At 41.0% G+C, this 72089-nt stretch overlaps 5 protein-coding genes across 7 annotated transcripts; all 5 read right to left on the reverse strand.

Moving 5' to 3' along the window:
* Positions 1-2532: 2532 nt before the first annotated feature.
* Positions 2533-12962, reverse strand: LOC311037839 (bile salt-activated lipase-like; the record flags this gene model as incomplete). Its single annotated transcript, XM_084047129.1, has 12 exons — positions 2533-2713; positions 3122-3322; positions 3891-4094; positions 5906-6092; positions 7107-7221; positions 7416-7523; positions 8995-9125; positions 9428-9619; positions 9943-10059; positions 10420-10567; positions 11229-11310; positions 12892-12962. The coding sequence occupies 12 exons, from the start codon at positions 12960-12962 to the stop codon at positions 2533-2535; spliced, it is 1737 nt and encodes a 578-aa protein (XP_083903255.1).
* A 2220-nt stretch (positions 12963-15182) lies between these two features.
* On the reverse strand, positions 15183-21873 carry LOC311037716 (bile salt-activated lipase-like; the record flags this gene model as incomplete). Its single annotated transcript, XM_084046981.1, has 11 exons — positions 15183-15351; positions 15512-15721; positions 16578-16781; positions 17039-17225; positions 17751-17865; positions 18288-18395; positions 18658-18788; positions 18959-19156; positions 19508-19627; positions 20343-20490; positions 21811-21873. 11 exons carry the CDS (start codon positions 21871-21873, stop codon positions 15183-15185), a joined length of 1653 nt encoding a protein of 550 aa, XP_083903107.1.
* An 852-nt stretch (positions 21874-22725) lies between these two features.
* LOC311037840 (bile salt-activated lipase-like) lies at positions 22726-31147 on the reverse strand (the record flags this gene model as incomplete). The annotated part of the gene is made up of 11 exons (XM_084047130.1): positions 22726-22906; positions 23377-23586; positions 24569-24772; positions 25327-25513; positions 26658-26772; positions 27201-27308; positions 28988-29118; positions 29436-29633; positions 29918-30037; positions 30314-30461; positions 31085-31147. 11 exons carry the CDS (start codon positions 31145-31147, stop codon positions 22726-22728), a joined length of 1665 nt encoding a protein of 554 aa, XP_083903256.1.
* Positions 31148-42246: 11099 nt separating this feature from the next.
* On the reverse strand, positions 42247-47967 carry gfi1b (growth factor independent 1B transcription repressor). Of its 3 annotated transcripts, XM_084046751.1 has the most exons (8): positions 47667-47967; positions 47443-47624; positions 46970-47062; positions 46353-46520; positions 45314-45540; positions 44938-45075; positions 44105-44270; positions 42247-42894 (listed from the first exon to the last, which is right to left on the reverse strand). In XM_084046751.1, exons 3-8 carry the CDS (start codon positions 47058-47060, stop codon positions 42713-42715), a joined length of 972 nt encoding a protein of 323 aa, XP_083902877.1. In that variant the 5' UTR covers positions 47061-47062; positions 47443-47624; positions 47667-47967; the 3' UTR covers positions 42247-42712. The 3 variants fall into 3 exon arrangements, with proteins under 3 accessions (XP_083902877.1, XP_083902878.1, XP_083902876.1); XM_084046752.1 differs by having other exon boundaries at positions 46353-46517; positions 47443-47967; XM_084046750.1 differs by having other exon boundaries at positions 47443-47967.
* A 6689-nt stretch (positions 47968-54656) lies between these two features.
* On the reverse strand, positions 54657-55400 carry LOC311037557 (Golgi SNAP receptor complex member 1-like; the record flags this gene model as incomplete). Its single annotated transcript, XM_084046764.1, has 1 exon — positions 54657-55400. One exon carries the CDS (start codon positions 55398-55400, stop codon positions 54657-54659), a length of 744 nt encoding a protein of 247 aa, XP_083902890.1.
* Positions 55401-72089: the final 16689 nt, after the last annotated feature.

Here is a 72089-nt window from a genome sequence, read left to right on the forward strand (position 1 = left end):
CTATGACCTCATGCACACCGGCTCCGAATTTGCCGTGCGGCAAGTGGCTGCAGCGGTGCGTTTTCTTTCTCTCAATCAAACCCAATTCGATTAATGCGTCTTTTCGCATGCGGTAAAAACTGATTGACCAATCGCACCCTCTCTGCAAAGGCCTTTAGGTTTAGGGTTAGGTTTAGGCATAGTTTTACTGAAGTTAGTGTTGGGTTAAGGTTAGGTTTAGGCATAGTTTTACAAAAACAGTAAATACAAATGAAATCGGTATGAGACACTGACAGTCTGTGTTCTATATTTTAATGGCACTAAAACCATAACACACACATAACACTCTAAGACAGTTGAAAGCAATTATGACAACTGTTTTGCACAACTTTTGCAGTGTTGCCAATTTATAGTTTAGCGATGTGGTGAAGCCTCAATTTGTAAAATTGAGACACAACTAATGACAATAACATAAAATGATGGCTGTCGATATCAAATTGGGTATCCTCAATGTGCTCCCTGAGCACAAACACATCTTCTTACTGAACCAATCTCATCCCAAGCGACTTTGGGCTTGTTTTAGTTGCTTATTTGGGCTTGCTTCCTAAAGTTTTTTAAACCAGTGGTTCCCACATTTTTTCATGTCAAGGACCCCCAGATTAATACATTTTTGTCCGTAGACCCCCATCTTGAAATATTTTGTGCCAGGGACCACCATACAAGATTTGTGTTGTTAATTATGTTTAAAGAATAGATATTTCTTGAACATAATTGTTCAAAATAAATATTTCTTTCCCCAATATTTTTGGGGAAATAGCAGACCTACAAGCTCACAACATGTCGTGATGTGACACATTGTGAGCTTGTAGATCTGCTATTTTCAAATAGCCGATATAAAGTGGTAAAACATAGCCTATAGTTCATACATGGGCAACTGGCGGCCCGGGGGCCACATGCGGCCCCCACCTTCACTTAATGCGGCCCGCGGGTTAATATCGGAATACTGATATATTATTGATTTCAGATGTTACAATTGCAAATATGCAAACATGACCCGCTTTAATTACTTCAGTCTATAATATTAGTAGCTTAATGACTAGTATCACAATACTATTGTCTTTATTATGTCCTATGTATTTGTATTGACGTTCATAAAGGTAACATAAGTATAACTAAATGCATTTGAAATTAAACAAAAATGTTACTTTTCAGGATTCCAATTCAAAAATAGCAAAAAATAAATCTGGATTCCAATTCAAAAATAGCAAAAATAGCAGATCTACAAGCTCAAAGCGCGACGCGTTTTGAGCTTGTAGATCGGCTATTTTTGCTACTTTTGTGTGACATAGAATGGCCCGACAGCATATGCAATGTGGCCCTCTGGAGTGAGTGTGGAAATATACTGTAGTGGCCCTCTCCATCATCAAAGTTGCCCACCCCTGCCATAGTTGCTTATTTTGGTCTTGTTTTCATAGACCTGGTCGCTTGCTTCTCTTGCAAAATCTGGCAACGCTACTGATTACCAGCATTACACCTGCAGCTGAGCCTACTAGGGTGGAAGTGATATTGAATGAAGCAGCAGAAAAGGGCAATGGCGCCACCCTGGAGAAGGGCCAAGAATAAGGTGAATACATCTGACCAGTAGCCTACATCGATTGGCCTTAATTGTTTGGCATATTTAACTATGGCAACCATTTGCCTCCTACAGTAGGTGGCCTATCTGTAGTTCTAACACAGTAAATGACACCAACATGTTTTAAAAAGGTTTATTGTTTCACTAAATGTGCCATCATGCAAACTGGTATGGCCCTACCATTCAGCATGGACACACAGAATAAAAAATCTGGACCATGCAAAGGGTCACGTTCAGTCGAGTTATTCATTTATACTTCATTGTACGACAAGTGTCACGCGCTGAAAGTGGTAGATTTACAAGCGAGTTTTCATCTTGTAGATGGCTATTTTTGGTGTGCCTCACTGATGTACGATGAAGTATAAATCAGGCTTACACTGATCCGCGTCAGTTCGCTCCTGTTTTTGAGAAAGGATTCTGTACCTCTAATAACTTTGTATTTTAAAGACTATTAACTTTTAACAATTCAAAGAACATAATGTATATTCAAAGACAAAACTACAAACACGCACGCACGCACGCATGCGCGCACACACACACACACACACACACAGACACAGACACAGACACAGACACACACACACACACACACACACACACACACACACACACACACACACACACAGAAACTGTGCTAATCTGTGCAGTAGTTTCAGATATTGGCTACAGACAGACAGACAGAAGCGCACGCACGCATGCACGCACATTATCTCAACCCCTGGCGGATATTATGAAGTATAGCATAGAGCTAATAATAGCAGATAATAACAAAGCAAGCAGGTGACTTGTTTGATTGGGTTTATTGTTTCAGTGATAATGTGAGTACAGTTAATTATGAAAGAACTCATCTTTTTGGTAAGCAACACTGTCGTAGTACAGTATAACATAGGCCCACTGTAGAAACTTAATGTGGCAGATCCTTATTCAGAGGCTGACTCCATGTTGGGAAATTCATTGGTCCAGAATTGCACATAAGGAAGTCTCTGCAGTTGTTTCACTGAGTTCCTGTTCATCCTGGCGTTGAGCTCCAGATAATGATGGCCAACGCCGGTGAATGCAGGCCAGTTAACTGGAACCTTGAGCCCTCCGTCGTTGGGGTCCCTGCAACAGAGAAGAAATACCCCCATGAGAATAACTGTCATATAATACAATATGAATCAAAGGCATTATGTGGAAATTCAATGGATTACATTTCTACCTTCTCAATATACATTCAAAATCAGTTTTGTTTGGAATTATATAAAAAATAGAAAAGAAAGATGTTAAATATGTATCTGACATTCTGTTTTATTGCCATAAATGAACAAACAATTTAATCATAATCTAATAATATTTAGCTTAAATGTGTTATCTAAATTACCTTAATGGTGATACTGGTTTAAGATAAGATATACTTTTATTGATCCCCGGAGGTAAACGTTGATGTCATTGTAGCTTACCTGTCATTACCCAGTCTTTTAAGCATTTGTGTGTGTGTGTTGTACTGTATGTCAGTAGTTGTAGATATACCCAGTTTTGGCGAAGTTGGTCCAGTAGGCAATGAAGTATCTGGCGACATCATGTTGGCTGGGCCAGTAGCCCACGGTGGTAAAAGGCTTTCCAAACACATACTGCACGTCATCCCTATGGTCAGCACCCATCCAGCTTGGCTTCCCCAGACCACCCATGCGGCTAGGCTCAGAGAACAGGTACGAGTAGGTACGGCCGGTTCTTTGATGGGGATGAGAAGTAAATAAGGACATAGTTATCACTTTACCAAAAACATGCTAAAAAAGAAATGTGGTCAGGCAAGTTCTAGAGGCACTAGAGGATAGTTTATACTTTGTACTACCAGGAAATGGGTATGCCACCTTCTGAAAACCTGGGACTATAGTTATGCACAGATTCTGTTGTTAAAATGTTTTAGTTAACATATCATCTTAATTCCCTAGGTATAGTGACGCTTTTCCCATTGCTTGCTAAAAAGAAATGAGACATTTAAGTTGTTTATTGGAAGTTTTCCATTTGAAAAAACAACCGATTTCCATGAGATTTCTGAAACTTTAGGACATGTATTTGTATTCATGTCTTACTTTTTCCAGGCCTGTAAAAATGAAATAAAAAGTTACACATTTACAACTCATGCACATACATCTTAACTACACAGTAAATTCCTCAGTGTTAATTCATCCATTTATTACTAAGAGAGTGTACAAATGCAAACAAACAGACCTTGCATTTGTACACTCTCAGAGTTAAATGAACACACACTTTAATGTGCAGACATTAAAACTCTCACTTGGCGTTGGCAGCATGCATGTAGAGTGCAGCCTGGGTAGGAGCCAGGAAGATGTAGTCAGTTCCAATGTCCACAGCAGTTATCTTGACTAACTCCTGGATAGGATTTGATGCCCAGGTGGAAGAATAGAGAACAAAAGATGCATTTTGGCCAGCACTACCCTTTTCTTTGGTATAAGAACCAAGGAGATCTTTCACATCCTCCCTGCAATGTGACAAAAGAATCAAAGAAAAGAGATTTCAAAAGATAAAGAGGTTGTCCTACACTACATCTACAGTAGTCTCGCATGGCCAGACTGTTGCCTCCCACAATTTTCAAATGTTTCCGGTCATACAGTCTGGGACTCGAAAGCTCTGATCATGAGCAGAATATAAACCGGATGGGAAGTCTCCTCCCCACTTTCGTTTTGTCGTACAGTCGCGCACATTTATCCTAATATAAATCTAAATCATCTAAGTATATTTAGCTTGCTGCTTAGCAGAAATGGAAATTAAAAAATAAAATGTAAAGATATTTTAAAATATATTTTCGTGAACGGAAGTGACAGTTTCCTCTCTCGGATTTCGGGAGTTGTAGTTCCAGACTCTATATAGCATTCAGAGATTGTGGAATAGTTGTCTGGCTACGCGAGACTACATCTACAGAATAACTCCATCTTAGGTTTGCACCGTACAAAATCTGGAGGATCAGTCCCTTCCTCACCAAGGAGAGGTCTGCTCAGCTCCTTATCCAGGCAGTTATCTCCAGGTTTGACAACTGCCCCTTGCTGGTCTGCCTGCATGCTCTCTCATCATACCTATAAACTGATCCCGAATGTCGTGCTAGACATGCTATGGCCCACTTCTTCACTCACATCATTGACTCTGGGTAGCTGCTTCCATCCACTTACTTCAATGTCCTGCTGATGTCCTACTAGGCAGCCAAAGGGCATGGCACACCCTATCTGCAGAATATGATCCAACCCAATTCCGCACACTGGCCCTCATTTATCAAGGTTGCACAGACCAAAAAAACGGGCGTACACCGAGATCACCGTCCCTTTCGGGATCTATTGTGACTTTGACTTGAGCGTATGGCCCCTCAGATCTCTCGTCTGTGGACGTGTAGGTTTTGCCTGCACCAGTTTGTTCCATCGTAGACAGTGCAGCATTGTCTAATAATTTGACAAGTTGACTCCATAAACATGGATGTTTATGGCTATGGTATGATTGCTTTATTTTATTGTAACTGGAACACGCACTGCTAAGTAATGGGTTACGGGAATGCGTCACGGAATACATGGTAATCCCACTGGCAAAGACTGCTGTTTCCACAGTGTGCCAAAATGCTACACAGTTGGACTTGCAAGTAAGTTTCTTATTGGCTTTCCATACTTTGTTTGGTTGTATTTCGGTCGTTCATGTGGTAAAATCAGGTTTCGATAATATTTAAGGACGTGTTATTTAAATGACGGTCGGTTTCAGCTGTCATATTTATGAAGCCTCGAATTGTTCGCTGGGATTGCTTGGCTGTATACGATTGCTTGATAAATCACACGTGGACTTGGTGGTACGCTGATTCCTGGGCCTGAATTTAAGCTGGTTTCTACGTTGCATTGATAAATGCCACTGTGATTGGCTACAGCAGGCTGCAATATCCTAGCCTGGTAAAGCCCCTCCCTCCGGAAAATCTCATTTCCATTTGATTTCAGGAAGGAGTCTGGCATGAGGGCTTGTTTGGCTTTTTTTCGTCGTCCACCAAGTGGACGAGCCTATCAGCGTCCTTAGCCTGGTAAAGCCCCTCCTCGCTCATCGTTCTGTGATTGACAGCAAAAGTTGGCCAATCAGGTGGCGAGTTCGGGTGAACTCGAAATTCGATTTCTCCCCGGAGCAAGCAGGACAGAAACTGGCCCAGATATTGTCTCAGTGGTCGAACTTGTGGCACTCACACGGAGGACCAGGGTTTGAGCTAGGAAATGAAACATATGGATTGCAGCTTTAAGCCCAACTGTCTTTGATACTGCCATTGATACTCACACATTGGTCTCAGCGTTGGGACTGTTAATGGTGGGGATGTCGATGCCAGTAAAGAGGTGTCCGTCCATGTCATTGACACCAGCAATGTAGTCGATGTCAGCAGCGTTGGCGAAAAGCTTTGCAGGCTCATCAGGAAGGAAGTCCCCATCAATCACAGGCAACAGTTTCAGATTATAAACAAAGGGGCCTGGAGGAGGTAAATACAACCATGACCCACAGTCTTACAGTATGTTGCACCTTAAAATTCACATCCTCAAATTGAGCAAATGTATCTTGGAGCGCAAAACCTGCCTACACCAACATCTCTTGTTTTACACTCTACATTGTGTATTGTCCTTTTTGATCCTCAATGTAATCATCTCTTTGAGGCGGTCTATTGATCATTAGAAAAGGAATAAAGTCTGCAACACTGGTTATTTCTCAGCACCACTTGTTTATTGCTTCAACTAAAACGAAACGTTGAACGTTTTCTTTTGCATCGCTGTTTGTCCAGCACCTGAGTGAGATTGGATGTGCATGCACATGCCTTAGCCTATTGATCATTCCCACCAAGTCCCATGAATGTCTGGACATCTGTTCTCAAGTTATGGACCTTTTCTATCAAGTTAGTAGTGTATTCATGCTAGCCTAATAAGCATTCCCTCCTAGTTGCATGAAAATCTGACCATTCATTCTCAGATTATCTTGCAAACAATCAACCACACACACACACACACACACACACACACACACACACACGCACACGCACACATGCACACATGCACGGCACGCACACACACACAAACGAACAGACAGGGACGACTACAATATGCTACCACCACACGTTGTGGCTACAGTTCAAAATTGTCAGTACATCTGCTGTTTCTTGGCAAATGTTCCCCCAAGAATAGGGTTAAGGTGAGTCACAGCTTATTTCCCTGATCATAGTTTAGGATAAGATGAAATGTAGCTAATCAGTGCTCTGTCACAACAGGTCACAGTATGACCACATAAAATGCACTCACACAATATTCTACAATGATATTGTTACCTCGAATGTTGTTTGGCGTAAACTTAACTTTCAAGTTCTTAGGATGAACGAGGGTAACATGAAACATTGGCTGCTCCACACTCTTTCTGCAGCATTTCACCGTATAGTGTTAGAATCATAGAATCATACTTCCCTAGCAAACTATGTGATGCTTTTTGATGGAATACTCACTCAGAGGAGTTCCAGTCATGTCTATGGTACCGGCCAGTGTAAGCAGCTCCGGCTCTATCATTTTCAGACAAGTTACCATGTTATCATCAGTGGGGCAGTTGAGCTTCATGGCAACCTGGAGATGAGGGTAAAAGTAATAGGGGTGGGCGCCTGGGCGGATATTTTCTTCACTACTTAAAGTCTATATACTTTGTCGTAGGACAAATAACTATTTTTGAATCTCTTTGGAAGAACTAAACAAAATCAGGGTTAATGGTAGGGTTAATGTTAATACATGTTTAATATATTTTCATGATTTGAACACGTTACCTCCTCTGCTAGCTCCCGAGGGTTTCTGTTGACCGCCCAGGGGCAGAGAGCAACCCCACTCTGGGAGATGGCTCTCTTGATTAAACCTTTGTTGTGGGGTGTGAGAGTCTGTTGTACACACAAGCACGCACGCACACACACACACACACACACACACACACACACACACACACACACACACACACACACACACACACACACACACACACACACACACACACACACACACACACACACACACACACACACACACACACACACGCGCACACACACACACATACCACCTAAATCAAGCAACTCAGTATCACTCAGAAGATTAGACGTAACCAAATTAAAACTAAAAAAAAAAAAAATACATCACTTATTGGAATGAACTTACACAATCACAACACAAGCTAGAAACATATTTGGCCCTAAACAGACAGTATACTGTGGCAGACTACCTATGCACAGTAACTGATAAAAAAAAAAACCTGAGAAAAACATTGACAATGTACAGACTGAGTGATCATAGTTTGGCAATAGAGAAGGGCAGACACAGACAGACCTGGCTGCCCAGAGAGGAGAGGCTGTGCTGTCAGTGTGATGAGGGAGCTGTAGAGACAGAATTACACTTCCTAACACAATGTAAAAACTACACAAATATCAGGGACCTTTCAGTTCTTTCCAAAATTCGAAATAAACTGCCCAGAATTCCGAAGTATGACAGAAAGGGAGAAATTACCAATCCCTCTGGGGCAGACCCCCATTTGAAAATATTTTCTGCCAGGGAAAAATGTTCAAGATTTATCAAAATGTTTAGAAAATAGCCGATCTACAGTACAAGCTCAAAATGGCAAGTAATGGGACGCGTTGTGAGCTTGTAGATCGGCTATTTTCAAACAAAGTTCAAAATAGGGTTAAAGTGGTTAAACTGTTCCTCGTTTGCTGTGGACCCCCTGGAACTCCCTCAAGGACCCCTGGGGGTCCCCAGACCACACTTTGAGAACCACTGCTCTAAAGATATGATAAAAAATGTTATTGTAATTTAAATCCTTTATTATACAACTGAATTGAAGAAACTTCGAGAATACATTATTTTTGCACAAACATGTCACACTTAAGAACTCAAAGGCCACCCTAAGAGGGCTCTTCAGTGTGCATAGATTCTGTTCTTACCTAAGAACAGATCAGCTAAGAAAACATTGGAGTATACCAAAATCTTCTTAAAAACGTCTTAAGTGGGTTTAAGAAGAAATTTCCTCTTAAGAACGGTTGCTGCATGAGGCCCATTATGCCTACAGTATTTCAAATATATTTAACGTAGCTGATCTACATGTTCATAACGTGCGGTGGGTTATGAGCTTATAAATTTGCTATTATTAGACTACTATTATTGATATATCTTGGAAAAATATTAAAAGAAAAAGTACTTCTTAATTTTTTTTTTAAAGTAAGTAATCTAGTACTTTAACCCAAGAACAAATTTGACCGGGAGTACTGTATATATACTTTGACTCAAGTACTGGGGTTGAGTGCTTTGACCACCACTGGCTAGGTAAGGGTTCATATGGTTAAACCAACATCACCAGCCACTTACCTGGAAGCTCACACTCGCTCCACCAGCAGCCTGTCCAAAAATGGTGAGGTTGTCAGGGTCTCCACCAAATTCACGGATGTTCCTGTGAACCCAGGCGATGGCAGCCTGCTGGTCCCACAGACCATAGTTTCCTGTCAAGAACATTACATTACAGTCATTTAGCAGACACTTTTATCCTAAGCGACTTACAATAAGTGCATTCAACATAGGTAGGCAAGAAAACTACTAATCACCAGAAGTCTTAAGTGCATTCTGTTCTAAAACAAGCAACTAAGAGCATACCTAGCGCTAAGGTAAAAGTGCAATATATCAGCTACCTACTTTCTTAAACAGACGAGACAAATAGGAAAATCAAATGAGCAAGAGCTTTCTATTTCATATAAATGCAGTCAATTTACCATTTACAGCCAATAATGTCATTGCTAATACTTGCCAGGCATGCTTGCATCTCCGGTGCTGAGGAAACCCAGGGTTCCGACACGGTATGCCAGGGTCACAACGATAACATCTCCCCTGTCTGCAATCTCCTGTCCATCATACAGATTGTCCAGGAAGTTCCCCTCTGTACCTCCAACCAGAGAACCGTCTCCAAAGATCCAGACCATGACTGGTAGGTTAGTGGACACTAAAGATAAAGCATTTGAACAAAACATTTAGAGACAGAAAGAATACAATATTTACACATTGAGTGGAAATATTTTTTTAATATACATTTAATTCAATTCAAATAGACACATTCTAATTGAAGGAGAATGTGTGTTGGAGTGATGCATGTCTGGGGAACTCACAAGTTTACTGTTGAAACCTAACTTATACTTTATCGTATGACTGAAAATACGTTTGCTGAAAATAACTGATTAAATAACTGATGTCGAACTGTAAATCTGTTATTTTATCTGTTTTTTTATTTATTATTTTTATGTATTATTAAAACCACTGAGATTATACCTTGACGGCCATGAGGAACCCAGATGTTCAAGTAAAGACAGTCCTCGCTGCCACGGGCATTGCCCTTTAGATTCACCTGCATACATGTCGGCTTGTAGTATACGGTCTTCAGTATGCCTGAGGTCAAGAGAAAAAAATGTTTTACCAGTTAAAGTAAATCTAATTCTGTGACAGCACCAATCTGGGTCTGTCACAGAATCATACAATCTTTCAAAACTCCTCCTGAATTCTGCCAATCTGCCAATTATCTTGCAAACAATCAACCACACACACACACACACACACACACACACACACACACTTACACTTTCACTTTCATCATGTAATTCTGGATCAGATCTTCTATATGAGATTTCCCTTTGAGAGTATAGGCTAGATTTAATCAAATGCAAACAAATAGAATACAACATGTAATAAAAAATGCAGCCACAGTACTGGCGTCAATATGAATGACATGAGAGTCATGTTGTTTCTCACCATCCCAGCCAGGGTTAGGCTTAGGCTTCTCAAACCTCACAGGGACGTCAGCGAAGGGAATTCCCTTGAAGACGTCCATACTACGACCAATTCCAAGAAAAACGCTCTCCCCTTTCACATTGCCTCCTTCTGTTTTCACCACTCCTAGCTACAAATTAAATTAACATGTTAATATGAAATCCTTTCTACAACTAATTCTGAGTGCTGCAGCCACTTCAAGTATGTCTAACGTTTCCTCATTATGCTATGTATCATGTCTATTTTAGATAATGTCTAAAACAATATTGCTTTGTAAATGTTCCGCTCTCACTGATGTACAGTATGTTTAAACGTGGTATCTTCAGGCAGACAGTCACCATCTTCTACGCTTACACAGCTGTCAACTGTCACACTGTCAAATCCATCCAATTTTATTGAATTTCATATAAAGTAAACTCCATGTGTTTCACATTAAAGAGAATGATAAACAGTACATCACACACACACACACACACACACACACACACACACACACACACACACACACACACACACACACACACACACACACACACACACACACACACACACACACACACCTTCACTTACCTTAATGGTATGCCTATATTTTATATGAAAAAAAAAAAGTGTAATAATAAACAAATGTCAAAATAAAATATCTAAATTCCATCCCATTAATATTATCTAAAACACCAAGGTGCGTCCGTGCATGCGTGCGTGTGTGTGTGCGTGCGTGCATGTGCACACTAGTCTTTGCCTGCTACATGTATTAATTAAGGTACAGAGAGTACATATTACTGAAGACTCACAGATGCTGCAGAGGCCGTGCCCACAAACAGGGCAAGAACAATCAGACTCCCCAATGTCTTCATGTTGGCTGGCCCAGACAACCTGTACGGTCGTACATATATGAAAACATATGTTTCATCACAGGCCTTATATACAGTAACCGCTAGCCGTCCTCCCATATATGTGATTGGTTGTTTGGGACCCCTCCCTATATGTCTATAGTGTCACTTGCCCTAGCCTTGACAACCTTGCAGGATTATGCAAAGGCTAAAATGTAACTTAGATAGCATGTTATGTAGACAGATGCTGTCATTGTTGGCCTGGCATCCTATGGTGTGTATAGTTTCAATGTAGGCTGTTGATAGGTTCTTGGTTTACGTATGTATTAGTTATTATCGGTTTACTTATGTGTTATTTTATTATTAGATTACTATGTTTATGCATTTGATGTATTATGTGTTTATGATGTATCATGATGTTTTATCTTGTGTCCTTGCTTACTGTAAATCCTTAGTTGCCCGGGGTCACCAGGGTTTGTTGGTCTGAGAGAGAGAGAGAGAGAGAGAGAGAGAGAGAGAGAGAGAGAGAGAGAGAGAGATCGGTGGGGGGGCAACCAACCTTCTGGGCAACCTGAGGATTTCATTTTACATAAATTTGTCATTTTAAGTATTTGTCATTTTAAGTATTGTGTATAGTTGTGTTGATGTTCTGCAGTTGTGCTGATGTTGTGTTGGTATTGTGTAGCTATGTTGGTGTTGTGTAGTTGTGTTGTGTAGTTGTGATGATTGTGTTGGTTTTGTATAGTTGTGTTGGGGTTGTTTAACTGTGTTGGTGTTGTGAAGTCATGTTGACGTTGTGTTAGGCATTTGTGCTGATTACAGCACACAAACCAGTTCGAAGTTGATTGAAAATGTGAAAATGGCCTAACTCGTAGTGTATCTTGTAGACCAGGCCCATTGCAAGTTGCTGTACTCTGTCCTCTACCCTGAACCATCCCACCCTAGCAAAATGAACAGGGGAGTAGTAGCCTGACCAGTTTGTTTTGGGATGTCTGGAGCCTTGTTTTTAAGGCCTTTGTGGTGCTACAGTATATGGTACCATGTATGCATAGTCATAGTGACATTGGATGTAAACATATGATATACAATATACTGTGTTTAACGGGATGAAACTATGCTGATTTAGTAGTTTATTTTCAACAGGTTAAAAACTACAGCAGAATAAAAACATGGCAGGCTGCATACGTCTGCATAAGTCTGACCTTATACACTGTGATGTCACATAGTAATAAACACAGCTGCAGCTAATAAAATTAAATATACAGTAGGTGCGTTAGAGTTAGGTGAGTCATTGTGCATTCACAACACTGTTGACAACTGTCTATGCTTGCACATTGGCACACCCATGACTATGGGTATTCCTAACACATCCATAATTAAGTTGATTAGCTGCAGCTTGATTGTTTACTAGCCTGCCGTGTATTTGCTGTAGTTGTTAACCTAAACTGGAAAACAAATGACAAAATCAGCCCAGGCTTTCAATGCCCCGTTAAGTAGTTAAACCTACCAGGTAAACTACAATCTCCAGTGCTGAGGAAGCCAAGGGTCCCCACACGATAGCCCACTGTCAACAATCTGTCTACAATAACATCTCCTCATGTCTGCAATCTCCTGTCCACTGTACATGTAGTTGTCCAGGAAGTTGGGCCCCATAGAACCACCAACTAGGAACCCTCCTCCATAAAACCACACCATGACCGGAAGATTCAAAGAGAAAAAGAAATAATTGTCATTTTTCAATTAATCACATCTTTCAATTAGTATTCAGTATTCAGTATAAAATAGGGCATCATAAATATATATCAAATATGGAGATACAAGGTTTCTGCCCGCCAGTGACCATATATGAACACTATAATATTTTAATATTTTATTTGTAAAGATACTGTACCATAGGCCATGAGCGGCGCGCCCATATATTGAGGTCAAGACAGTTCTCACTACCAAAGGCTGGACTCCCAACTATACTAGCTTTCAGAATGCCTGAAGAGATGTGAAATATGATATGTTTCCCTGGCGTGGAAGGAACACATTATTCCAACCATTTCCCTTCCCCTCCATCAGGCGCCCCGGCGGACCAGGGGGAGGCAGTATAGTGACCAGGATTACAGTGATTAAAGTGATTTTTTAAAAAGACTTTAAGTAGCTTTACACCAGCTTTTATACCAGTGGTTCTCAAAGTGGGGTCCAGAGACCCCCAGGGGTTAATCATGGAATATCAATCTGTATCAATCTTGTCGCTGCCGTGCATAAAACTTGTGTCTACTTAATCCTTTTTCATAAATGAATGCCCTATTGTATGCTTTGTTGTATGACAGTGGTGCACAAAAGTGATGTTGAATGTATCTACTACTTTTTTAAATTTATATATTTTTTACAAAATAAAACCCAGAAGAAATTCACTTTAATTATGACATTCCCAAAATAGGGTCACCAGTTTTAGTCTGTCTATGGGTTTGTGTGTATATTTAACCAATGAAAAGTAGTAACAAGAGCTTTTGACTGGATAAGAACTACTTCTTGGATATACTGTATATGAACACAGATTATTTTTTCCATTTCATGAAAATGTACGGTTTTGGACATGCAAGGTTTCCATCCAAAAGCAACAATTTGCAATATGACATATTATCTCTAGAGAGACAGAGAGGCTTAGAGCTATGAACTAGGACTCAGGTGTCTTTATCCTGAAATTACCTGCTCACCAACAGAGCACATGCTATTGTACATTTATTTAATTGTAACTATAGCTCAAATTGTTATAATTCATATTTACCACCATTTGTACTGTATATACTTCATCATTCTTCTGAATGGATGAATACCAACTGAAGAAATGCTGAATGTGCATTCAGCATTTTTTCAGTTGGTATTCATCCATCTATTCTGTATTTAATATTCTGTATATTTTCCTTTGGCTGCACAATATCAAAATATATCTTACCTCAGTAACCCCGGGAAGAGGCTATTCTAAATTGTCCATTTACTTCTGTTTGTACTCTCTTCAGAGGTAAATTAACTTACTTACTTTACTTATCCTCTTCGTGTGGCATAAGACCACAATCATATACACTGCCACTGAACCCTGTCCCGTGCTTTGGCCTGTGCTTCGTCCCAGGAAAGACCCATCTCCTTCAGCTCCATCATCACTCTCCTTCGCCAGGTGTTCTTTGGTCTGCCTCTCTTTCTTTTCCCAATTGGGGTCCATCTCAAGGCAACTTTGGGTAACCTTTCATTGGGCATCCTCAACACATGACCGAGCCATCTTAGCATGCGTTTCTTTATCTCAACATAGGCAGGCTGCCTTCTAATAAAGTTCCTCATTTGAGATCTTATTTGGCCAAAAGATGTTGCAGATTTTCCGTAAGCAGCTATTTTGGAAGACGTCAACCTTTCTCATATCCTGTTAGTACTCTCCAGCACTCGGAGCCATACAGAGCATGTTGTAAATTAACACTGAGGATTTACTGTGCACCTCATTCTGGAGGTCAGCTTAGAGATCAAAGCACTCTGACCTTTACTCTGTCCACCTGGAAACAGGTGGTCTGATTCTCAAAAGAACCAACAAAAACATGAAGTTAGAGATAAGATAAAGGCCCAGAAACAAATAAAACCTGTATTTTTCATTAGGTATTTTTTACACAGAGTAGAAAGAGATTGCTTTAATATCTATATGAAGTATTAGTGTCTTATCACAGCTATCCACTTCATTTGAATTCTGTTTCCATTTATGGAACAGTATGGCAATTGAAAACAACATTTGATAATGCGTACTGTATGTCATCCGTTTATTTTTGTCCATTATAGAATGCCAGTAAATTACATTTTGACATGATGATTTCGTTGTATAGTAGTTGTGTATTTGACAACAAATACGCAACTATCGTGTTTATTAACAATTATTTAACCCTTTAATTATGGAAGGTTGGGCAAGACACTAGTCCAGAAATGGACATAGCGCAGCCTCAGTTGCTGCTTTACAGAGTTCTTGTTCATCTTGGCATTGATCTCCAGGTATTTCTCAGTGGTGCTGGTGAATGCAGGCCAGGTAGTGGGCACATTAAGCCCTCCTTTGTTGGGGTCTCTGTCGGGAAAATATTAGTCATATTATCAATAGTCTTATCAATGTCTTTCTGTTGCTTAGATCTGCCATGGGATTTAACAATGACTGAAGCTACAATTGCCATACTGATGATCATGAGAAAGTAGCTGTATTGTATGTATGTATGTAGTTGAAGTTATACCCAGTCTTGGCGAAGTTGGTCCAGTAGGCGATCATGTATCCGGAGACATCACGGTGGCTGGGCCAGTAAGCCAGGGGTGTGGTAAAAGGCTTTCCAAACACATACTGCAGGTCATCCATATGGTCAGCACCCATCCAGCTTGGGTAGGGCCTCGCCAGACCACCCAGGCGGTTAGGCTCATTGAACAGATACGAGTAGGTACGACCGGTTCTTTGAAAGAAGGGAACATGGATATAATCATGACTTTACGAGAAAAAAAAGAAGGAAAAAAACACGATTAGGATTAGAAAAAGAAGCAGATCTCGGGGGATGATTTAATTTAGAATATGGAGAGAGGTTCTATAGGCTACGTGGCACCGCCGATCCGACCAATATGTCTTGAGTCATATAGTGTTCGGGGCTTTGTGAGAGAACCTGTTGTACCCGTCTCTCTGTGTCCCTTTTGTGCCCATATATGGAGATGTCTGTTTCTGTCTGTTTACTTGTGTCCCTTTTAAGCCCATATGAGATATGTGTCTGTCAGTCCTTGTCCCTTTTATGCCCACATATGGAGATCCCTGATGTCATCAGTACATGCCCAATTGCCCATATATTGGAATGCCCATGTATGGGCATATTGGTTGGATATGTGGTGACAACCGGGTCTCTGTATCTGTCAGTCCATGTCCCTATTATGCCCATATATGGAGATCGCTATGGAGATGTGACGAGGCTGTGGTTTGAGATATGTTGTCATAGTGGAGTGGCCGTGGTTTTTGTTTATGGTTATGTCCGAGTGACGTGGCCGTGGTCCGTTCGCCCGCCCGCTGGCCGGCATGCCAGCCCTCCCTCCCATTTGCCAATTTTAATATAGGATTTGTCAAATTCTGTCTAAATCTGTAAAATATCTGAAAAAAATGCAGATCTACCAGCTCACAACGCATTGCGACACGTTGATAACTTGTAGATCGGCAACTTTCGCGATTGTCGTACCACAAAGTATATAAGGTTTAAGTGGTTAAGAAAATGCCCCCTACCCCTCTGTTAAAAAGAACAACTAATCGAACCCTAAGAAAGACGTTCTCACGTGGCGTTGGCAGCATGAAGGTAGAGGGCAGCCTGTGTAGGAATCAGAAAGATGTAGTCGGTCCCAATCATCACGATAGTTTGTTTGATGTCTTGTTGACTAGGATCTGTGGCCCAGGTTGAGGAGTATGTGTCGAAGGCCTTGTCCAAACCAGCCTGCCCCTTCTCCCTGGTGTAAGCACCCAGGAGTCTCTTAACATCATCCCTGCAATTACATATTAGAAAATTTGGTTTAATGGTAAACCACTGTGGGTGAGATAGCCTAATACCTCCTCAGTGTTCACACACACACACACACACACACACACACACACACACACACACACACACACACACACACACACACACACACACACACACACACACACACACACACACACACACACTCACACACACGGCACCGCTGTACAACAAAGTATGTATCGGGCTTGATGGTTCTCTCTATGTGTCAGACAAACTCACACAGGTGTGTCGATCAGCGGGGTGTTGATTGAGGGGACATCTATGCCAGTGAAGATGTGACCGTCCATGTCATTGGCACCAGCCAGATAGTCGATGTCAGCGGCGTTGTGGAACAGCTTGCCAGGATGGTCCGGAAGGAAGTCTCCGTCAACCACAGGAGCAAGGTCCAAGTTGTGCAGAAGGGGGTCTGGGGGAGGGATCCATGTTATTTTGTAGTCTTTGTTAGTGGTTCTCAACGTCAGGTCCGGGGACCACCAGGGGTCTTACGGGTCTCTTACTCTGAGAGTGTACAGGGTCTCTTACTCTGAGAGTGTACAGCCACTCACAGAGTTAAATTAACATGGATTTCACAGTGTAGATTTTGGTCCCAGAGATTTAAAAAATGGTATCAAAGGGGGCCTGTGGCCTAATAATATATATCAAACGGGGGGTCCTTGATATTCAAAAGCTTGAGAATCACTGGTACTACAGTGTATACTATTACTGAATATTTCCATTCAATTTCAAGTACCTTGAGTATATCAAGATGGGGTTTGTGGGGGGTGTTTTTAATCTCACATGTCCAAATCATTAATTACATTTCTGTGCAAATAACTTAAACTCTAGAGATTACAACCACTAAGTTCTATAAATGTCCACAGTTTGCTATTTTGCTGCTTCGCCTTGACACTAGACAGCCCGGTGGCAGCTGGCTGTCTAGTGAAGTACTTACTATCAGGTGAGCTAGAGAGGTTGGGAATTCCGGCCATGGTGAGGAGCACAGGATCAGTCATTTTCAAACAGGCTGCCATGTTGTCATCAGTAGGACAGTTGACCTTCAGCGCAACCTATAGATAAGGATGAATGTTTACTTACTTCATGGCTTGGTAGCAATCTTTGCATGAACACTCCCAGTAGTTCAAGGAAGATGGCGCATAGCGCCTCATGGTGGCACTATGCCAGGCCGTTTGTTTGTTGTTGTTTTCAAAACACACTTTTTGCTCCCACAGATTGTTTCCAGAACTCACACAAATCGGTACACATTATCTCTGGAGTCATATGATAAATATGCATCATTTTCATATCGCAATTGGCTACAACTGTTTGTTGCAGAAACATGACTCGTCATGTGACAATGACCGTCATACAGGGTTTTGATATTACATACCTGTAATTGGCAAAATACTATAGAGATCATATTATGAATAAATAATATAGATATAATACAAAGTAGTCAGAACAGAACACAGGGGAGGGAATTGTTTGCTACCTCCTCCGCCAGCCTCCGAGGGCTCTTGTTAACGGCCCATGGGCAAAGGGCAACGCCACTCTGGCTGATGGCTCTCTTGATCAGCCCTTTGTTGTGAGGACTGACAATCTTGTGTGTGGAGGGAGAGAGAGAGAGAGAGAGAGAGAGAGAGAGAGAGAGAGAGAGAGAGAGAGAGAGAGAGAGAGAGAGAGAGAGAGAGAGAGAGAGAGAGAGAGAGAGAGAGAGAGAGAGAGAGAGAGAGAGAGAGAGAGAGAGAGAGACACAATTCATCCTGTAAATATTCTTAATCAGTAACAAAAAAAACAAGAACAGGTCTTATAAAAATACCTTTTTATACCATATATATATACAAGTCAAATGTCCAGCTAACCTGGAAATTGACACTTGCACCACCAGCAGACTCGCCAAAGATTGTGATATTGTCAGCGTCTCCTCCGAAGGACTGAATATTCCTGTGTACCCAGGCAATGGCAGCATGTTGATCCCACAGTCCATAGTTTCCTGTTAACGTAAAAACTGTGCTGTGAGCTAGAAGCCGCTTTCTTCAAAGAAACACCCACATACAGTATCTGGGAAGTAATACATCATTTTCCGATATGACTAAACTCACATCACTAGAATATGGCCTTTTGTATACTGTGGTATAAAATAGAAAATGCGTTGAAACCTACCAGGTAAGCTAGAATCTCCCGTACTGAGGAAGCCCAGGGGTCCCAACCGATAGGCCAATGCCACTACAATGACATCTCCCCTATCACCAATCTCCTGTCCGCTGTACAGATAGTTATCCAGGAAATTAGCTCCCATAGAACCTCCGGCAAGGAATCCTCCTCCATAGATCCAAACCATGACTGGTAGCTTACTAGATACTAGTAAGAGAAGGACCAGAGATTTTGTCATAATGCTACATTTTGGTTATCAACCTTGATATTATACTCTAGTTTAAAGTTACTGGAAAAACATCTCAGGTACTCAAGAGGGTAATGTATTTTAAAAGATTTTAATACTTCACGGCTCATATGTTTTTGTTCAATAACTTTGAACTACCAGGATCCCCAAACTGAAGAGCACCAGAGGGACGAGGGACACAGTTTTACACCCAAGTGGCACTCCATGCATTTGTTCCTAGACTGAACATTGTACTGTACTTACTCTGCTGAGCAGTTATTCAGAAATGACATGTATCTTTTATGGAAGAATTAAAAGCACTGAGGTTATACCTGTACGTCCTTGAGGAACCCAGATGTTAAGGTAAAGACAGTCCTCTGAGCCACGGGTAGAAGTCATGAGCAGCGTGCTCTGAAGGCATCTCTTTCTGTATGAGGTGGTCTTTAGAACACCTGAGACAAGAAACAGCGGTGATCGGATGGTGGCAGCCTAAAGGTTTAAGGAACATGCATGCTTGTGACAGGAAGGTTGCCAGTTCAGTCCTCTGCAGTGGTGGCAGGAATGGTCTGGGCAGGGAAGTAAATGATTAACAAGTCCTACTTGCTGTAACCTCATTTGTAATACAGCCCTGATCTTATCTTATTCGATTTACTCAGTTTTTCTACAGTCTGTCCTAATACTGGGGAGGAACTTGTGTCAGAGTTCAAGTACCTTGGAGTCATGTTAGTCCTGACCCTAACTTTTAAAAAACATGTGAAGAAAGTCACAAATACAATAAATTTCAACCTTTGTTTTTAAATCATTTTAAACAAATTAGACCCTTCCTGGCAGTTAGTGCTGCTAGATCCTGCCTTCACTGTATGATCCTATCACACATTGATTACTGTTTCACAAACTGGTCTTTCACAGGTGTGATGATTCTCAAACCCGTAGAACAGCTCTACAAGAGGGCGCTCAAGGTGTTTGACAGGAAACCTCACTCATATCACCACTGTAACATCCTTCAGAAGTACAGTTTCTTGAGTTTTGCCCATTTTTAAACAGGTTAGTGTTATATACAAGACCTTACATTACAATTTACCATCATTCAGTTGTAAGTAGACTTACAATGAATGCAACTGAATCCATAGAAGTATTCAATAAGATGTTGAAATGGTTTCTACTCACCATCCCATCCGGGGTGAGGCTTAGGCTTCTCAAACCTCCCAGGGATGTCAGCGAAGGGAATGCCCTTGAAGACGTCCATATGACGACCAAATCCAAGCCGAATGTTCTCCCCTTCCACCATGCCTCCTTCTGTGTGCACCACTCCAAGCTATACATTACATTAAACACATTAAATCCAGAACGCATCTGTGTCCTTTTAATATTTTAGCTAAAAAGTATATATCAGATAATATCAGATACAAGCTCATAGCGCGACAAAAACAATAGCAGATCTACAAGCTTGTAGCGCGGCACTCGGTGCCGCGCTATGAGCTTGTATATCTGATATTTTAGAAAAATCTTGAAAATATGTGCAAATCTTTATTCTTTTAAAGCGAACATTTTTTAACTGAAATCTTTGCTTCTTTTGCTTTAAAAAAAATAGCAGATCTACAAGCTTGTAGCGCGGCACTCGGTGCCGCGCTATGAGCTTGTATATCTGCTATTTTTGAATAGTCAAAGAAATCTAAAAATGACACAGATGCGTTCCCGGTCTTAATGTTAAACAATTTGGATTGAAGGGTCTTCGAGGTAGAAGTTGATCTGGAACCAGTTGGTCCGACAACGTTTGCTGGTAGCCTACCACCTGTCATATGGCGACGTGTTTTGTTTATTCAAAGACAGCACAGGATTTTTCAATGATAAATCATTGATTAATTATGCACATGGCTGTACAATAATGGAAGGAATGGGAGTGAATTAATTAGTTTGAACCTGGCTTTAGACTCCATTACTCAAAATGACTATAAACTACAAACAGTGCAAATCTGACATTACAGTAGGGACAATATATTTTCTTGTGCATTGCATCATATAACCTTTACAATATATATTTGGTGAGAGTGACAGCTGTGGAGGCCAAAAGTCCCATCAGTCCAATTCTGTTTAATTTAAGGTTTGAATCAGTTGGTGTATTCAGATTTAACATTTTTATGGACACGACAATACAAAAAAATGTGTTAATGCAGTGGTTCTCAAACATTTTCATGTCAAGGACCCCAAAATGGCTGTAGATCCCATCTGAAAATATTTCGTGCCAGCGACCCACATACAAGATTTGTGTTTCATTTGTGTTTCAAATTTTAGATAAAAAAAATAAAAAAAGCCAATCTACAAGCTCACCGTGCATTGTGACGCATTGTGAGCCTATATATCAGTTATTATCAAATAATGGATGTATTTAGGGTTAAAGTCGTTAAACTGATGTGGATGCTATATTAACACATTTTCATGGGGACCCCCTGGAACTCCCTCAAGGACCCCACTTTGAGATATAAGTTAGTTGTTATCCATTCTCCATAGTGACTGTGCTGTCACTATTTTAGTGATCATGATTAAATTATATGTATTTCAAATTATTATTGTATCAGGTGCACTTATTTAAAGTGAAAAACGAACACTTCATATGACTGTAGAAATGTCAACTTACAGATGTCGTGGAGACAGTCTCCAGGAACAGAGCAACAACTATTAGTATCCCGAGTATCTTCATGGTGACCGACCTGAGAGCCCTGGATTGATGTTCCACCAGGCTTTATACAGGAGGCTCCTCCCAAATACATCTGACCAGTAGCCTACATCGATTGGCCTTTTGTTTTTTCCATATTTAACCACCTTTTGCCGCCTATAGTAGGTAGCCTATCTGTAGTTAATTTTCTTTATAATCTTGCGAACTGGTATGGCCATACCATTCAGCATGGACACACAGGCACAGAATACAAACTCTGGACTATACAGAGGGTCATGCACAGTCGAATGCTTCATTTATACTTCATTGTATGACAGTGTCACATGCCGATAATAGCCGATTTACAAGCTACGAGTTGTGAGCTCTTAGATTGGCTGTTTTTGGTGTGTCACACACGATGGAGTATAAATCAGCCTTACGCTGACCCACATCAGTTCCCTCCTTTTTTTGAGAAGGGATTCTGTACCTCAAAACGTTGTGTTTTAAAGAGTAACCTTAACTAAGACTAAGATTAACCTTTGATAATTCAAAGAACCGAATGTATATTCTATAAGAAAACTACAAACTACTACTACTACCACACACACACACACACACACACACACACACACACACACACACACACACACACACACACACACACACACACACACACACATGAATAATAATAATAATAATAATAGCAGACAATAACAAAGCAAGCAGGTGACTTATTTGTTTGGGTTTATTGATTCAGTGATAATATATACAGTTACAGTAATTATGCTCTCCATATAAAAAAAGAATTTGTTTTAAATCTTCATTTATATACTAAGCAACACTGTCATAGTAACTTAACATACTGTAAGTATACACTTAATGAGGCAAATAAGTTCCTTATTCAGAGGCTGACTCCATGTTGGGTAATTCATTGGTCCAGAATTGCACATAACGAAGTCTCATCAGCTGTTTCACTGAGTTACTGTTCGTCCTGGAGTGGATCTCCAGATACTGATGGCCAACTCTGGTGAATGCAGGCCAGTTGGCAGGAACCTTGAGCCCTCCATAGTTGGGGTCCCTACAACAGAGAATAAATACCCCCATGAGAATAACTCATATAATATACCACACACAACAAATGCATTATGGATTTGATAGACTACATTTCTACTTTCTCAATATACATTCAAAATCTGTTTTTTTTTTAGTTGTCAAAAAAACATTCAAATATAGGCTACATTAATCTGACATTCAGTTTTATTTACCGGTGACATGAATCACTTTAAAGGTCTGATTTGGTCTGATGTAATGAAAGCTAAAATGGCAGTTGCAATATCCATAAATGAACAAGCAATTTCATTGTAATCTAAGAATATTTAGCTTAATGTGTTATCTAAATTATCTAAATGACGATACTGGTTTAACATAAGATAAGATATACCTTTATTGATTCCTGGAGGTAAATGTTGCTGTTACCAGTCTTTACCCAGTCTTTTATAATGATGATCATGAAGTGTGTGTGTTGTATGTCTGTAGTTGTAGTTATACCCAGTTTTGGCGAAGTTAGTCCAGTAGGCGATGAAGTATCTGGCGACATCACGGTGGCTGGGCCAGTAGCCTAGGGGTGTGCTAAGAGGCTTTCCAAACACAAACTGCAGGTCATCAGCATGGTCAGCACCCATCCAGCTTGGGTAAGGCTTTATCAGACCACCCATGCGGTTAGGCTCAGAGAACAGGTACGAGAAGGTACGACCGGTTCTTTGATGGGACAAGAAGTAAATAAGGACATAGTTATCGCTTTTCCAAAAACATGCTAAAAAAAACCAATGCGTTTAGGCAAGTTCTAGAGGCACTAGAGGCTAGTTTATACTTTATGCCACCAGGCCTATAGACAGTTAGGAAAGGATGTCAGGGACACATTTTTTATAATCATACTATAAAACAAATCTATTCCTATTCCATGACGAGAGGAAATACCTGAGAACATAACACATGGTGGTCCCAGGTTTTCAGAAGGTGTCATACCTGTTTCTTGTTTCGGTTTGTTTTCCCATAGCTTTCTTTGATTGGCTCGGCAGCAGATTTTAACTGTAAACGCGAGAAGGTGTGTTTCCAGTTCAAATTTGCTGCTGAGCCAATCAAATGAAGCTATGGGACAATGAACTGGAACAGGAAACGGGTACTCTACCTTCTGTTAACATTTTTGATTAACAGCTAATCTTAATTTTGGTATAGTGTCGCTATACCTGTTGCTTGCTAAAATGTAATGAGACATTTAAGTTATTGTCTTTTTGGAAGTGCAGCCACGTTTTCCATTTGGCATCTGATAAAATAACCAATTTCCATAAGATTTCTGAAACTCTGTATTATAACTATTAACTATGTATTTGTATTCATGTCTTACTTTTTCCAGGCCTCATCTGTCAGACTTCCCTGAAAGATGAGATCATACTATAGTACCCTCAGGTTACACCAGAAGATAATATCCTAGACCTGACTTATTATGTTTTCAGTAGGTATGGTAAATAATCAATCTTTTATTATGCACAATAACATGCCTAAAAAGTTAGAAATTTACAACTCATGCACAAAAATCTTAACTACACAGTAAATTCATCAATTTGTTACTCAAAAAGTGCACAAATGCAAACAAACAGACCTTGCATTTGCACACTCTCAGAGTTCAATGAACACACACTTTAATGTGCAGACATTAACTACTATACAATAAAGCTCTCACTTGGCGTTGGCAGCATGCATGTAGAGTGCAGCCTGGGTAGGCACCAGGAACAAGTAGTCAGTTCCAATGTCCACAACAGTTTTCTTGACTGACTCCCTGGTAGGATTTGATGACCAGGTGGAAGTATAGAGATTAAAAGCTGCATCTTGACCGGCACGACCCTTTTCTTTGGTATAAGAACCAAGGAGATCTTTCACATCCTCCCTGCAATGTGACCAAAAAAGAAAGAAAACAGATTTAAGAAGATAAACAAGATGTATTTTAGGTTTCCTCCCTTCCTCTGCTCAGCTCCTTATGCAGGCCTCAGTTATCTCCAGGTTTTATAGATTTGTGGTATAGGAATGATAGATTTGTGGTATAGGAAAAAACTTATTTTCCCTCTCTTAAATATGCAATCTATAACTTGTTTTGTGAATAAGTTAATTCATTTAACCAATCTGTTTGTTTGAGTATTTTAATAATAACAATATAACTACAACAACTGTGGTGGTTGGAGGTGGTCTCCCTGCTCTTTTATTGAGACATTTATATCCTGTAGCTAGGTAGGACCACCACTGGTTAACAAGTGGTACTGCCTGAAGGTCAGAATATTTTTTCTCCCCTGAGCAAGCAGGGCAGAAAGAGGCTCAGATATTGGCTCAGTGGTAGAAATAGTGGCACTCGCGCGGAGGACCAGGGTTCGAGTTCTGGCTGGGAAATGAAACTTATGGATTGCAGCTTTAAGCCCAACTGTCTTTGATACTGCCATTGATACTCACACGCTGGTGTCAATCAAGCCACTGTTAATGGAGGGGACGTCGAGGCCAGTAAAGAGGTGTCCGTCCATGTCATTGGCACCAGCAATGTAGTCGATGTCAGCAGTGTTGGCGAAAAGCTTTGCAGGCTCATCAGGAAGGAAGTCCCCATCAATCACAGCAGACAGTTTCAGATTAAGAACAATAGGGTCTGTGGGAGGTAAGTACAACAATATGACCCACAATCTTACAGTATGTTACACCTTGCATGGAAAAAAGCACATACACTGGCTTGAAATCGGATTGGCAAGAATTTCATTGATTGATTGACTGAATACTTTATTAACAGTTTGCAATTAGTACAGAGATACGATTTACAATGATTGTTAAAAGGATAACACTTGATACAGTCTACCACTCAGCCTTCTGGTTTATAACTGGAGATGGTTTTCTTACCCATCACTGTAGGCTTTATGAAAAGGTTGGTTCGCCATCATTGGTTATGAGAAGAGAACAGCACTGGACTGTTTTTATCTACAAAGCCTTACTTCAGAAATTGCCTAATTATCTTAACAGCTTATTAGAACTTAAAGTTTGCAATCACTATACCCATTACTTGGTTTTAAACATTCCCACTGTTAATTCTGAGCTGGGTAAGACATGCCTTTCATTTCTATACCCCTCACATGTGGAACCGTCTACAATCAGTTTTAAAACTGGAGAACTTAATTTCACTTGATCGCTTTAAACAGCTTGTGAGGAATACTCTGAGATCTTTCTGTATTTGCACTCTTTGACATTCTGAAATGTCTATTATCTTGTAATTTGTTTTGTTGTAAATTATTTTGTTAAAATTGTATGTCATGTTTACCGTAATTAGGGCTAAATTCACATCCTCAAATTAAACAAATGTATTTTGGAGAGCAAACCCTGCCTGCACCAACATCTCTTGTTTTATACTCACTCTACGTTGTGTCCTTTTCCACCTAAAATGTAATCATATCTTTGAGGCAGCCTTATTGATCATTACCACCAAGTTATCCAAAAGTTAGTAATGTATTCATGATAGACAAATAATCATTCCCTCCATGAAAATCAGACGATTCATTCTCAGAATATCTTGTACACACACGCGCACGCACGCACGCACGCACTACTGTATATGCAAGTTCTTATAGAATGAACGAAGGTAACATGAAACATCGGTTGCTCCATATTTTCCTTGAGGACAGATGTATTCTAACATGTAGGCTACTGTCTTTCTGCAGCATTTAAATGGGATTTTAGTCAGCATAGAATCACGCTTTCCTAGCAAACATAGAAATGTGATGCTATTTGATGGAATAGGTACTCACTCTGGGGACCTACATCAGTGTCCAAATCACCGGCCATTGTAAGCAGCACAGGATCTGTCATTTTCAGACAAGCTACCATTTGATCATCAGTGGGGCAGTTGACCTTCATAGCAATCTGGAGAGTGAAGTTGAAGGTAAAAGTAAAAGGGGGTGGGTGGGTGGACCTTTTCTTAACTAGTTAAAGTCTATATACTTCAAGTAGCTATCAACAAATAGCTATTTTTGCGAAAACAAAACAAAAACTAGGGTTAATGTTAAAAGGATCCCTGGCTAATAAAAATACTTGCCCTATATAACTAAAATTAGAAATTAAAAACACCTTACATATTTTATGTACACACACACATGCGCGCACACACAAATGACATCATCATCTTGCGACGGGAGTAATCTCTCTTGAGTGAAATAAACTGCTTAAGGTGTTTTTAATGTTAGTTATAGAAATTATAATTATTATTCATTATTATTAAGGCATATAAGGCTTATTAGCCAGGGATCCTTTTAATACATTTTAAATACATTTTCATCATTTGAACACATTACCTCCACTGCTAGCTCCCGAGGGTTTCTGTTGATCGCCCAGGGGCAGAGAGCAACCCCACTCTGGGAGATGGCTCTCTTGATTAAACCTTTGTTGTGGGGTGTGAGAGTCTGTTGTACACACATACAGTACATGCGCACGCGCGCGCACACACACACACACACACACACACACACACACACACACACACACACACACACACACACACACACACACACACACACACACACACACACACACACACACACACACACACACACACACACACACACACACACACACACACACACACACAGATCAGCTACCACCTAAATAGCAACTCAGTATTAACCCCAGGGTCTATACTTGGGCTCCTGTTTCTTTCCATCAACACAAAATATGTTTTGCTAGAAAAGTTTAACCTATTTCCACTTGTCCTATTTTGACACATGCCCAGAATAGGGACGCAAGTATCTGTACTTCTTATTGTAGTATTTGTATTTTTGGATACTTATGACTGTCACTCCACTATATATCAAAGATACAGTAAATATTGTACTTTTGACTTCACCACATTTCTAGGAAGAGCAAAATAATATTATGAACTAACTACTTAAGTCCTACAGTATTTGAAATATAGTGAAAATAGCAGATCTACATGTTCATAACGTGCGGTGGCTTACAAGCTTGTTTTTTGCAATATCCTCCTATAATTCTAGTAACCTCACGGTGGTGGTGGCGGCGGTGTCTTGGTTCGTGGTTCGGGGGACTCTTGATCAAACTGCGCATGCGTCGTTGCCAGGTTTCGCGAGAGAAACAAGCAGCAAGGTCTACGAAAACGAGGCCAAACCAAACGAACCCTTTACCACCAACGTTGCCCCTACAGCGCTTACAGTACGCCGACATGGCAACACCGACACCACGCCCACTCTCAGCACAATTCTTTCTGTGGAAAGTAAACACACCAGACGGACCCGCGGCGGGCGACTAACATGCCTACGCTATTCTCCGTGCTGATATATATATATATATATATATATATATATATATATATATATATATATATATATATATATATATATATATACGCCCGTGGGGAGGGGTGACGCAACGCGACCCACGGGGGGGAGGAGGTGGGAAGCCACGACGGGGAGGAGGGGGGGAAGCCACGACGGGGAGGAGGGGGGGCGCCACGACGGGACGCGCGCGGGGGAGAAACCGCGCGACAGGACGTGCATTAACCCCAACTTTGCAACTACTTTCACCGGGTATGGTCTATTACAATAATTTTAAGACTAGAAAATGTGCTCCTCGGAGTACAGGTCTCCGCCAGTACTGTTCCTGATTAATCCTGTCTTACCTATTTATATTACATATTGTCACGTGTCACTTGACCAATGTTAGCTTGGCTGATGGAAGCTCACTTCAAAAAATATAAATGATTTTTTGAAGTGACACACCTATTTATAGGTTTCTATTTCGTCATGCATCTCGCTAGCCAATCAAAGCACACCCTTTCAACATATTGTCACGTGTCACGTGAAGCTTGACCAATGTTAGCTTGGCGGACACACGGAAGGACGGAGACGAAAACATACCCTCCACCTCTGGCGGAGACAAAAATGTACTAGTATAAGTATTTTTAAAAAGAAAGTACTCTAGTACTTTAACTCAATTACAAATTTGACTGAGCAACTTTTGACTGAGCAAAGTTTGACCAGGAGTTTCTATACTCAAGTACAGGGATTGAGTGCTTTGTCCACCGCTGGCTAGGGTTCATCTGGTTAAACCAACATCACCAGCCACTTACCTGTAAGCTCACACTCGCTCCACCAGCAGACTCTCCAAAAATGGTGAGGGTGTTAGGGTTTCCACCGAAGTTGCGGATGTTCCTGTGTACCCAGGCGATGGCAGCCTGCTGGTCCCACAGACCATAGTTTCCTGTCAAGAAACCAACCTAATTAATTACCAATAACCATTCCAATTACTTTTACGGTGAGGTAGAGCGGCCCTCTTGGAATCTGAGGGTTCTCAGTTCGATCCCTGGCTGAGTGTCAAAGTGTCCCTAAGCAATTAAGACACTTCACCTCTAATTGCTCCCTATGAGCAGGCTGGTGCCTTGCTCGATTTCCTCCACCATCGGTGTGTGAATGGGTTAATATGAAATAATTGTAAAGTGCCAAGAAAGTCGCTTGCTATTTTATATAAATGCAGTCCATTTACCATTTACAGCCAATAATGTCATCGCTAATACTTGCCAGGCATGCTTGCATCTCCGGTGCTGAGGAAACCCAGGGTTCCGACACGGTATCCCAGGGTCACAACGATAACATCTCCCCTGTCTGCAATCTCCTGTCCATCATACAGATAGTTGTCGAGGAAGTTGGCCCCCATGGAACCTCCAACCAGAAAACCTCCTCCAAAGATCCAGACCATGACTGGTAGGTTAGTGGACACTAAAGATAAAGCATTTGAAAAAAAATGTAGAGACAGAATACAATATTTCCACATGGATTGACATTTAATTCAATTCAAATAGACACGTTCTAATTGAAGGAGAATGTGTGTTTGAGTGATGCATGTCAGGGGAACACACAAGTTTACTGTTAAAACCTAACTTATACTTATCGCATGACTGCATCGTTTGCTGAATATAACTGATTAAATAACCGATGTTGAACTGAAAATCTGTTATTTTATCTGTTATTTTATTTTATTAATAAAACCACTGACATTATACCTTGACGGCCATGAGGAACCCAGATGTTCAGGTAAAGACAGTCGTCACTGCCACGGGCATCACTTTGCAGCAGATTCACCTGCATACATCTCGGCTTGTAGTCGAAGGCCCTCAGCACGCCTAAGGTCAGGAGATAAAAAAAAATGTACCAGCTAAAGTAAATCTAATTCTATGACAGCAAAAAAGTAATCTAAAAAAACTCCTCTTGAATTCTGCCGCTTACTGTATCTTTCATCATTCGTCATTCTGGATCAAATCTTCTACTGTATATGGGATTTCCCTTTGAGAGTATAGGTTAGATTTAATCAAATCCCCCAAAATAGAATAAAATAAAAATGCAGCCACATATTAAACGGCATCAATATGAATGACATGACATTCATGTTGGTTTCTCACCATCCCAGCCAGGGTGAGGCCTAGGCTTCTCAAACCTCCCAGGGACGTCAGCGAAGGGAATTCCCTTGAAGACGTCCATACGACGACCAATTCCAAGGAAAATGTTGTCCCCTTTCACCATGCCTCCCTCTGTGTACACCACTCCTAGCTACACATTAAATTAACATGTTAATATAAAACCATTTCTACAACTCATTCTGAATGCTCCACTTCAAGTATGCCTAATGTTTCCTCATGTTATTTATCATGTCTATTTCAGATATATCTATAATGAGATTGCTTTGTAAATGCTCCGCTCTCACTGATGTATGTTTAAACATGGTATCTTCAGGCAGACAGCCACCATCTTCTAAGCTTACACAGCTGTAAACTGGACTCAAAATCACACAGTCAAATCCATACAATTTGATCGAATATATTTCATCCAAAGTAAACTCCATGGGTTTCACTTTAAAATTGAATTATGTACATACACACGCGCGTGCACGCACACACACGCACACACGCAAACACACACACCTTCATGTCACACACACCTTAACGTATCTTAATGGAATGCCTATATTTTAAATTAATAAATAAAAACTGTAATTGTAAACAAATGTCAAAATAAGGTATTAACATTTATTGACAAATTCCATCCCATACTATTATTACTGTGTGTGTGTGTATGTGCACACAAGTCTTTGCTATCAATATTAATGTAAACTTAATTGTGTGATACTACGTATTAATTAAAGGTACAGAGAGTACATATTACTATAGACTCACAGATGCTGCAGAAGCTGTGCCCACAAACAGGGCAAGAGCAATTAGACTCCCCAATGTCTTCATGTTGGCTGGCCCAGACAACCTGTAACCTGTACACTCTATATGTTTCACCACAGGCCTTATATACAGTAACCGCTAGCCCTCCTCCCATATGTGTGACTGACAGGTTGTTAGAGACCCCTCCCTATATAGGTCTATTAGTCCAGTTCACTATGTGTTTTCGTTCAAGATTTTTGGAGATTAGCAAAACTATACATCTTTGTAATGTATAGTATATAAATATACACTACTATGCAAAACATCCTATAAAACAAAAACAGAAATATGTATAGTAAACAGTTCGAGGGGGGGGGGGGGGGGGCTAGGCTTTTACTTTTACCCGGGCAAGTTTCAAATTGCAGCCACCTCTGAGTGCTCTTTTAGAGCGGTTTTGAAGGAGAGTAGGGATTTGCACTGTTTCTAGGGCTTTCCACAACCACGTTGTTGGATTCATGGTGGTACTGTAGTTAGTATTTCAACATGGCTATTTCACTGCCACATCACGGTGGCTTGGCAGTGGCACCATGCACTGCCTACTTTGTACATGCACGCGTTCAATGTGCTCCTCAAGGCAGGGCCGCCGACAGGGGGGGATAAAGGGGACAGTTCTCCCCCTCCCGGGAGGAGGGGGCCCCAAAAAAACTTCTTAAGCTATTTTACCTAAAATGAAATGTATAGGTTAATCAAATATCAAATGTGTGGGCCCCTCCTCTGTATTTACAGCAGTGGTTCTCGCTGGGTCTGAGCCTCAAGCCCAGGCTCCTGGGGCCCCCTGAAGGGCCTCAGGAGCCCTTGTCAGGACCCCAGCCTGGGGGGGCCCTGACAAGGTTAACAGGGCCCCCACCCCATTAGAGTCCTGCAGGCCCGCCAGAGCCCGCCCATGGCCCGGCCCGGCCCGCCAAAACTGCCCAAAAAAAATTTGGGCAGAGGTTCTGCTCTGGCATCCAGGGAGTGTGTGTACAGTTTCGCTGCGAGCAAGCCAACGGTGCCGGAGATTAGCTGTCCACAGATGGAGGGGGCGACGGACACACACACACACACGGACGGACGGACGGACGGACGGACAGACAGGGTGCAAAACATAGTCTCGGCCATGCTTTTCTGCAATTATACAAACAAGCTTAAAGGTCGTAACACACGGCAAGCCGTTCACGCGGGCGGTACCGCTCGGATCAGCGGTGATTGCGCCGTGATCATTGTTGTTTTTTTCCTCCTGCGCAGTGCGGGGAAAAGAAAAGCTCACCACAATAGCTCTTGCCGCCCGCAAGCGCGTGCACAAACGAGCATGCGCGCGAGAATTTCATGGGGCCGCGCCCGCCTGCCTCACCGCCCCTCAACTTCTCCGCACGTGCCAAAAAATCGCCCGCCTCTCATTGAAAAGGAATTACATAGGCGCGTTGGCCGCTTGCCGTGTGAAAGGACCTTTAGGAACAAGTGAAGTAACTTCTCACTATAAACCACATTGTTTCAGAGGACATATAGACACTAATAACAAATATAATATAAATACTGCATGAATATAAATTCCACTAAAATCATAGTCATATTCTTGTCATCTGGACTTTACCAACGAAGTGTAGCCTAGTTATTAACAACAACTTGAACAAAATATCTATAAACAGATCGGGTCGCTTGTAAAAGTTTTGGCTTTGATGCTATCATACTGTATGTAGACCTATTTGACAGTGCAAAAACATAATTGCCTTCATTGATACTTTTATTTCTACATTGTAGTATTGATACTTTTACTTAAGCAAAACATGTGAGTACTTTTTCCACCATTGGTGAGTTATGAACAGAACTGACTAGGCTGGAGGTGTTCAACATGGTGAAATCGCGCAAAGACACCTGATTTAATATTTTGAGGGAAAAAATGTGATTTAATGAATACATTTTTTTAGAGGTAGAGCAAGAGAGAGGGAGAGAGGGAGGGGGAGATCGAGAGGCTATTTCACACATGTTGTGAGCTTGTAGAGTTTTCACAGACATGAGACACACATCCTCAATGACCGTATTGACCCTACATGATAACATGTAGGGTCCCATTTGAACCAGGGGTTCAAATGGATCCTTACGGGTCTGTAACACCGAGAATGTACAAATGGAACCAAATGGACCCTGTACGATCCATTTGGTTAAATAAACACTGAGGTGTGAAATCCTCAGTGTTTATTTTGGGGTCCCAGAGATTTTAGGACATGTACTGTATCCTCAGTGACCCAACACACCCTGGCCTGTACACAACAGGTTCCACCACATAAGACAATCGGTGCAAAGGAAGGATTCTGCAAAGGGAAAAAATAAGAGCATTCAGGTTCAGCACAACTTTTGTTCCATCATAAATTGGAGTGTTAAACCGGGTCAGTACAAAACATAGGATCTGATATTATTATGGTATTTTGGTCAGGGCCATGTGCAATGATACAATACTTGTATGGTGCATTTGGTTTATTTGTTTTAGAATTTTTAATGCAGGCAACTGCATAATTAAGCATCAAACACAGGCATGTGGTTTCTATGCTTTCTATGCTGTGTGTGTGTGTGCGCGCGTGCATGCGTGTGTATGCTACAGTGAGGGTGCTAGGAAATGTTCTCTCTGTAGGAATGTAGGAATGTACGCATGTGTGTGTGTGTGTGTGTGTGTGTGTGTGTGTGTGTGTGTGTGTGTGTGTGTGTGTGTGTGTGTGTGTGTGTGTGTGTGTGTGTGTGTGTGTGTGTGTGTGTGTGTGTGTGTGTGTGGGGGTGTAATGCGGGACTGTATGCTGTACTTATAATGCATTTATATGTGTTTTCATGACTGTATTTTATGCACGTTGACCACCCACATCTCCCTATTTGGAATAATACAGTTTTTTACCCAGTAGTAGATGCAACTAAATGTACTGTATTTAGATATCTTTCAGCTTTAGATATCAGGTAACTATAGGACGAGGTTGAATATTTCAGGTAACTATTAGGACAAGGTTGAAATATCAGGTAACTATAGGACAAGTAAACAAGCAGGTTGATCATGCAGTGATCACCTCATACAGTACATAGTAGGTGCATGCAGTACAGGTAAGAGCAGTTTGAGATTCTCAGTGTGGAAGTTGGCCTTGACTGCGCTGTAGGACCAGATGGGACGTCTCTCAAACTTTTTGGATAAGATAAGAATGCAGTTTGTTTGAGCACAATATGATGTAACATTCTCTCACTTGACACAGGCTCCATAAGGGGGATAATAGCAGTTGGCTGTGATGTTTGTTTGGTCTGGTTAAGTGAGTGGATATACATACTCTAGGACATAAATCAAATATCCAAGACTTCTAGGCCGAAGTCCTTAGCCTGGCTTCAGCCCCTGAATCGCTACTAGCCACGCCCATTGGAGTGAAACGAAATGAAGATTCAGGCTGAGTGTCAGGCTACAAAGACCAGACAACACCAAACGCTTACTCCGATGAATAGGGGGGAAGATTCTTATTATAAACCAGTAAGACCACCATTCATTGTAACAAAGCCTGACCGATGGCAGATTTTGGAGAGTCCTAGACCACAATTTTTTTTTAAAGTACACAATCTTGAAATCACTTAGATTTTTGCTCTTTGATGACATTTAACTTGTAAGCAAACAAATAAACAAACTTTTTTTATTGACATAAGTTTAAGTATATAGGCCTAAAAAAAGATTTATGACAATCTTTCAATAAAACCTTTTATGCATGATGGCTGTTGGTGTGACTGTGTTCCCCAACCCTTTCTATGCAATTTGAAGATCCTTTCCAAGTTGAGTAGTAGGCTATAGGCTGTGGTTTTCAAAGTAGGGTCAGAGGGTCCGATCATTTTAACATCTTTAATCCTACATACATGGGCATAGCGGTCGGATCTGTTGCTCAAGACAACCGGATCTCTATACAGTATATGCCTATATGGCCATATCGGGTTTGTTTATGGTTATGTCTGAGTCACATGAGACATGCCTATGGGTAGGCCTACATCAGGTTTGTTTATGGTTATGTCTGAATCATAGTGACATGCCTATGTTTGGCGTGTCGGGTTTGTTTATGGCTATGTCTGAGTCAGAGTGATGTGGCCGTGGTCCGCCCACCGGCTGGCCCGCCCGGCGCCCTCCCATTAGCCAATTGTAATATGGGATGGTAGGAACACTTTAACGCAACAACAGAACATGTGTTTTACTACAAATGTTTTGATATGTCGTTCAAATAAAATATAACCACCAGAATAAAAACAAAATAATCATATAAATCGCCCTGTAGATAAAATAGTGTAAATGAACTATCATTGTTACTGTGCAATCTGCAATGCAACTTTATGCCACATGATGGCAGTAGAAAGCAGAAAACACATGTGATGGAGTGGCTGCCTCAAATCAAAAGCTGCACTGACCTGAATGCACTGAGCTCTCTCACATTGAATACAAATGCCTATAGCCTACCCCTCTTTTTCTTTTTGTTAAATTAGCATGAGACTTTTGTTTTATTATTTATATTTCATTCTAGAGATAAATTCAGCCTATAAGAGTTATTTTGTTACGTAGTTGAAATTTCTATTCATACAGAGCATAGCCTACTTAAAAAAATACACAAACAATTATAAAGCATCTTTGAATAAATCCGAATATATTTTGGTTAAGGAGAGATATTCATTAATTACATAAAGCTTAATGTTCTATTCATACAGAAGAGGCATACCTACTTTAAATAAATACAATACGATGTCTAAAGCATCTTTAAGTAAACTTTGTTGTCTCTTTTTTGGGGGATTCAGAATGTGTCCAGCCCTGTGTCAACAAGCCGTTGTCTCCCTAGAGATATTCCAACGAAATAATTGTGCATTGTATGTTTACCCAAAATTATGCTTTGAAGAAAGTTTACTGCCGTCAACAGAGGACTGATATAACCTCCTTGTGTTTACTTTGATTCTAGTTTGTCCTCTTAAGTACAGAATGCCTCCAGCGCTTCACTGTGACGGATAATATTACTGCTTGTCCATCTCGCCATGCAGTCGCCACAGACATATGCACCTTCATTCAATGTTTGGTTTTCTGTCAAACATGGATCACATTACCTATAACCCGTCCCCAACATAACCCTAAACACACACACACACACACACACACACACACACACACACACACACACACACACACACACACACACACACACACACACACACACACACACACACACACACACATTTAATACTTTATACAATACAAGGACACAAATATTTACAAGGTGCTGTAAAAAATGTACAGTCAGCAAATGTTGGACAAATACCCAAACACCCTTCAGGGGTACAAGTAATTTGGCAGAGCCAATAATATAAGAGATTGCAATGCACAGACTTTTGCATGCCGTTTAGCTGTTTTTTTTGTCATCCCAAGTTGTTGGAAGCCTCTACAACCAACCTATGTACATGTCCAAGGCATCACCAAAGATGAACAAAAGTAGATCGCACCTATAACCTAGCTCTGTGATGGTATGGAGGAGCGGGTGGTATTTAATGACTTTAGTCATAAAAGCTTCCTCTAAGCTTTTAAGCTAAGCTAAGCTACACACACACACACACACACACACACACACACACACACACACACACACACACACACACACACACACCGCCACCACCATCCTCAACATAAATGTATCTGTAAATAATTTAGCTAGTATTGAAAGCTACTGTATTTAATTCCCTTGAGCTACCATAATGCATTTAAAAAAAAGACAGGCAGATAACATTTTTGAGTACTTCCTGTGAGGAGTTATGAGGTTCTGTGCTTTGTGGGCGATAGAGGCCACACAAGGGACTGACAATCTGTTTAGGACTCTCTCTCTCTCTCTCTCTCTCTCTCTCTCTCTCTCTCTCTCTCTCTCTCTCGCTCTCGCTCTCTCTCTCTGTGTATTAGAGTCTAGACCGTCAGACTGGAACCCTGGGCTCTCAGATTAGACCAGAGCTTGGTGCTATCTCGAGTAAAAGTCCTGTCCGTTCCTCCCTGTCACTCGGTCAGTGTGTTCCAACCGTTGCAGTATGGAGGGGACATGATAAGACTGCTGGGCTGCTCTGGAGGCCTGCTGCTGGCCCCAGATTTCACTCAAAAGGAGTTTTCTCACTTTCTGTGTTAAGCGTCCTCTGACTGTCTCTCTCTCTCTCTCTTCATCAACCATCCTCCCAGTCTCTGAGCTATACTGTTAACCTGCAGCTGATTGTGAGTCAGTGGGTTCGATTTGCTGGGGGGGTGGGAAGGAAATACATGCCTTCTGCTCTTGATATCCTCCCTCTGGACTTTCATTCGTATGGCCGATTGGGATATGTTTTATCCCTGCTTCTGTTCAGACTGACTTAAATACATTACAGTAGTAGAAATTAACCGGAAACACATATGATGGTCATTTGTGTTTCCGGTTCAATTGTGTTGCCAAGGGTTCAGTTTGATTGGCATACCAAAAATATAGCGCAAATAGCAGATCTACAAGGTCAGTTACAACACGCCACGATGCGACACATTGTGAACTCGTAGATGTGCTATTTGTGCTATTTGTTGTACAACAAAGCATACTGTATAGGGCTTAAGTGGTTAAGAAAAGTTAAATCTAGAAATCTAACCCTGGTTGTTTCCGTATTCGACATGGGGAAGGGGGGGGGGGGGGGCGTCCATGTCATACAGTCCCCCCTAGTAATCAAATGTTATCAGCCATACGTCAATCATCTTCTGTGCACAGTCATGAGGCGGAAACGTGCTGACAGCAGCCTTTTTTAAACTATCTGCTTGTTGTCTGCCTGTTCCAGTAGAACACATTAGATCAGTTATATACGTCAAAACAGCTCAAAACTAAATTATTGCCTTCTCACTTTTGGACATAGGGTAGTCTATCCCGCATTTATTCAGTGAATTAAATAAGCAGAATTTTGGTGTTGTGTTAAAGTGTAACAGGATGTAACAAATGTTCATAGTGAACAGCGAATCACGATGACACAGATTCCAGTGAAGTTTCAGGGGTCTTTTTAGCCACTCGAACCAAAACCCCCAGAATAGATCTGCTATTCTGGGGGTAGCCAACAATAGCAGATCTACAAGCTCACAACGGATTTGAACATGCAGTGGAAACGTTTGGGTTGTGTATAATTCTTTTTGGAAACATTTTGATAATTATCAGTTAATAGAGTTTGCATTGGCAAAAGGGGGGTTGGAGTTTATACCTCATCCTACTCTTTTTCGAACATTGTTGTTGCTTATGCTTGTTTTTTTTTCTGTTTTGTATTTTATTTTATTTTAATTAATGTTCAAAATAAACTAATTCATTCATCCATTGCATTGCGTTGCAACACGCTGTGAGCTTGGATCGGCTGTTCTTTTGTGACGAGATTTGGTGTAGGTGGAAAAAAGCGGTCTAAGTACAGTTGTAACTCAGGTCTGTTTTACTAAAACAGAATAGAGGGTTTGATGGAAGACGGGGAATGCGTGGGGGAGCTCCCAGCATGCCTCAGGCTACACACACTGCCACCTTCCAGGTCAGGAGAAGACCACTTTGCATAATGCTCATTTGCAAGTCAAATACACCTCTGCACCCCATCATTTGACGTGTGTGTGTGTGTGTGTGTGTGTGTGTGTGTGTGTGTGTGTGTGTGTGTGTGTGTGTGTGTGTGTGTGTGTGTGTGTGTGTGTGTGTGTGTGTGTGTGTGTGTGTGTGTGTGTGTGTGTGTGTGTGTGTGTGTGTGTGTGTGTGTGTGTGTGTGTGTGTGTGTGTGTGTGTGCGCGCGCGTGTGCGTGTGTGCGCGTGTGTGTGTGTGCGCTGTGTCTTTGGATTGTGTGTGTGTTGTGTCTGAGTCATGATTTTCGGGTTGTTGGGTGGAACAGATTTGACTGATTCTTCTCGTTTTCTGTTACTGTGGTCGTCAGGGTTGAAACTGTTTCCAGTATCAGATTCTGCCATACACAGTAAAACCCTGAGTGAGTATCTAACTCAGAGAGTACAAATGTAACCAAATGGACCCGTAATGGAAATTATACATTAAAGACTCTCTGAGTTAATGTAATAGTATTATATGCTATTTTAATGTGTAAATGTACTGATAAGGCAGTGACCAGCTAACAACTCTTGGATTCATGGTCTGCTGTATACAAAGTTGTTCAGGTTTTTGTATCACGAAATGCTTTCATTTCAGAATAATGATTAGATATAATATAACAAAGAGATAAGAAGAAAAAAAGAATGGATGGAAGGAGTATTTTGCCACCTATACTGTAAAACATTTAATTTATATATTTAATGCTAAACACCTCCTCCTTATAACCAGGTGGTCATGTATGTAAAATGCTCCCTTGAACACAAGTTCTATTAACTTATAGAACTAACAAATCTGTCCTCAATTGCCTAAACAGAATTTTACAATTGAAAAAGTGAACTCAGGTGTGTGTGTGTGTGTGTGTGTGTGTGTGTGTGTGTGTGTGTGTGTGTGTGTGTGTGTGTGTGTGTGTGTGTGTGTGTGTGTGTGTGTGTGTGTGTGTGTGTGTGTGTGTGTGTGTGTGTGTGTGCGAATGCACATGCGTGTCCTCTACAGGACCCATATCCTGTTGGTATTGTCCCACCCATCCTGATCTCTTGTCTGCCATTGGTTACCTGCCATTGGTTACCTGTGCAGGATTGTGATTTGCCGTGTCTCGTCACACCAGGATGTTACAAGTCTAACTGTTCCCTGGTGCAACAACGGACCCTGTTGCCCAGGTAATCTAAACAGGATTTGCATAGAGAGACCTCAGATTTGTTTACTGTCAGCTAAACCAGACAGTGGGTTTTCATGTGACTCTCTGTGGCTCATGTAACACTGATTTCTGCATCGGAAACACCTCAATCATCAACTAATACACTGTAAAATCCTCACAGGGATGAACATACTTCATTGATCGAGGTCCCCCCCAGGGTCTATTACGCTCCTTTTCCCCTTCTACACCAAATCTCTTAGCTGAAAATAGCCGATCTACAAGCTTGGAGATCTGCAATTCTTTTGCCAAACATTCACCCCAGAATAGAGAGGGTTTATGTTTGAATAGTCTGAAAGTGTACAACTGGAAACAAAGTGGAACTGTAATCTGTACTTGTTTTGAATTCATGATCTTTTCGTTGTCTTCCTGAATTATACTTAACAGTATGACACTCACCAACAACAGATTTTAGGTGAATGACTAAGAATAAAATCGGCATATAGGCTTTTACATTCCCAAAACAGCTCCTCCAGTCAGAATCTATTGTACTAATTAAAGGAAAGGTGTTGTTACAGATATATTAAAGATGAGGCTGAAATGCTGGCCCTGCAAAATCATATTTTGTTGCAGAACCCTTGTATGTCCTACTGTACACTGTTATTTTTCAGGAAATGGAAAAAAGAGGTTCAATATTTATAAGATACACAGACAGACATTCTGTTTCTTTTTTAAATACGCACAAATAGCCATTCTACAAGCTCAATGCAATGTGCTGTGAGTTTGTAGATTTTTGTACAACAAATTGAATGACCTAACATCATTAATTTATGAAATATAACGTCAAAAAGAAGAAATATGGAGAAACAAGGATTCTGCCCATTAGCGACAATCTGCTTTCATTTCTGACTGGGTTACAGTTTGTGCCAGATTGAAATAGGCTAAATGATGATGTGATTTGCCTGGAGCATGCAGCTTAATGGCCTAACAGGCTCCTGTGTTTGAGGAAGGTGGTGAGGGTTTCGTGAGAGCTTAGACGTGTTTGCTGAGGTAAATCCAATGGAACGGATGGGTGTGGCGAAGACAGTTTGTCTAAGGATTCAATCTTCTTCTCCTCACCTCTGGCTGCTACAGTTAATCCTACGGTGTGCTCTGGACGCAAACAACAGTCAAACCTCCACTCAAGATGTAGACAGTAAAAATCCTCATAATCTACACTAGCACTTAGATCACTGGTTTGCAAAGTGGGGTCAGAGGACCCTCTGGGGAGTCTGGGGTCCTTGAGGGGCTTAACCCCTACTTTATGTTTTGGTTATTCGAAAATAGCTGATCTGCAAGCTCTGATATTTTAAAAGAAATCTTGAAAAATCATGACAAAGCGTCTATCATAGGGGTCCCGACTCCCTGACACAAAATCTTTTCGAATGGGAGCCCACCGTGAAAAACATATCAATATGGGGGTCCTTGACATGAAAATATTTGAGAACCACTGACTTTGATGATAATGATTTCAGTGAGATTAAAGAAGTGGTCTTTTGTGAATAACTTATTCTTTCCCCAACGACAATTATGCAATCATATTAAAGACACAAATAACCTATGATGTAAAACACTAGGAAGACTTGAAGAGACAAAAACTACAGTATATATTTTTTAAATCTACCTGAAGTCTACATACGTATAACTGCATAACATTTTACTGGAAGACCATTCAGAGATGACTCCTGTGACTGAGCTGGCAGCTTGGCCTGGTATTTGCATGGCGTTCCAGGGATATATTTGAATGAAGCGTCACCACAGTACATATTATCTCTAGTTCTACAAGAGATTTCGACTCGAGGCTACAGAGTCAGTTAGAGTTATATTACATCCTGCTCTGACAGCAAAGAGACACGCAAAATGACACAGAAAGAAAGAACAGGGAAAATTATGTTTACTGTGCAATCTCATCTCCCTAAACAAACAGGGCTCATGGATTTCAACATGTAGCCTATTGGGATACATAGATATCGTGCATATTATTACTGCATATTACATATTATTACTTTATTATAATTTCTTTGATATTCTTTTACTATTTTCTGCTGTGTTGAGGAACCAAAACCAAATAATTGTACTCATATATACATTTGTACTTGTACACAAGATGTAACAATACAAATCTTGAATCGCTGTCATTGTATCACTGCAATGATTATTTCTTTACATTTAGATATTCATACAATAATTAGAAACATTTTTGTTTTTAATATCACACTTTATTTAGTGTCTATCAATTCAACCACAAAGCACTGCACTTATTTTTTGTATTAATCAAACCGCATTTCTAAATAAATTATACAAAAAGGTGTTTTCCTTGCAATTAAGATCTAAGATTTAAGATCATTTGCTTATCTTGTAGTATCTTATCCTTTCACTGTATCTGCAAGCTCAAAGACACCATATAAATAAGAAACATAATTTGTTAATGAAAATGCAACCACTTAAACCCTATATAATTGACTGTGGTCTTAGGGGTCTTTACTTGGTTCCCTCCTGTCTTAGCCAAATATATCCGGTCTACAAGCTCACGATGCATTGCAACGTCACACATTGTAGATCGTTGTAATATATCTATCAGAAATGTATTGATGAGAAGCAGACAGAATATGTCATATATACGAAGGTTTATTTCATTGAATATAACACGCACAAATAGTCATGACAAAACAAAACAAAACAAAACCTCATAAATACATTTAAGCCCATGGCACAGTGGTGTCGCCATTCAGCCTCGGCTCATACGCCATAGCAGTTCATCCGTGACTATCCTGAACTTGGCATTGAATGCCCGCGGCAGGCTTGCTGGCCCGTGCTATGGAAAAATACCATAAGAAGACAAAAAGTCCAGCTCATTCCTTCAAGCCATGCTGACTCTCGTGGTGTCTACGGAGATCCACTTTGCGCTGGAAACCTTTGGCACATATCTCACAGCCAAAAGGTTTGAAGCCTGTGTGTTTCCTGCTGTGAGTGATTAGGTTGGAGCTTTGACTGAAGGCTTTTCCACACACTTGACATTTATGGGGCTTCTCGCCTATGAAAAACAACATATAACAAAGCATGTTGAATGCATGTATTTATTTGAACATGATCATAATAATGTCTCAGAGTAATATCTGATCGGTGACGGACAGCATCATTTCAACTGGCCCTATTGAGCTCCCATAACATCCATTTAAAACGGTAATATCTGTGCTATGAAGATAGTTCATTAAGACCTGAGGCCGATTCTACAAATGTCTTCTAAAAAAATATATCAGTGGCGCACAAGCTATTTCATGTTAAGGTCCCTCAAAATGATATGTATTTGGCCGCTGCCAAAATATTTTGTTCCACGGACCCCCAGAAGCAAATATTTGAGTAAAAAAATGTTGCTTTAAAAGAATATATATATTCAAAGATTTGCACACATTTTCAAGATTTTTCAAAAATAGCAGATTTACAATCTATTTTATGGCTATTTTTGAATAGCCATAGTATAAAATAATTGTTAAAGTGGTTAAAATAAAAAATGACACAGATGCTTTCCCGGTTTTAATCGAATAAAACGGTAATATCTGTGCTATGAAGATAGTTTGTATTAATCTTGTAAGGCAAAGAACCGTGCCTTTGTTCAGATTTGTCTTACTGTACATTCATTACAGAGACATGTGACGGCACACAGTTCCTTTCAGAGGCCTCTCTGCGAAGCAGGAAAACCAGATATGCAAATACCCAGAACATTTGTTTAACTTTCCTTTTCTGATTTATCAGTCTGTTATATTACTCTTGGAAGCATCTCCCATTTTGTGCACTTGGAAAGCAGAAGAGTGGTAACAGAGTAACGTATCCACTGTTAATGACCTAAAGAATAACTTGTCATTTGTAACATCACTGCTTATTCCCTCAAATAAACTTGCCCTCCAGAATCCCTAGAATAACTAGGTGTAAGTACAGTGTGCATACAGTGTATAGTATGTATAAAGACAGTGCATACGAATATGCTTCTTTTTATTCTATTTGCTAAACAAATAAAGTTGTTTATTATCATTAGTCATGTGTAAGGACAGTGTACATTATGTGTAAGTACAGTATGTATGTTTGTTTATTGTTTTGAATTAATATGTTGGTTCATCGTTTGTTAAATGAAATGCTAGTGTCCTGTAAGTCCATATGGGCTGGGCTTCCTTTGGAAGCATGACACTTTAATAAAGAAAAAATCAAAAAAATCATGTACATGTAGTGCGTGCGTGCGTGCATGTTACCTGTGTGAATGTAGGTGTGTTTCTTCATGTCAGACTTCTGATGGAACCTCTTGCCACAGAACTGGCAGGGGTACGGCCTGGTGTCAGAGTGGATCAGCAAATGAGTGGACAGAGTGGAGGAGCGCTTGAACGTCTTTCCACACATCTTGCACTCAAAACATTTCTCCTGTTCAGAGACAAATTCATGCACAGCCAGCCATTACACCTCAATTTGACTTCATATCATACTGTACAGAGTAAAGTAACGGTGGTGCAAGCGCCATTTCTTTGTTAAAATGTTAAAGCTCTACTGTATGTTCCGATGGTAATCGTTGCTATAGCGTGCTTGTTCAATAACAGGGGTCTTACCGCCTGTCCAGCTCTTTAGTGAACAGAGAATTCATTTTCAGGTGGGTCACCAATTTCATCAAGTCAAAGATCCTTTATCAGCTTAAAATTTATAGGGTTCAAGTTCCAATTTTGTGTACTCATGTTTTGTTTTTGTTTCATCACTACTCATTTAACTTATCCTCGTTTATCCTGTATCCTGTATTAGTTCTCTCTCCTGATTGGATGAAATTTATATTATATTTTTTTATTTTCATAAAGAGCTGAAGAGATGGAGAGACCCCTGTAACACTGAACGGATACTCTATAGCAATGATTACTATAAGAATTTAGAGCGATTTAACATTTACTTTGACAAAAACACATCACTTAGAGTACCTTTATTTTAACTCTGAATGTTACAAGGTTAGTGTAAGTTAAATTAACACTCTGGATTTGATACTCCAGGTTTGATTGTGTACTCTACTGTAACAAAAGCAAAAATAATAAGTGAGTTGTTTTCGTACTTGGGAGTGGACGTTCATGTGTTGCTCCAGGCTGACTGCGTGGCCGAAGGTTTTTCTGCAGATGCTGCAGCCGAAAGGTCGTGTTCCACTGTGAGACCTCCTCACATGAACCTCCAGTCCATGAGGGGTTGAGAAAACCTAAGATGGAGTCAATAAGAAGAACTTCTTAGTGATTGACTCAAATACAAAATACAACCACCCCAATTATATAAGTTACATTGTATTAACATACTCTACCATACAGATTGGACCAAATGACATTGTATTCATTAAAAAAGTTACATAGTGAGGCTTTAATCAGCCTATTGTGCTTTAATTACAGCATTAAATAGCAACCTGTGTCTACATCTGATAGGTGGTAAGATGTATAACTCACCTTTCCACAGGTGATACAGTGGTACGTGTTGGAGGTGGGCGAATAGTGGGTGCTGCAGTCCAGAGGTTGTTGTGGTTGAGGATGGGTGACATGGGTGCCATACAGACTGCTTGGATGCTGTAGGACAGTGTTGCTGAAACCGATCTGCCGGATATCATAGGAGGAAGACACTGGTTCCCATGCATATGTGGGCTTGAAGTAGGGAGGGAATTCTGCCATGTGGGGTTCTGGGTAAAAACACAAATGAAACACACACTTAGTCTTTTAATGCAGTGGTTCTCAAACATTTTCATGTCAAGGATGCACAAATTGGCCCGGACCGCTGTGTAGCAGTCCGGGCACCTAGGCTCCAAAGAAGCCTGACAGCTGACTTTGCTGCATGTCACTCCCCAATCTCTCTCCTCATTTCCTGTCAGCCTACTATCCTATCAATAAAGGCAAAAAAGCCCAAACATATATATATATATATATATATTTTATGCATTTGGCCACAGACACCAATCTGAAAAATACATTTGTAAAATAATTTTGTGCCAGGGACCCCAAAGGTTTTCCAAAATGTTTCAAGATTTGCTTGAAAATGTTCAAAAATATCAGATCTACAAGGTGTACATCAGCACTGTACATCAGCTATTTTTGAATGGTAAAATCTAAAATAGGGTTCAAGTGGTTTAACTGGTTTTAATGCTAAATTAACAGATTTTGCTGGGTTCCCCCTGGAACCCCCTCAAGGCCCATGAGGTTCCCTGGACCCCACTTTGAGAACCACAGTTTTAACCCATTAAAAGCATCTGTGTCATTGGGAAAGAATCTGTGTCATTTTAGATTTTAGATTTTAGCGTTGGCCATTGAAAAATAGCAGATATACAAGCTCAAGCTTGTACATCTGCTATTCTTTTACATTTTTGAAAAATATTGAAAGTGTAGAGAACTACTGATTTAGAAGGCAATCGTAAAATCGGCCTCAGGTCTTAATGGGTCATTGAGCCCCATGGAACATGAAGATCATTCATACGTATGCTGAAAGTGTCACACGTACCAGACAAGTAGTATGGCTGCGTAGGGGGTCTGGTTGGTTCTGGGTGGACTGGTAGGGGACATTCAAGCTCTGGTTCCTCCTTGTCAAATGAAAACCCCAATGACGGGGGTCTTTGTGACGGGGGTCTTTCTGGAGATTCTGTGCTGTGCGTTTCTGATAGGACTTCTGCTAATTTATCATAAAAATACACATTTTAACAGATGGATTCCTTCCATATATATATATATATAAATTATATATATAAATGATCACACACGCATGCACGCACGCGCACACACACACACACACACACACACACACACACACACACACACACACACACACACACACACACACACACACACACACACACACACACACACACACACACACACACACACACACACACACACACACACACTGTATATGATATGGATAGGCTTAGCTGTTTTCCTTATTTTGTTTGTATAGCTATCAAAAGAAACAGAGTCACGCACTCAGGGTTCTCCTTTTTTGTGTTTTGACTGATGCTGATTATCTTGATGTTTAGCTCGACTAGTGTGTCCAAACAAACATAGCTGAATATCACTATATCCGAGAATAAATTGTTAAATGGTTATACATTTTGTTCATCATACCTGTATGTGCAGGGGTCCTTGGTTCATCATATGAGCGGTGCACGTTGTAAGACGCGCACCTTTTGTTTTTTACCAGAAATGACCGTGGCATGACTATCAGAAAGAGAGAGAGAGAGAGAGAGAGAGAGAAAGAGAGAGAGACTTAATGCCACAAAGTTGTTTAAAAATCCGTCTTAAAATATGCAAGTAAAGAACACTTGCAATCAGTAATAGGACTCATAAACAAGAAAAAAAATTAAGTAAGGCATAGGCCTAATACAAGATTAAAACTTTAAACGTTCCTTGCATTTTGTGTTGGTGATACGCTTCTATTATTAAATTATTCATTGAAAGCAATATGTACATTTGACCAAAACAAATTCATTTATTTTCAATGTAATAGCTTGCAATGGATTTTCTAAAACCTATTTAAAATGAAGTTATTATTTACGTAAATGAACACAAGCATCACAACAATATAATTATTAACTCACCTGGATTTGGCAATCCGGCAGTTGTGGATTTTATTCCTTTTGAATCCCCTTTTTGTCTTGGAAATGATTCAGTCCAAAAATATTCTGTGAAATGCTTCCTCCAAAGTCAGAAACTAAAGGACTGTAACCTATGAAACTAAACCACTGTAAACCATCAAACTAAAGCGCTGTCAACTATCAAACTACTGTAAACATTTAAACTAAAGCACTGTCAACTATCAAACCTACTGTAAACAATTAAACTAAAGCACTGTCAACTATCAAACTACTGTAAACAATAAAACTAAAGCACTGTCAACTATCAAACTACTGTAAACTACACAACTAAAGCAATGTAAACTATCAAACTAAAGTACTGTAAACTACAAAACTAAAGCACTGTAAACTATCAAACTAAAGCACTGTAAACTACCAAACTAAACCACTGTAAACTACCAAACTAAACCACTGTAAAGCACAAACCACTGTAAAGCATCAGGCTAAAGCACTGTAAACTATCCACCTGTTGCTCTTCATGTCTCCTCCCTGATTTTCAATCAGATAGGCTAATACTGCACTGTCAAACTCCTCTGTGTTCATTTAACCCTGAGAGCTCTGTAACCAAAGGGAGTTGCAAATACACCCTCCAGAGTTAAATTGACAATCAAGATTTTAGAGTGCGGGCTGGAATCTGTTTTCAACCAATGCGGACCTTGCAGGGCATGGACCACATTTGGCCTCAGATTTCTCAACAGTTACCGTAACTTAAGAACTTTCTTAACTTACAAATGACTCAAACTTATCTAGGAGAAGATTTGCTACAGGGTTCATTTTAAGTTGAAGTAGAGCTGGGCTATAGCCTATACATTCAAGAGAACTGTATATTATTTACATTTCCTAGAAACAAAAAAACAAAACAATAATTATGATGATGATGATGATGATGATACTAATAATAATAATAATGATAATAATGTAAAAACAAAGATAATAATGTAAAAACAAACCTATCTTAAATTATAATAAAAAATAAAATAAAATCAATCCTTGTATCAAAATGCATATAGGCTAACTATGTTTGATTTACAAGATTTCGGTAGGGCTATCCATAATGTTGTGTTGTGTTTAAGATTTAACTAACCAAATGTAAAGCCATGAGAACAGCACCTCCTAGATACACATACCAAACCAGTCTGGCTCACTCTTGTTTGTACTATCCTGTATTACTTGCACGTTATTAATATTCATTAGTTCCTAACAGATTTTGCCTTCACTTCAAATACATATCGCTTAGCAGCCTAAAGTAGTGGCACAAAGTCATTATGACTTAAAAAGGTATTTTAAACCTCTAGTAAAATAATATACTGTACGCAAGAGACTGATAGTCTCTAAATTATCAAGAGTAAAATAATCATGCATAGCACTACAGTTGGACTACATGAAACAGGCAAAAGTGTGACATCTTGTGGTTGTTGGTAGATGTTGCATGCGCAATACTGTGCATTGCAGGTGCCATGGTGAGTGAAAGAGAGTACCTACAGTACTGCCATTTCATTTGGTACTGGCCTTTGATAATTTGACAACATATTTGACCTTTTAATCATAATAATAAGAAATAATCCTCTCCCGTTCTATTTATTTATTTATTGTGTTTCTTTTTGATATATCATATGTGTAACATTGTCTGTACAGTAGGCCTATGTATAATAAAGCCTGTAAAACTCATAAATAAATCATAAGAAATAAGCACTGCCCTTTCAGGATAAATACAGATAGCACAAAAAATGTAATACACAAGTAGGGAGATAACCCCCCCCCCCTCCCTCAGACTAGGTGAGTGTTGCATGTAGGAAATTGGCTATGCCAACTCCAAACAGCCAAGACAAGATGCCAACACACACACACACACACACACACACACACACACACACACACACACACACACACACACACACACACACACACACACACACACACACACACACTCAGACAAGGGTGGTACTTGCATGAAATTGGCTTTTGAAATGACATTCTAGCTGTTGTAAAAATGTGTGATGTTAATTATAATGTGCATTCAAAGTGGATGGAGTGTAGAAACTAGTCGATAGAGGGCGCTATTAAATTTGGGAACAAGTGAGGTCATAATAATGATGTTGACCTCTGTGTGCACGTGTCTCTCAAATAATGTAGAGCAGTGGTTTTCAACCCTTTTCATATCAAGGTCCATTATTTATTTGGCATTTGAGCCACGGATTCATCACCATTTGATGAGATTTAGCCTCTAGTCCCCTTAACAGACCACGTCACACTGGTTGCAAGTGTCATACTGGTTGCAAATGAAACCCATTCTGTCAGGTCTCGCTGCGTACCCCGAAACAACAGGTTGAGAATTGATTGCATGAAACAATCACCTGTGCATCCAGTGTCAATGTTGGTAAACAAAGAATTGGTCTATAGACCCACAGGAATATTTTGTTATCATTGGATGAGATTTTGTCCACAAATCCATGCTGTTGGTACAATAGGAGAGATAAAAGGCAAACTTTGATCAAAATAACAATTCTTTAATTAATTAATTAACGCATGTTTAACAATAATTTAACTCTTGAGAGCGTAAAATGAAACTATTTGGTTTCATTTTACATTCTCAAGAGATAAAGATCTATTTGCTTTCCAACCGTCCATCATTTAGCTGGGGGCACACCTGGAACCCCCTCAAGGACCACTGGTGGTCCCCGGACTACTGGTTGAGAACCACTGATTTAGAGGAAAACATGTCATATCCCTGGACTTTATGATCATGGATGATTTCACACAAAACAGAGCCAGGGAAAAATTGCCTTGCACAGGTAAGACTATGAATAATTTAGGCGTATATAAAGTCTTCCTGTGTTTGCTGTGACAGCTTTTGTTGACTTTGTAGTCTAATATCTTTAACTTACCCATGTGTTCGTGGTTGATACTTGAGACTCGGGTCAGTTGTTGTGCTTTCAGTTCCTGTAAATCCTATGTTGAGAGATGCAGTCTGTGAACGTATAATTCTGTTAGGTTAGGTTAGGGGTTAGTTGTTTACAGCAGTGCTTCCCGAACTTTTTAGATCGAGACCCAAAAGAGAAACTTGACGTCTCCACAGGACCCAATCTATAGTGAAAATAGCAGATCTAGAAGCTCACAACGTGTTGCGTTGTGAACTTGGGTTTAAAATCCTCTTAGCAGACCTTGTATTGAAGTGTACTTTCCAGTGCTTTTTTGTGCAAACTGCTAATAAAGTACAGTATTCAATCAAAGGCTTAGATCTGCTATTTTCACTACTTCTTGAACGTTTTTTTGGGGGGAGGGGGGGAATTATTTGCTTTATTTTATTGTAATGATGTTACACATGATGTGAACATGCACAGTACAGTACATCATTATCAGACTTAATTGTATCCTTCAACTTCTTGTTGATGCCGCAAAATGACTGGATATAGGCTACAGGTTTTGTAGCAATTTGTAGCTATTGAAGAAATATTATAACTTAATTGTCGAATGTTTAAGCATGTTCTAATCATGTATACTTTACTTTACTTAAAAAAACGTTTTCCAAATATTTTTTTCGTACAAAAAGAGCCAATTTAACACCAATGTGCCCACTCTTCCTTGGTGCCCACCTATCCTGTTACCCTCCTTTCTTATAGTTTTGTTTTCTCTTTTTCTCGAACATTTCTTCTGATATATGTTCGTATTTTAACCATGTTGTTTCATATCCACAAGTTTCCTGGGCTGTGTGGGCATCACTTCCTGTCGATTTCATTGGATATCATTGGATTTCATTGGATTTCATTGGATCAAATCGACAGGAAGTGATGCCCACACAGCCTAGGAAACGTGTGGATTGGCCATATTTGTGTGCTGTGGGGTGTTCCTCAATTTCTAGACAATTTATTATGATAATGAGCTGCCATGTCCTCCTGTCTCTAATGTTTAATTAGTGCTGCAACGCAGGTGCTTTCTATTTATCCCCACAACAAGAGTGCATCATGAAGTATAGTAGTCAGTGGTGGAAAGTACTCAAGTACTGTACTTAAGTACACAATTTACCTTTGTAAGTACATTTTGAATTCTGGACTTTTACTTGTAACTGAGTATTTCTAGATTGCAGTATCGATACTTTTACTTAAATAAAAATGTGAGTACTTTTTCCACCACTGATTGTAGTATAGTTACTATAAGTCAACTGCTCCTGCATCTTCTCTTCCATTATCTATGGCGTCGTCTTTGTTATATATCTCCATTATGCTAGCTAACCATTGGAATAATATGTGTTAATATATCTCATTACAAACTGTACAATTGTCCCTCCACAAGATGGCAGTATATATCATACTTTAAAGCACTTGTTCATTTGGCAGTTTCAACAACTTGTGTCATAGTATATAGATGTGGAGATTAGCTGTATTTTTTGTTCAACTTTAAGAGGAAATATTCTGACCATGTGCTGTCTTTTCTCAGCACAACCAGCTTTACATCCATTTCTATTAACAGGCAGTGGTTCTCCAGGGGCCCTTGAGGGATCCAGGGGGTCCCTATACAAACGAGAAACATTTTAAACACTTAAGCCCTATTTTATTTTATTTTTTATTGTTTTGGCTATTCAAAAATGTGTAAATAGATCTGCACTTTAATCCTATTTTGTGATCTACAAACTATTTTTTAAACATTCTGACAACAATTGTGCAACATTTTGAATAATCGTGAGAGAGGGTTAGAGATCTTCTCTTATGGGGGGTCTCTGGCACAAAATCCCTTCAGATGGGGGTCCACAGCCAAATACATATCAATTTGGGTGTCCTTGACGTGAAAATGTTTGAGAAACTCTTAGCTTGTTAAGGTTCTTAAGTTTGAGAACTATTGTATACAAAGTGACAGTTTCTAACAAAGACCTCAGTAAAACAACCTTTACAAGAGCTCACCTCATCAGTCTCAAGAAGGTTGTAACCAGTTTGTGGCACAGATAAAATGCAGAACATTTAGCGTCTTAACAATTTTCCCCGTCCATAGAAATAGCTGTAGTTGATTCTCTTTTTAACCCATTAAGACCTGGAACTGTGTCATTTTTAGATTTGAGCTAAAAAGCATTATTTTACACTTTGGGCTATTCAAAAATAGCAGATATACAAGCTCATAGCGCGGCACCGAGTGCCGCGCTACGAGCTTGTAGATCTGCTATTTTTGAAAAATCATGAAAATGTGTGCAAATCTTTGAATATATATATTTTTAAAGAAACATTTTTAACTCAAATTTTTGCTTCTGGGGGGTCCCTGGAACAAAATATTTTGATGGGGTCGGCGGCCAAATACATATCATTTTGGGGGTCCTTGACATGAAAAAGATTGAGCACCACTGATATAGAAACATGTTTTTCAGAATACTGTTGAGATTTAGGAGACATGTAGAATCAGCTTCAGTTCTCAAGGGTTAGGGAGCCTCAGTTAGTTTAGTGCATTTAATTGAAGACTGAGCATTGACTTGTTCCAGACCCCTAAGAAAGTAGAAAATGCACCAAACGTATTTAGAAGACGGAATGGCTGTGGTGGGGAATGAACGTGTGTTCAGTAGCTCTGCTTGCTGTAAATACTTTGACCTTTTAACCAACCCTTTTCCTGGGTTGGTTGACCTCATGTACGATTCCAATTACACACGTATACAATTACATGTACATGTTGTCTGGTTGCACTGCAACAGAACGTAACATGTGAACATATATCGCATAATTTGTATCATCTCTAAAATCTGTGAAATCTGATATACTGTATAATCCTTTATTAGTACAACTTACTACTACTACTACTACTTACTTTATGAGTTTGTGAGTAGGCTACTGTTCATTAATCACATACTATGTTTAATCAAGGATGTCTATGTGAGGACCTGACCTCTGCGCAGTGGTAGACAAAGTACTCAACCCCAGTACTTGAGGTCAAATATTACTATAAGTGAAAGTAATTGCTTTAAAAAAACATGCTATTATTCAAAAGTATACAAGTACATTTTAGTTGTAACATCACTGCATTGATTGATGTACTGTTTTCACAATGCATTAACAGAACCCTATAGCCTCATTTACCAGCCTTTCTCAGCACCTCAGTAACTCTTAAACCATCTAATGGATGCACAGACCTGCTTGTAGAGCCACTATGCTACACAAAGCCCATAAAAGCTTCAGCTTAGAAATGCAATCAATTGAATCAACAAAAAAGGACAGCCATTTCTCTTTTTTTACAGTAACGTTAGTCATTGGCCTAAATTCTTTATTTGGATCCAAAACCCTTGCCAGCTACCTCTTTTTCTGGCATCCCAATTTATGTACTGTAGGTCCAGGCTTAGTGAAGAAATTCAGAAGTTACTTGTTTCTTGACAGCCATTCTAGAAATGTAGTCAGAAGTAATAGGCTAGTATTTGCCTGTAGTGAAAGTACTTTAAAAATACTCAAGAAAAGTACAGATAAATAGAAGTGTGTGTGTGTGTGTGTGTGTGTGTGTGTGTGTGTGTGTGTGTGTGTGTGTGTGTGTGTGTGTGTGTGTGTGTGTGTGTGTGTGTGTGTGTGTGTGTGTGTGTGTGTGTGTGTGGATCAATTCGACAGAGCAAGACCCTAAAAAGTAAGGGAAGTGCTCACGTGGAGGGCTCTGAATGGCATGGCCACTGACCAGTGTGTGGAAGTCCAACCCTTCCCCGACAAATGAAGCTCAGCTTCTTCTCTGCAATGGTAAGTGTTCTCTTATATGGCTGTGAATGCTGTACCCTGAAGCCTGTCTTTTTTGGGTGGTGCCAACCACTCCTATATCTGACTTTGTCTGTGTGTCCGTCCGTATGTATGTATGTCCAATAAACAAACATTGATGACAACATCAATACGGGGCTCATCAAAGGCACCACTCTCTTCACACAGGGTGTGATTTTTACATTATGACATGCAACAAAATTGGGATGCCAGGCCAGGGTCAAAGTGGTTAAAATCAAGTCCTACGTGGTCTCTTCGATCCCTTACTGGTGAGAGAACAGCACTCAATCACCAGTCCTCTTTGTCTCCCATTGCTAAGTACAAATCAGGTAGTTTGGTTGGCTGATGATGGGATGAAACTGCTCTACAGCCTCTCCAGAGTTCTCCAATCACCAGGCTTAGTTTCCTGGAGGCTTCCATGTTGAGCAGAGTAACCCTGCTTCCTTTAAATATGCTGGACACTGGGCCTGTTGGTCAGTGCATAGTGTACAGCAGCAGGAGAATGGTGCAGACACCAATGACTCCAACTAGAATGAGGGAGTCTCGCCTCTTCCGCAGGTTGATTCGCCGGATGAGATTGTTGATGGCTGGGAAATCGTTGGCCAAAGTGTTGGCTTTGCTCTGAATGGACTTAAGCACGCCCCTTTGTGAGGCTATGCTTTCCTTGGTTGCCATGGCGATAACTATCGTGTCATCCATCAGCCGGTCAGAACTTCTCAGATGTTCGTGCTCCATCAGGAACAGCTCCATTCTTCTGTCGTTCACTACGGAGCCACTCTCGTACGTCTCGATGTCTGTTCTGACAGATCCTAGTAGGTCTTCCCTTTCCCTGATGGCCAATAAGTTGCCTTTGGTTTTGTGGAATTCGCGAGTGTAGTCCTGTAAGATGTCTCTGTGTCTCTGGAGTGTGTGCATGAGAGCTGTATCGAGATATGCTACCGCGCCAGAGTTGCTGGTATACTCTGCCATCTTGTCGTTTACCGCAGTGATTCCGACCAACAGTTGTTCAATCTCTACTGACATGGTGTCAAAGATCCTGTCCTGTGTTGAGTTGTTGAGCAAGGGCGCAGTGTCGGAGTTTTTTTCTCGACGTCCATCCCTGGAGCTGCTGTAGCTGGTGTAGAGTTTACTGAAGGAGGACAGCTTCTGGTCCAGCTCGTTCTCCAACTGCCTGGCCTGCCTCCGCAAATCTTCCCAGTAGTTACTGCTTCCCGCCATTAAGTTGACCAATGGTGCGCTCATGAGCAGCGTTCAGTGGAGAAGATATTTCCGGCAGATAAGCTCTGCCATCTGATGACGTCACATTGATGACATCAGTGTGGAACTCCATATTTGAGCAAAATGAATTCACAAACAACTAGAAAAATGTCCTCCTCGGAGCACAGGTCACCGCCAGGCCAGCTAGGTTATGGTGGGACAGCATGGTATGAATTTATTGCTCAGGCACAATACGTTGACTCGCGGGAGTGTTGAAAATCTGTACGAGTAGTAGCAAAAAGTATGTTATATGATAAATGATATATGAAAGACATTAGTCGCATGGACTGTGTGTAGTTTTGTGTATGAGCTTTGGTGTTAATGTGAAGTGGCTTGTTATAGTCTTATAGTCAGGCACATTTTGGGTGGAGGTTCTTGGCCAATCAGGATGGAATATGAAAAATTGGACAGATCCGCCTTGATCACATGACTATAGAGATAATGTGCACCGATTTGCATGATGTTTGGACAAAATCTGTAGGAGTAATATCAAAAAAAGTGTTTTAAAAAAATCGGCCTCCTGGTGGTGCTATAACAGGCCGATGTGAAACATTTGGGACAGAGGTTCTGTTCTGTTCTCCATGGAGTGTGTGTGTGCACAGTTTCATGTCGATTGGGCCAACGGTGCCAGAGATTAGCTGTACACAGACGGATACACGGACACACACACAAAGATATTCACAGTATGGTGCAATATTATTCACTTCCTTGGCCTATTGGCAGCTTGCACAAGAAATGTAGCGCTGATTGGGTATAGTAGATTAGCTGTGGAAATGCCTGCCTCTTTCCAGGTACTTTGGCCTAGTACAAAATCAAAGAATATGCAAAACGACATCACACACCTGGCCTGGTGGAGATACTGTACAGTATGCTCCGCAGAGCACCCCTTTCTAGTTCAGGGCTCTGATAGCCTGAGGGAAAAAGCTTAGATTACTGTGTCTCTGTGTAATAGCTGATGTGCCGTGGCACTCCTGTCACTCTTGGTTCAATAAAACCCTACAGTCCAGTTTATAGACGACATACACAGAAATTACCGTTCACATGCGCAAGGCATCTTTATTGGCAAACAAGGGAGATTCCCTCTATACTATGTGAATAAAAGAACAGCAAATTAATGATATTAAAACAATACGACCTGATATATCACGAAGGTAAATCGCTCCACATCTAGGTCTGCATGCAAACAAGCGTTCGGTTGAGCGCCTGGAGAATTCTGAAGTTCTTATCTATTACATTCAGTATATCAACGCTGTGGCTATCAAGGCCTTCCTTCTTACTGGAGCACAGCTACTGTGCTCCACACTCTATAAAGTAAAGGTTGACGGCCCAAGGTTCCACAATGGACCATCAACCTTTGTGACAGTACAGGCACTTGCCTAAACCGCAGTGGCATAAACAGTCCATGGCTGGGATGTTGTCCATCCTTTAAAATAGTGGTTCTCCCAGCTAAGTTAGTGTTGCATCATAATCACTTTAACCACTTTAACCCTATGTTCTACTTCAGCTATCCAAAAATAGCTGATTTACAACCTCACAACGTGGCGTGATGCGACGCGTTGTGAGCTTGTAGATCTGCTATTTTTGAAACTTTTCAAAAAATCTTGAAAATTTGAGGTTGAGGATCCATGGCACAAAATCTATCCAAGTGGGGGTCCGCAGCCAAATCATATCAATTTGGCGGGTCCTTGACATTAAAATGTTTGAGAACTGTTGCTTTAAAATCCTTAAAGCTCTGCCCTAAGTACCCTATGGAGTGTGAGCCCTGCAGGGAGGAGCCTGTACGACCATATCTGCAGGCCCGCAGGCCTCGCTGGTCCCGGGAGGAGACTATTCCTGTAGCAAAAAGGTGATGGCCCCCATTGAATGCTCTGAGCGGTAGCCGAGTAGAAGGGTTTCAGGATCTTCCTGTGAGACTTTGACTTTTCCTCAGCTGCCTGTAGCTTAGCTGTCTTTGCCGCAGACTCTGTGTGCATTTTACATGACAAGTCCTGATGTGCACACGAGGGCTGCAACTATCCATTGACTTTAGTGATTATTGGATTATTATTTTATTTTTTTGAGAATTAAAAATAAATTGAATTAGCCGATATACAATAGCCGATAGCTGATTTATATATTTCAATATTTTTTAAAAATCGATTAATTTTGTAAAATGTATATTTTTTAAATAATAGATTAAATTGATTAGTTTGATTAACTGTTACACACTGAGGTACTTGAAGCTGCTCACCCCTCTCCACTGGCGACCTGTGGATCATGAGGCATAGGGTAGGCATGGATGGATTATGGACCGGGCCAATGGGGCTGAATCAGTGAACAACTCAGAGAGAGAGAGAGAGAGAGAGAGAGAGAGAGAGAGAGAGAGAGAGAGAGAGAGAGATACAGTAGGCTGTAGACTGTAAATCATGTGTGTTTTGCAGTCTTAAGCTACATAAGTGCTTTTTTGACCTTCTTGGCTTTACAACTCAAGTAGTGTGTTTGCGCGCCCACCCAACTGCCCGTTCTGGGGGGCCCTAAAAGATGACTGGCCCAGGGGCCCAGTGAGTTTGTATCCGTCCCTGGGTGTAGGTCCTCTGCCGTTATGTACAAAAAGTACTCACTGTAGCACTACCACTGCCAAGTTTACAGCTAGGAGTGTGTAGAATCAATATTCAATTATTTTTTATTTATTTCTTTGGCCTTGCTTAATTTCATTTGTTGATTCATCAATTCCATGCTTCATTAGTTGTTCAATTCTGCGTAATGGCTTTCTTCAGTTTAGTAGCTTATAGGATTCTGGAGGACCCAGTAAACACTTTTGAACGTCACTTTTCTTGCTAGACTTCCTTAACCACATGACACCTGGCTCACAATGCTCACAATGCGCTGTGTCGTGGCCGTGGCGTGTTATGTGAGCATACTTGCAGATCTGCTACTTTTGGCGAAGAGAGGTTTTGAGGGAAAAAAAGGCGCAGACCTAGAATAGAGCCCTGTGGGACTCCGGTCAACTAAGTATATAAGAAGGGTTTAAGTGGTTGAATTACAGTAAATGTAATGACAAATTCTAGCCTAGAAATACTGAAGGAAAATTTAAGACAATACTTTTGAATATCGTTGCTGTCGGGCAGAAACCTCTTATCTCCATATTTCAACTTTTTATGTTTTTTTTGTAAATGAATGCCCTGCTGCATCGTACAAGAGTGTCACACAAAAGTTGTGAAAATATAGTTTATTTTATATTTTCACTTCTTTTAAATGTTTTTAAAACAATAATAAAAAAGGAAAGATTTTGGACATACAGTAACCTAATAAACATAGGCTTTCTGTCCCTTTAATTATGGGGACTATACTGCAAAATCCAGAGTGTTAATGGGTTTTTCTCTGAGAGTGTAAAAAAAGGACCCTCTTCAGAGTTCAACTACCACTCAAGGATTTCACAGTGAAACGTTTTAGTACTCTATTCAAAGTGCTGACTGCAGCATTAAGGTCAGAGTGGGAAAAACACTGATCTCTGGGTAGCTGTTAACCGCTCCTAATATATTACGCTGTAGCCTTCCTCACAGCACCATCCTCTTCTTCACCACCGTCCGCAACCCTCCTCCTCCTCCTCTCTCTCTCTGACGCTTTTCATGTTCATCACGCTGTCATTTAGTCTCATTCTCTCTCTCTCACTCTCTCTCCCTTTTATTGGCATCCTCTATACAGTACACCTGTGTGCGCGTGCAAACACACACACACACACACACACACACACACACACACACACACACACACACACACACACACGCGCGCTCGCGCGCACACACACACACACACACACACACACACACACACACACACACACACACACACACACACACACACACACACACACACACACACACACACACACACACACACACACACACACACACACAGGGGCAGGGAGATGCAGGCGGTCTCATGGTGGTGTGCGGGAGGGAGAGGACAGAAGCCGACGCTCTGACACGGTGTGGTGTGACGGACGCAACGAACAGGAGGAGGACAGGAGGAGAGGAGGAGGAGGAGGAAGAGAGGAGCATACATCCCTGAAAGGAGGACAACAACGGAGAGAGAGAGAGAGAGAGAGTGAGGGAGGGAAGAGGAACAGAGGAAGACTAGGTGGGAGGAGAGACGGGCAGCCATGTCAAACGAACCTTTGGAAAGGAATGGTACAGTGGTGTGAGTAGCATACATTACTATCTCTCTCTTTACCTCTCCCTCTCTCTCTATCTCTCTATCTATCTATCTGCCTACCTGCCTGCCTGCCTGCCTACCTACCTCCCTCTATCCATGTACAGTATGTTTTCCCCCTGGCTTACCCCTTCTCTCTCTCCCCTCCTCTCCATCCGCGGGAGGCTGTGTTGTCATGGGAACGGGAGCTCTGTCATGGTGAGGCTGATGCTCTGTCATGACTAGGAGACATGCTACACCCCTCTCCATCTCTCGCTTTATCTCTCTCTCTCTCTCTCTAAAATATCTCCCTCTTTCTGCAGTTCACCTCAGTCTCTCTCCCTTTCCGTCTCCATCCCTCTCCGTATCTCTTTCCCTCTCTCACGCCTGCTCTCGCTCTATCTCTCTCTCTCCCACTCTCTCTCTCTCTCTCTCTCTCTCTCTCTCTCTCCAGCATACTGCACCCCTTCCTGTTATCCTTTCCTTTCCATGCCTTCTCCCCTGCCCATCTCTCTTTTTCTGTCTCTTTCTCTTTCTGTCTTCTACAGTTTCTGCTCAATCAGTCATAATAACTATCGTTCTTGTCTTCACAACATGCGTATACTGTGTGCGGGTGTGCACGCACGACTGTCTGTGACTGTCTGCGTGTGTATGTGTTACATAATATGTATGTATGGGCTGGGCATGTGTGCGCATGATGCGTCCACAGTGTGTGTGTGTGTGTGTGTGTGTGTGTGTGTGTGTGTGTGTGTGTGTGTGTGTGTGTGTGTGTGTGTGTGTGTGTGTGTGTGTGTGTGTGTGTGTGTGTGTGCTCGCGCGCGGTTTCCATGCAGCAGAATGCAGACTTCCTACACTGTAAAATCTGTGTTAATTTAACATTAAGAGTTGGTTACAAATGGACCTGCATGGGTCTATTTGGTGAACAAACAATGACCCCTGAAATGATTTGCTTTGGACATTTTAATATCAGATAATGTTCTGATTTTATTTTATTTTAAGTTTAGGTCAGTAAAACATATCTTGTTTTAATATATATAGTCTATTAATATTGCACATATGAATTTGTTTCCATCATAGCCAGCACTGACAGTGGACCTCCTATACTACGTAGTACTACGGCAGTGTCGCTTGCCAAAAGGAACAAGCTCACAATGCATATTGTAGAATGGTGCAGTCGATACACTTGGCCAGTCAGATGTGCATAGTGCTGATCAGTGTTGTAGTTTTAGAGATTAGCTCCGGCCGACACACACACACACACACACACACACACACAAACACACACACACACACCCACGCCCACACCCACACACACACACACACACACACACACACACACACACACACACACACACACACACACACACACACACACACACACACACACACACACACACACACACACACACACACAGCTGCTAAAAGCAAAACTGCAGTCTGATACTCTGATAGTAAGTCAAACTGCCTCGCCAAAAATCAGGGGCTCAGCAAAGAAAAGCCAGGCTACAGATAGAACAAGAAAAAACAGATTATGATTTGCATGTGATAACAATTTAAAATAAAGTTTAAAATGGTAAAATATCACAAAATCAGATAAATTGTCTAATTGCTTATATTTTTAAGGTGCAGGTTTGTGCATCATGCATCCTTCCTTTTGCACATCTGAAACCGATTGACCCTGATGAAATGTGCCCCCCGTTGTCCACTCATAGGCAGGTAAACCACAAAACCACATAATAAATTAAATGAATGTACAGCAGGTCAAATGAGAATACAATTCTCCCTGACTAAAGGGCCACATAAACTCTGCTATCCACTGGAATGATTTTTATAACTAAAAATCTTTATAGTTATAGTTATCGTGCTTGGAAACTGGAGAAAGAGGGGATCAAAAGAAAGGGCACAAACCCTTAAGCTTCCCACATCCATTCTTTAAGCACACAGCACAAAGATTTGGCACACTGACAGCAAACAGATATATGGCAAAAGGGCCAGAACTGGAGCATCTCCCAGGCTTATGAGCTGCCAGCTGGCTTATTGCCAACTAGGTCCAGGTGCTGTCAATCCACCTCCAAAATACACTGGGTGCTGCCAGAACAAAATACAAAATGATAACAGTATTAAAAGACTACAGCACTAATGACCTAGATTATCTAGGCTAGACATCATATGAAATATAATCTATATAATCTTTTTGAAGCCTGTGATGATATTAGTGCTAAAGGGTCGGTGGTGGTGGAGTGGGTGTGGCTGAGGGGCCCAATTTGGAAAATGTTGTCCCGTTGTCCCCTTTCGCTCTCATTGTCCCTCCATCTTTCTCTTTTTATCTTTCTCTCTCTCTCTCTCTCTCTCTCTCTCTCTCTCTCTCTCTCTCTCTCTCTCTCTCTCTCTCTCTCTCTCTCTGAGTTGTTCACTGATTCAGCAGAAAGATGAGATATTGTTTGTGGTCTCGTGGAGAGAAAACATCACACTGGCGGATAGCCCATTCTCTGAAACATACACACACACACAGCGCATTAAGTCAGTTAAATTCACACTCAGGATTTTTCAGTGAGACCTTATTCATCCCTAAAATTAAACCACAAACCCCAATTTCAAATGAATGATTCTGATTAGACAATATGTTCTGGTTTCAATGAAATTGTCTAAAATGAATAATTAACTCTGCAAGGAGATCATGCGTTCAGCTGTGTGTGTGTGTGTGTGTTGTGTGTGTGTGTGTGTGTGTGTGTGTGTGTGTGTGTGTGTGTGTGTGTGTGTGTGTGTGTGTGTGTGTGTGCGCGTGCGTGCGTGCGTGCGTCAGGGGCGTAGCCACGGGTGGGCATAGGTAGGCCTGGGCCCACCCATTTGGTTTTTCTGCCCACCCAATTTTTTTTTGAAAAAAATATTTTTTTTATTTTTTATATCATATTCAGCCATTTTGATAACAGTGTATATATAGGTATCCGAAATCCGTCACAAACCCGCGAAAAAAGTGTCTAAAACCGCAAATTTTCACGCGCGCACACAGTCCGGCCGCACGTGCACGTGTGCCCACCCGCAACTCCCGAGGCCCAGCCTCGGCTAGCGTTCTGGCTACGCCACTGGTGTGTGTGTGTGTGTGTGTGTGTGTGTGTGTGTGTGTGTGTGTGTGTGTGTGTGTGTGTGTGTGTGTGTGTGTGTGTGTGTGTGTGTGTCCGCAGCTAAACCTGCAAAATAGTATGCTGATCACCATCATGTTTCATTTTTTTTTTTAAATCATTCATTGACAACTGTCTTTTCTTTTCATAATCGCAGAGCAATCATCCCTCCAGGCTATGGATTAGTGTCCCGTCAGGCTAGCCAATTACAGCAGCACCCCTGCTTGCTGGTACAAGTCAATGTTAATTCAACAACAACATATACATTTATTAACGTGGCAACACACCCCCAAACCCCCAAATCATGAAAGTCTTAATATCCATGCAGATTCAGCTCAGTCCGAGCTGTCTTAAGTCAGTCTCTTTAACCCCTTTGACAGAGTTTAGAGAGCAGATAATCAGAAGAGGGTCCTAGACCACCGATTACAAATGTTTTGACAGATATTTTGTCTAACAATGTGCAATTTTTGATAGATAAAACATGAACTCATGAACTGAACTTGATTTTATTTAACCACTTAAGCCCTGTTTAAAATCACCTAGTGGGTGGACTTCCTGTTTATCCGTTCAAGTCCGTTCCCCTCTACGGCACCAGCAGTGTAATTGCTTCCACACTATGCACAAATAACAATGCATGCCATGGGGAATCCACTACACTACATTTCATGCTTACAACTTGACCGAACAATGTGTATTTGTACATTATTGCGCAATTTGCTCCTACATGTATATAACTACATTATTGCGCAATACGTTTGCAACACTTATTAGTGCTCCTATACGCGATATGCGTCACATTTTCCCACTTACACAGCATGCGTGGACACGAATAAGAAGACAGAAGTTGCCTCAGAGATCTCCGTATATGCCCATATCAGTCGGATTGGCGGTGCAACGTAGGTGTGAGGGCCCAACCTCTAGTTGTATAATGTGCCCCATAATGGGGACGCCAGGTTGAAAGTGGTTTAGGGATCAGGACACCGATGTAATCAAGAAAGTCAAATAATGGCCGATATACGAGCCAGACCGTTATATATCGATATATCTAGCACTTTGTGATTTCCCAAAAATGTAAAGTGCGTTAAAAATACAATTTATTATTATTTTTATATCGGTCAGGCTCTTACCAAAGCGAGTCTAGACTGAATGCCCTGATCCACCAAGCCACCCTTAAGCATCTGTGGCTGACAATCACCCATAGGTTTTGAGGTGTGTCCCATCGCTGTTGGTGATAGTCAGCCACTAGCGGAGTGAGCATGATGAATGAGGGTTGGAGGGAGTCGATGAGGGAGAGCTGTCTGTTTGGCTGTTCAGCCTGAGCAAATTATAGTACGAGAACTGAAACATAAGTCAGATAAGAGGGCACATTGTCTTCCCAGTTGTGGTATAATAACCCCATCCTTAGAACAACACCGTCATTACATAGAGAATATATAAAACTCACAGCATTACTAAATCCTATTGTTCTGATGCAAGGAGATCATAATGTATCCTGTGTATTTCTCTGCGTCAAATGCGTCATTTGACATAATCGGACATTTCCGCTTTTCATAGAGCTCTAAATACACTATCGCCAAAGTCGCTGTTGGTCCTTAATTCAGCTTGGTGTGACAGGGCCTTAAAAGCCTGTCTAGAAATCACATAGATGTAGAGTTGCCGATTGAGCATGCTAGATTCGAAAATTAAGTTTGGGTGCTTTGATCACGGTACCAATACTTTTACCTTTAAATGTGCTTTAAGGGAATTATTTGGGGTTAAAACCATGTTCTTTTTGACCCCTCTTTCTCCCCAATTTGGTCTTTATGCCAAATGCCAATTGATTCCTCCCCACACATTTCTGTGTTGTATCCTTCTGACTCACCTACCAGTGAGGAGCCCCCACCTTGGTCCTTGGCCTTGGTCCTTGGTCCTCCCGCCCAACACGTGCTGCCACAGCCCGTAGGGTTACGTGCAGTGACCATTATCACCTGGCTTCCCTCCCCCGAACACGGGCCAATTGTGTTTGTGTAGACACTCGACAAAGCCGGATGTACCACAGTGGATTTGAACACACAACCTCCACGGTGGTGGTCAGGCACTTTACCACTGGGCCAGTGGGCGCCGAAGTTAAAACTATATTCAAATATTAATCATTGCTATAGAATGTTTGTTCAGTAACAGGGATCTCCCTGTCTCCCTGTCTCTCCAGCACAGACAATACATGTTCAGGTGGGTTACATATTTCATCCAATCAGGAGAGAGATCCCGTAAAGATCATTTATTAGCTTGTGTAGCAGTTCCAATTTTGTCTCGTAATTTATTTGTTTTCTCTCTCCTGATTGGATGAAATTATTATCCCTACCGGAAATGTTATTTTCTGTTGACTGAAGAGCTGGAGAGACAGGGAGACCCCAGTTACTGAACAAACACTAAAACAATGATTACTATCAGAATATAGAGCTATTAAACACTAATTTTAACACAACTAAATGATATTCTGTATATCACTTACCCCACCTTTAAATGTTTTATGAATGTTGTGTATAGTTCATCTCATGGGGGTTGAGTTACTGATATACTGAGATATACTGTTACTGTAAGCACCCAGGTCTACAAAAACAAGCCCAAAAGAAGCGACTAGGCTGTATGGATCACACTCACACAGAGGGTCTCCAGCAAAATTAGTTTTACCACTTGAACCCTATATACAAACATTTAGACAAAAGTGAAATATTTGGAATATTTTTCAAACATTTTAACAACAAATCTTTTATGGGGGTCCCTAGCACAAAATATTTTCAGGCCAATATTTTGGCCAAATTTAGGGGTGTTGACATGAACATGTTTGAGAACCACTGGCTTAAACAACATTAGGAAGCAAGCCCAAATAAGAAACTACACTTTGGAAACAAGCCCAAAGAAAACGCAACCCGCAACTACCAATATTTAAAAGCGACTATGCAGAAAAACATGCCCAAATAAAAGTTGCTCATAATAAGCAGACTTGGCAACACTGGTTGTCACACAAAGGTCAGACTATGCAGGCCAGGCAAGGTCTGTCTCCTTTCAGTTTACCTTTCAACCTACTTGCCATTACATTTCAGTTTCAGGCACAACAGGTTGTCAACTTGTGTAGCCATAATGTCAATGACATGAAGGACTGTTCCTTTTCATACTCGTGCACAACCCGCCAAACATTCTCATCACATGCCCAACACAGAGAGAAAGATGGAGAGAGGTAGACATGCATCAGAGAGAGAGATTAGTACAGTAGAGACAATGTTAACTGGTAATCACATGCCGTGCTACCCTTTTATGGCTGTATGCAGAAATGTAACTGCATACTATTAATAATCATTATTATTATCAAGGGCAGGCCTCCTGGTGGAGATTTGCTCTCTACTGAGTGCTCCTTTTTAGTTGAGCTGATTCAAAGTGGTTATAGTCACACTTGGTAAGAATAGTCACTTTAACATTCTTTATATCTGCTAATGTACGTATGTAAGACAAGAACTTATATTTGTTTCTCACTGGACATATATATTCTTATTCTTATTTTATTATTTCTAATTATTTCTTTATATTATTATGTTTAGGATGTTGCACAATTATTTGTGGAACAAGTCCCAACAACGTTTCGCTGCTTGTACTTGTATAAGTTAGTGACAAATAAAACCATCTTGATCTTGAATAAATTCAAGTGAATTGAATTATCGTGAAATGAATTTGTCTGGGGGCCCCCTGGAACCCCAAAGGACTCCTCGGGGTCCCTGGACCCCACTTTGAACATTGGTGTCCTAGGTGATATGCCCCTAGTACAATTAAATTGCTTGAGCTTCTACCTGCTGTATAAATGTAGATTAATGTCCTGGGATGGTTGAACACAAACAAAGTCAACCCAGCAGTGTTGTTTTTCATTTCATAAACCTCTGTTTCACAGAGCAGTTTAACAAAAGTTGAAAGGTCATCTTTAATGCTTCTGGAATGCTTAATCATTTAATGAAATTCAGTAAAAATGCAGAATAAAAGGCCAGGGCTTTAATAGATGTGCATCATGCAAAATACAGAGTAGAACAAAACATAATTAAAGTTGGAGAGAGCGATGCAGAGAGATTATAAGATGAGGACATGATTATCAGGTTTATGAAGGCAAAGCCATATGCTTTTCATCACATCGCCTCCCCAAGGAAAATAAACTATTAATAGGTACTTTATCCAAAACGCATATGGTGCATTTGGTTGATTTTTTTGTGGACAAATAAGGGATGGGCACGATTTCATTTGTCAACAACAGGAAGTAACTAGTGGCAATTTAAATGTTGTCATGTAAAGCATGTGGGCTGCAGATTATGTATGATGATTTAATATATTATGATTATTATGATATTATGATTATTATGATTATTGTGTGTGTGTGTGTGTGTGTGTGTGTGTGTGTGTGTGTGTGTGTGTGTGTGTGTGTGTGTGTGTGTGTGTGTGTGTGTGTGTGCGTGCGTGCGTGCGTGCGTGCGTGCGTGCGTGCGTGCGTGCGTGCGTGCGTGCGTGCGTGCGTGCGTGCGTGCGTGCGTGCGTGCGTGCGTGCGTGTGCGTACGCGCACGTGTGTGACAGACATGCAGGCAGGCGGAGGGGGGGGGGGGGTGGATAGATGGATAGATAAATAGATACTGTACAGTAGGTAGATAGATAATACCACCTACTCCTCTGCCCCACCTCCTCCCTGTAAGCTACTGTATATGAAATATACATGAGGCAGAAATCTGTCTGTGTTAATCTCTCCTGACTGTGTGTGTGTGTGTGTGTGTGTGTGTGTGTGTGTGTGTGTGTGTGCGTGTGTGTGTGTGTGTGTGTGTGTGTGTGTGTGTGTGTGTGTGTGTGTGTGTGTGTGTGTGTGTGTGTGTGTGTGTGTGTGTGTGTGTGTGTGTGTGTGTGTGCGTGTGTGTTTAGGAGAGAGGTGAACTGGTATTTTAATTTCTTTCTTTCTTCCTTTCTTGTGTGCAAATCTTGTTTGTGTGTGCGCGTAACACACAGTGTTTGTGTGCACGTGTGTGGTTGTGTCTTCAGAAAGATGTGTGCGGCTTGTAGATTGTGTGTGTGTGTGTGTGTGTGTGTGTGTGTGTGTGTGTGTCTTCCTGCCTCTGGTTCCACATCTGGAGGCCATTACCACTGGGCTGGGAAGAGATGGGGGGCGGGGCTGGGCTAACTGTGCGGTGAGGTCATTGCGTCGTCGTGGCAATGCAGAGGAACAATGATGCTGTTGTCTCCAACAACGACCAACCAACGCAACTGACGCCACAGATGAAGGTTGGGGGGGGGGGGGTCATAGTCGGGGGTGGCGGGTGTGGGGGTGGTAGGCAAGCGAAAGCTAGCGAGAGACAGACGGAGAGTGATACAGCTAAAGAGAAACTAAGAGTGATACAGCTAGAGACAGACAGACAGACATAGATACAGCTACAGTAGAGAGAGGGACAGAGACAGCCAGAGATACAGCTGGAGCAGCGGTTCTCAAACTTTTTAATTTCAAGAACGCTGAGAGAGTGCAAACGGGACCTCGGGACTCGTTCTCATTTGCACGCTCTCGAGTTACCGACCTGTAAGGGTCCATTTGGAACCCCCCCAAGGAACCCTGAGTGTCCCTGGACGACACTTTGAGAACCACTGAGCTAGAGAGAAAGACAAAGTGATATAATTAGAGATAGAGAGTGATACAGCTAGAGACAGACAGACAGACAGACAGACAGACAGACAGACAGACAGACAGAGAGTGATACAGCTAGACAGACAGAGATAAGGTATCTCCCTGTGTGTCTATCAGTGTAAGAGAGGTTAGTTTGTGATGACAGACAGAGTATGCTGTGGTTGGTCTGGTCTACTCCACTGTGCTGTACATCCAGTTTAAACATGCATGAAGAACCGTGGCGGAACCATGATACTGATCATGCAAGTTCAGTAGGACTTAAAACAAAACACGTTCTGTGCAGATCTTGCAAACACCCTCATATCATGCGTCCATATACATGACTGTAGATAGCCCCTCGATTATTATTACTAGCTTAATACGCTGCTTTGTTGAATGCTCGATTCTGATTGGGTCAATCGTGGCTTTCTGTGGTCTGTTATTCCCTGATAATAACAGACGTCTGTTCCCATTAACGGACCGCTGCTCCGTGTCTGTTTACGCTGCTATGGAAGCAGAAACTTGTAGGCAAATGAAATCATTTTAAAATCCAACATTTCTTTACCAATTGATCGATTTTGTGCGCAAGTAGCCCTATAATATTACATGCCGTATTCGGTGAGACAACCTAATTTCACATTTACAAGTGAACCTCAGTGTTATTAACCACTTAAACCCTCTAGACTTAGTAAACTGGACCTGAGTTGCTTCGCCAAAAATAGCCGATCCACAAGTTCACAACGGCGTCATGTTGTGACGCTTTGGCCCTGGTGTGTGTCTCACCTGTGTGTCCGTCACCCCTACGGTGTAGTAATCCCCATGTGAGCAGCTGAGTGTGGCTGCTACAGGAGACAGTATACTACGGTTTTATTTGTGATTTACTCCAGTCTGGCAGCTGCCGTATAGCTTAACAAGACAGACGTTTCAGCTGCATTCCTCGTTCTCAGTGTAATTCAGTGGTTGTTATGTCAGCGTGTGTTTGTGTAATGCTGTGAAGTGTGTGTGTGTGTGTGTGTGTGTGTGTGTGTGTGTGTGTGTGTGTGTGTGTGTGTGTGTGTGTGTGTGTGTGTGTGTGTGTGTGTGTGTGTGTGTGTGTGTGTGTGTGTGTGTGTGTGTGTGTGTGTGTGTGTGTTTGTGTGTGTGTTTTCCCCAGAGACATAGACGGGACTGCTGCTGTTTCTCCTTATAAGGACCTCTGCATCTGAGGGAGGGATGAAAGAAGGGAAGGACAGATGTAGAGGAGAGGAGAGGAGAGGAGAGGAGAGGATAGGGGCTAAACTCTGGGAAACGGGGAAGTGGGGCATTGGTTTGACCCATTTAAATGAATGCTTCATACCTTCCTGCATACACTGTGTCAATATGTGTGTATTCATGGTTGACTGTCTGTCCGCATGTGGGTGCCAGTGTGTGTGTGTGTGTGTGTGTGTGTGTGTGTGTGTGTGTGTGTGTGTGTGTGTGTGTGTGTGTGTGTGTGTGTGTGTGTGTGTGTGTGTGTGTGTGTGTGTGTGTGTGTGTGTGTGTGTGTGTGTGTGTGTGTGTGTGTGCGTGCGTATGAAGGTGAATCATGTTTTCATGTGCAGTAGAATGCATTCACGTTCCAAGGACATTAAACCACCGACACTCATCTGCATGCACTAACTCACTGAGACACAGGTCTGTGCTGTTACCTTCATCCAACACACTGAGACACACTTCAGCTCTGTGCTGTTACCTTTATCCAACACACTGAGACACACTTCACCTCTGGGGCTAGCGTAACGACGAACGTTTTGGGTTACCGATGATGCCTTGGTCGTGGTAGCATATGTTGTATTCTTTTAAGATCTTTTGGGGGCTTTTTCTGCCTTTATTTATAGTTTGTAGTAGAGATGGACAGGAAAAGGGGGGAGAGAGATGGGGAGAGAGATGCAGCAAAGACCGTCTGGAACGGGACTCCAACCCGCGCTGCGCTGTCAGGCTACTTATGAGCCTAGGTGCCCGGACTGCAAGGCCAGTAGTCCGGGCCCCTATGTTTTATTCTTGCCAGTGCAGTGGACTATGTCATAGCTTATGTTGTCAAGAGTCTCTTTAGAGATGCTGAGATCATTTTTCATGAATTCTAAGCAAGTCCTCTAGATCCTTGTCATTGAGCTCTTGAACCCTCTTGAAGATAATATTATCTCCCATTGACCTGGTTTGGAGGTCAAAGTGTCTCCTTTATGAGTATGTTGTCTGTAGATAAGTTAGCATGCAGCTTTGAGGCTGTTTCCTCTAGGATGTTGGATTCTGTCTCATATTTAGAAGCAATATCTTTATCCTCTGTGACTTTGATGCATAGTTTGTCTAGTACGGTTGGGCAATAAATCTATATTATATTTTTGTAGGACCCATTATTGTGAGACTAGATATTATCTGGAATTTTGAATATTGTAATATTGTGATATAACATACAGTAAGTCCGCTGTACTTTATTCTTGAAAAAATAAAATGGTTAAAAATAGCATATGTGACATGCTGTGAGCTTGTAGACCTGCTATTTCTCTTTATTTAATGTTTTTCTTTAATAATACTAAAATATGATAGGCTATTATTTCTATAGTATTTATACAATATTATCATCACAATATTAATATTCAGGCATTTGGTGAAAGATACTGTGACATTTGATTTTTCTTTTCCATATTGCCAAGCCCTATAATGTCTAGAATAAGCAGTTTGTTTAGCTCTACAGTAGCATCAGTAATACTATGCTTATTCGCTTTCAGTTCAATCTGGTGACTGTAACAACTCCTGACTTGACGTTCCACTCCTTATAAATCCGGGCTGCAGTTTTCCACTTTGATTGGTGCACCCAACGTAGATATTGTTTTTTTACGGCATGGCTGTGTCTAGAACAGTCGTTCTCAAACGTCCACAGACCCCAACTTGTTGTTCTGTCTGGGGCTAGTCTCGTGTAAGCTGCCAGTAGGTCAAAGAATTACCTCCACGCCGGTTAGTGGGGGGTGGATTGGGTTGAAACCTTGCCCAAATCGTCGCTGTCCGGTGGAAACCTTGTATGTCCAAAACCGTTCCTTTTTTATGGCTATTAAATGTTTTAAATGTAAAATTGTGAAAATAACTGATTTACAAGCTCACAACGCATTACATTGTGGCGTGTTGTGAACTTATAGATCTGTTTTTTTCACTACTTTTGTGCGACACTCGATGAAGTAGGACTTTAATTTACAAAAATATATAAATAGTTGAAATATGGACATTCTGCCCAAGAGCAACAAAATATGGAGTCATACGTCACAGATGACTGTCGTCATAGACTGGACACAGGAAGTTTGAGAACCACATGGGTGCAATGCCGTTATTAGCCCCCACGTTTTGCCCTGGTGTACTATAACATGCTTTTTCCACATGTTGCTATTTCCTTTGTTAGTTTAGGAAGGAGGTGTTAAGGATTATCTAATAAGGATTCTTGTCCAGGTGTCGTAATGGCAGAATCCAGGCTAATTTAGTTCGAGTTGGTGGAAAAACTGAGAATGTAGCTAACACCTCAAAGTTTCATGTGAATTATTCCATAGTCCGCAACTCCGGCGAGTGGTGCGCTATTATCTTCACAGAGCCTGGTAGTCTTTTAACTCTAAAAGTGTAGGGTCCATGTCTACCATTTTGACACTCTCCAGTGTTAAATTAACATTCCAGATTTGCTGTGTGCATTCTTCCATGGGGAGTGCTTG

The sequence above is a fragment of the Gymnoscopelus microlampas genome (genome assembly GCF_963454915.1).
Source record: "Gymnoscopelus microlampas genome assembly, chromosome: 21".
NCBI lineage: Eukaryota > Metazoa > Chordata > Actinopteri > Myctophiformes > Myctophidae > Gymnoscopelus > Gymnoscopelus microlampas.

Bases quoted from the DNA above. Each gene is read 5' to 3' on its own strand.
- gfi1b (XM_084046751.1), bottom strand. From the start codon at position 47,060: ATGCCACGGTCATTTCTGGTAAAAAACAAAAGGTGCGCGTCTTACAAC. The intron at 45,541-46,352 runs GTACGTGTGACA...GTTTTTACCCAG, and splicing joins GCAGCCATACTACTTGTCTG to AACCCCACATGGCAGAATTC. The intron at 42,895-44,104 runs GTAACATGCACG...TGTTTTTCATAG, and splicing joins ACACACCTACATTCACACAG to GCGAGAAGCCCCATAAATGT.